Genomic DNA, 72,089 nt, shown 5'->3' with positions numbered 1-72,089 from the left:
CAGAGAGTTATATGCCCTCTCCTTTACATTCTTACTACAACCCTAAACACCCTCATAACCATGTGCAGAGATCTGTACCCTTTATTTACAATCCCATTTATGTGATTACCCCAATGAAGATTTTTCCTTACATTAACACCTAGATACTTACAATGATCCCCAAAAGGAACTTTTACCCCATCAACGCAGTAATTAAAACTGAGAGGACTTTTCCTATTTGTGAAACTCACAACCTGACTTTCAACCCCGTTTATCAACATACCATTGCCTAATGTCCATCTCACAACATTATCGAGGTCACGTTCTTTAAGTCCAGTAGTTTTTTCTCGGCGATGATGAACCAGTCAGTCTGTCAGTCAGGACATGCTATTTTATAGGCCTATGTTGGGTCAGTTACGTGTTACACATAACAGACACATCTACATTACACATTTCACAATTTTACACGCTCATCCAAAAGGGTTAGAATTAAATATTTTAGAAAATCTAGGAATTCATAGACATCAATTAATAGATCCTCAACACATTCTCAATGATAAAATTGAAAATGAATATTTAAAAACACTATTAAACTTTAGCAGCTACTGTATATTTCATATACGACATATACACATAACTGACCCAACACTGATGTTATAAATTCATAATGGACATAGCCCATACTTTTAAATAAAATAGGAAACAGTTGTGTATCGGGTAGAGCAACAATTGAATGTCATCATTTCGCCACCTGACGATGAAGCCTAGACTCTGAAACGCGTTGTGAAGTACAAGACTCAATAAAAATCGTGACTGGTAACGGATTTAATTATTTATAAAGAATGTATCCCATTACTTTTGTTTCCAACTTACTTATTTTCGTCATGTTCATGGGTACCACTAGGAGATAAACAAATATACAGTTACATACACTACTATCGATTGTACAATGACACAGGTAATTAACTAGTTCTTATGCAAGTAAATTCAGGGTGCAGATATCCACACCGCTCAGCAATTTCTCCGGATCTTCTGCAGACTGAGACAAAATAATATCATCAATAAATTTCGAAATTTGTATTACCTCTCTTTGAACTGCTTCATACATTACTTTTCACTCTTTTCGAGTGGGGTACTTCTTAGTTAGATAACGACCTGATTTCAGTTTCTGCAGGAAAGTATCGTCCTTGTGAGAAGTTGGACGTGGCGCTGAAGACAATGCTATGTAACGTCTCGTAAGAGGTGGGCAGTGCTTTATGTTTCCGCTCTGCTGAATGATTGTCTCATGTTCGGATCCCCAACACCTACACCGGAAGATTTAACGCCTTTCTTAGCAAGTAACTTCCTGCTGCCTACATAGTGCACTACTGCAGTACATGCGGAAGAGGTAGCCTGATCAACTGAACATGCCAGGAGTTCTTTGCTGAAGACTGGTGTCAGCGGAAGTGGAACAGAATGACTAAGCGAAATAGCGCTTTACAGTACGGAAGCATGTCTTGCGCGGTATGAGTATCCTTTCAATGGCAGACATACAGACTTTGTCCTGACCGAGCGAGGTGGCTGCATGGTACGAACCTTGTTACTGTTAGTTTGTATTCGGGAGATGGCGAGTTCGGACTCCTTGCCTTGAAGATTGTTTGCGATTGTTATTTCAGATAAATGCTGGCGCTGTAACAAAATTAAGGCCACGATCATTTCTTTCCTTTCCTATCTCATAGTCGCTGAATACCTGAGTTACAGCGACGTTAAAATGACTAGCAAGCCTATGCCGAGTGAGTTTGCCTCGCCATTTGGGTCGTGTAGCTTTAAGTTTGTGTTCAGGGGATGGTGGGTTTGAATCCTACCCTCGGCAGCACTGAACAAGGTTGCAGTATGGTTGTAAAGGAGATGGCGTATAAGTCACTGGAAAAAAACAATTAGAGTATAGCTCCAGTGTATGGGACCGTCACTAGGATTCCTTATTCGAGAACTTAAAATGATCCAAAGGAATGTAGCATGATTTGCTCTGGATGATTTCCGACAATTGTGTTGTGAAAATGTTGCAAACTTTGGGCTGGGAAGACCTGGGAATAAGGAGACGAGCTGTTTGAATAAGCGGTGTGTTCCGAGCTGTCAGGAGAGATATGGCGTAGAATGACATTAGTAGACGAATAAGCTTGAATGACATTTTTAAAAGTAGCGAAGATCACAATATGAAGATAAAGTTGGATTTCAAGAAGACAAATCCGAGAAAATATGCATAGGAAGATGTAACTACGTTCCAAATATGAATAAGCTGTGAGAAATTCATTTACCTTCACAGCAGATGTTGGAAATGACCTAAATCTTCTTGTAGATACTCCATGCTTCTGGCAATGACCTAGATGTTAGGCCCTTTTAAACAACAAGCATCATCATCATCATCATCATCATCATCATCATCATCAAGAATCCAGTCGGTATGGAACTGCCACGAAGTGTATGGAGCACACTCAACAGGATACGAACAGGACATGGGATGTGCGCAGGTGGTCTACGTAAATGGAGCATAACTCACTCCTCCCAATGTGAACGCGAATATGAAAGGCGGACGATTCAACACATTGTGAAGGATTAGAGTTTACGAGCCTATCCTGCGAACCTGGAAGATTTCCATAATGTGACACAGGCTCTTCACGACTGGATTAGAAACTTAGATATAGTTTTGTAGACCTTGCAACTTTGAAATAGTGTGTAAATACACTGACTGGCAGAGCAAATGCAACACCAAGAAGGAGTGGTCAGAACTTTATGCCAATTGCAGGGTAGACTGACGTCACTGAGGTATGCTCATGATGTGAAATGCGCCGCTGTGTTGCACACGTAGCGAACGATAAATGGGACACGGCGTTGGCGAATGGCCCACTTCGTACCGTGATTTCTCAGCCGACAGTCATTGTAGAACGTATTGTCGTGTGCCCAGGACACGTGTATAGCTAAGAATGCCAGGCCGCCGTCAACGGAGGCATTTCCAGCAGACAGACGACTTTACGAGGGGTATGGTGATCGGGCTGAGAAGGGCAGGTTGATCGCTTCGTCAAATCGCAGCCGATACCCATAGGGATGTGTCCACGGTGCAGCGCCTGTGGCGAAGATGGTTGGCGCAGGGACATGTGGCACGTGCAAGGGGTCCAGGCGCAGCCCGAGTGACGTCAGCACGCGAGGATCGGCGCATCCGCCGCCAAGCGGTGGCAGCCCCGCACGCCACGTCAACCGCCATTCTTCAGCATGTGCAAGACACCCTGGCTGTTCCAATATCGACCAGAACAATTTCCCGTCGATTGGTTGAAGGAGGCCTGCACTTCCGGCGTCCGCTCAGAAGACTACCATTGACTCCACAGCATAGACGTGCACGCCTGGCATGGTGCCGGGCTAGAGCGACTTGGATGAGGGAATGGCGGAACGTCGTGTTCTCCGATGAGTCACGCTTCTGTTCTGTCAGTGATAGTCACCGCAGACGAGTGTAGCGTCGGCGTGGAGAAAGGTCAAATCCGGCAGTAACTGTGGAGCGCCCTACCGCTAGACAACGCGGCATCATGGTTTGGGGCGCTATTGCGTATGATTCCACGTCACCTCTAGTGCGTATTCAAGGCACGTTAAATGCCCACCGCTACGTGCAGCATGTGCTGCGGCCGGTGGCACTCCCGTACCTTCAGGGGCTGCCCAATGCTCTGTTTCAGCAGGATAATGCCCGCCTACACACTGCTCGCATCTCCCAACAGGCTCTACGAGGTGTACAGATGCTTCCGTGGCCAGCGTACTCTCCGGATCTCTCACCAATCGAACACGTGTGGGATCTCATTGGACGCCGTTTGCAAACTCTGCACCAGCCTCGTACGGACGATCAACTGTGGCAAATGGTTGACAGAGAATGGAGAACCATCCCTCAGGACACCATCCGCACTTTTATTGACTCTGTACCTCGACGTGTTTCTGCGTGCATCGCCGCTCGCGGTGGTCCTACATCCTACTGAGTCGATGCCGTGCGCATTGTGTAACCTGCATATCGGTTTGAAATAAACATCAATTATTCATCCGTGCTGTCTCTGTTTTTCCCCAACTTTCATCCCTTTCGAACCACTCCTCCTTGGTGTTGCATTGTCACTGTCAGTCAGTGTATATCAAAACATTTTAATTACTTTAAAGTTCTTAAGCAATTTTGCTTTAATTCGGATTTTGTAAGTCCTTTTTCCTAAAAACGAAGAAAACAACACAAATCTTACTAAAAATAAACATTACACTGAATTTTTGTTGAGTGAGTTTACAAAAGGTGATATGAACAGGTCCAGGTATGTCGAAATTTTATCTTCAGGGATTTCAGAGGAACGGTGATTTAACATTGGTAAAGTATGGTATTGTAACTACCTGTAAACAACCATGTGAGTATCAATTATTTGTAATAGATCTGTTAGTTTATATCAAATATCTGCCATATTCCAGTGCTTGGCGAGTTATATTTGTAAAGATTCAGGTCTGTACGGTTTCAGCAAGCGAACGCGCCCATCTCGGTGTCACATTTTACTTAGAGGCTCATGACAAATGTGTTTATGATTGCACCGTATGGGTGAGTTCTCGCTTCTGAAGGCAATGTGTGGGTTGACAGTAACAGATCAATTAGCACGGATCATCACAAGGGCGTGTCGCAGTAGAGTCGATAATTACACGTCGATCATTTCAATTAAATCGACCTTTTTGGCATGCAAGCCTCTGGTTTCTCCTGCTGAGTTACAATTCAGAGGACAGATGTAATCAGTTTTAGTCCAGCTTTTCAAAATATTATGCTTCCAATTGACATTTACTAAACGAGTGTTAGTTTCTGCCAAGCGCCCGTCTCTTGTCAGTCATCTGTGACTTACAGCCGTGGACTGGCGCGGAATAGCAATTTACTTTGGAAGTCTCGTTCATACTTGGAAGAATTTCTCTCGATTTTAGTTTCGAAGAATGTTTTATTGAACGTAAGTACTCTTGCCGGAGGGAGATTTCAACCCGTTCGATAATCCCCTAAGAAATCCATCTTTACTAAATGTTATAGTTTCATCTTCCTCTTACCTCACTTACTTCAAACGAACGTTTAAATGTTTGTTGTTGCTTCTTATTATTATTCTTTATCTGTTTACACTCCAGGGTCGGTTTTTCATTCAAACTCAGTGAGGGCTCACACCTCTACCGCCTCAAGGGCAGTGTTCTTCAGACTCTGGGCCGGGAGATACAACTGGGAGGATGACCAGTACCTCGCTCAGGTGGCCTCACCTGCTGTGCTGAACAGGGGCCTTGCGGGGGATGGGAAGGTTGGAGGGGATAGACAAGGAAGAGGGAAGGAAGCGGCCGTGGCCTTCAGTTAGGCACCATCCCGGCATTTGCCTGGAGGAGAATTGGGAATCCACGGAAAGCCACTTCCAGGATGGCTGAGGTGGGAATCAAACACCCCTCTACTCAGTTGACCTCCCGAGGCTGAGTGGACCCCGTTCCAGCCCTCGTACCACTTTTCAAATTTCGCGGCAGAGCCGGGAATCGAACCCGGGCCTCCGGGGATGGCAGCTAATCACACTAACCACTACACCACAGAGGCGTACTTTTTCTTACTTCATAATAGGAATTTTTCAACGGCGTAGCTATGCTAAAACAACGGATCCCGTGAGATCTCTGAAGTTAAGTAACGCTGGGCATGGTAAACATCTGGATCGGCTGTCAGGTAGGCCTACTGTTGGTTAGCATTAGAGGAGGAACTGAGGGGAACTACCTAGCCACTCTACTCCAAGTAAACTCCGGTTCAGCAGGAGGCAATGACTACAGTCTGTCTCACCGTGTTTGAGAGTCGAAGAAAGCAATCGCAAGCACGTGTATTCTGAAGTACTACCTATTCCAAAACATTTCTCTTTCGTTCGTTACACTGCTTTGCCTGAGCAAACCGTTTTTATTTTCTATGTAGAAAACAATATGCCGTGTATTATTGCTGGAGGGAGATTTCAACCAGCTCGATAATCCCCTAAGAAATCCATCTTTACTAAATTTTATAGTTTCTTCCTTCCCAATGTCCGCCTCCGTAGCGTAAAGGTTAGTGTTATTAGCTGCCGTCCTTGGGGTGCTGGGTTCGATTCCTGGTACTGTCAGAAATTTAAGAATGGCAGGAGGGTAGGTATGTGGTTGAAGTGGTACATGCAGCTTACCTCCATTGGGGATGTGCCTGAAAAGAGTTGCACCAACTCGAGATGTGGACACGAGTTTGCATTTTGCATCTTTCCAAATTTTCGTAGTACTGTGCCTTGCATTTACCCACGTTTCATCAGGGAAGTAAATAGATCTACCATCTTCACTAAATGTCTTAAACTATCGTCGCCATAAGACCTATCTGTGTCGGTGCGACGTAAAGCCCCTAGCAAAAAAAAAAAAAGTCTTAAACTGATGTAAATACTTTCTTCTCCAGAACACTATTTCATTCTTTTCAATAGTGGCGATTTCGAGACCCTTAGGTGAAGTTCATAATAATTATGAAAATTATTTTCAAAAGACCCAGCTCGATAGCTGCAGTCGCTTAAGTGCGGCCAGTATCCAGTATTCGGGAGATATTGGGTTTGAACCTCATTGTCGGCAGCCCTGAAGATGGTTTTCCGTGGTTTCTCATTTTCACATCAGGCAAATGCTGGGGCTGTACGTTAATTAAGGCCACGGCTGCTTCCTTCCCACTCCTAGCCCTTTCCTGTCCCATCGTTGCCATAAGACCTAAAGCAACATGTAAAAAAAAAATCAAATTCTGTGAAAAAAATATAGGCAATGTATCGTCACTATTAACTGAAGCTAATATTTTATTAAGAGTTGGTATTTCATTTCTTGAAAAGAATTCGTATATAATCTTTTTTCTTACGGATAACGTCTTTAGTAAAATTGTCGTATTTTTCTCTTAGCTTTGTCGCTTTAGTTGTTTTCTTACGAGTAACCAGTTTCCTGTCAATCTTAAATCTTCCCTAGCAAGGTAAATGCTCGCCTTAGAAATACCTGTTACATCGGCCACTGCACATACTACTACATCCAGATTACTTCCACTATTTTCGTCACGAAATTTGGAAAAAACATTTAACACACATGTCTTTTCACCACTCGTTAGTGGTTTTTCTTTTTTATGTTTAATCAGAGACTGGTATAGCTAAATATATATATAGCCAAATATTCGTCTAATGAACTCCATGCCGTAAGTAAACCAGCAGATAACAACAAAAGCTACATAAACGATGGATGTCTACAGATGGAATAAACATGTTCAAAACTATAGATTCATATTATCTCAAAAATAGTTCAAAACACAGGGGACGAGTTTGGAGAATTCCTGAGACTAGCCTTACCAAACGGTTATATGAAGTACGCCCTAATTAGCAGTCCCTCTGCTGTAAGGACATTGGAAAACCTTGAAAGACTGCTGATAATTTTCAGTGATCGCAAGTGGGACACAACCGTTGCAAATAGATGATTGTAGAGGAGCTTAGGTATTTCACAGATGCTTGCAAACTGATAGCTGAAAGGCAATGTTAAACTTGTAGTAAATCATTACACTGTTCAATCTACCGTAAATCATCTTGTTCATGGCCGGGATGATCTACAAAATTATCTAAAATCCTCAACAAATGAGTTACAAAGAGCAAGAAAATGACTCCCCCCCCCCATCCCGAAAAAAACTAAGGAAAATATAAATTTACCCAAAGTAGTAAGTAAGAAGTAGGTTTTAACAGTTTCACATGGAAGACCTCATACAAACAACACCTGAGTCCCTGAAAATGAGTAAATATTGGTCAGCAACCATATTAACTGTTTCCTATCGCACTCCTCTACTTGTAGGTAAGATTATTTATTTATTTATTTATTTATTTATTTATTTATTTATTTATTTATTTATTTATTTATTTATTAATATTCTGTGGTCTTCTTAGACCCTTCCATTGTGATCCGTAATTTCTAAAGACAATCTTCGCGTTAAACAACCAACGCAGCATCTACTTTTCCAAGCACCGTGCTCGACAGGAAGTCATCTCTAGAATCCAAATCTATCACACTGGGACCTCTTTTTATTTTATGTTACCGGTATGTTATAATTGTTATTTTTATATATTTGTCTTTTGGTTGTACAGTTTGTATTTATATGTATATGTCAGTGCTTCTGATATGATAAATAAATAAATGTTTTTTTTCCTGTTTTGCTTCACGTCGCACCGACACAGATAGGTCTTATGGCGACGATGGGATAGGAAATGCCTAGGAATGGGAAGGAAGTGGCCGTGGCCTTAATTAAAGTACAACCCCAGCATTTGCCTGGTGTGAAAATGGGAAACCACGGAAAGCCATCTTCAGGGCTGCCGACAGTGGGATTCGAACCCACTATATCCCGGATGCAAGCTCACGGCAATACATGTTTCATACCATAGTGAAACTCGATGTACTCGCTGATATTAACTGATGTAAATGCATGGTATTTTTTAAATCTATTTTTTATGTGGAAATGGAAAAACTATTATGTGCGACTTGAACTTCATTGCTAGCAAAAGCGTCCTCGACTGGTAACTACTCGTTACACCACTGTGGTATAAATAACTATTTAATTTTTATATAGCCTATTTTCTTCGTTCTTTCATATATTTATTTGTTATTTATTTTACTCCTTTACATGTAACTTTTTGTTTAGACATAATTTCTTGTAATATGCTGTTGCTTGAAAATCTTTCCCTATATTTTGTCATGATATTAATATACTCGTATATTGTCCGGCTCTACGACTAAATGGTTAGCGTGCTGGCCTTTGGCCACAGGGGTCCCAGGTTCGATTCCCGGCAGGGTTGGGAATTTTAACCTTAATTGGTTAATTTCGGTGGCACGGGGTCTGGGTGTATGTGCCGTCTTCATCATCATTTCATCCTCATCATGATGCGCAGGTCACCTACGGGTGTCAAATCGAAAGACCTGCATCAGGCGAGCCGAACTTGTCCTCGGACACTCCCGGCACTAAAAGCCATACGCCATTTCATTTCATTTTCACTCCTATATTAATAAATAAATAAATAAATAAATAAATAAATATTCTTAGGTACAAGAAGTTCATAAGGAGAGAACGTTGAGAAGTGCGACAGGAAATTAGGATACAATGTTCATTTAGTCTTGACGCGGAGAAAAAAAAGTTCTACAAGCAGGTCCCTTTGACGATTCTTCCCCTCAACAGTGAACGTCCTTACCCCTACCACTAGACCTACAGAGTGGGAAGGTCACATTCCCCTTTGTATTTGGAATTTCCCCATTATTTTAAGATCTCGAAGTACAGACGGTGGATAAAATGTTGCTACAAATACAAGACTGCACTAATAAGGAAACTGTTTTAGAGTTGGACCAGACTTATTGCAATAGAACTTTATAGGACGGCCAACTAAAATATAATAACTTAATGGTAATCGTCATCCTCCGTAAAATAATATTTACATAATTAGAAAGTAGTGTCTGCCTCTGTGGTGTAGTGATTAGTGTGATTATCTTCCACCCCCGGAGGCCCGGGTTCGATTCCCGGCTCTGCCACGAAATTTGAAAAGTGGTACGAGGGCTGGAACGGGGTACACTCAGCCTCGGGAGGTCAAGTGAGTAGAGGTGGATTTGATTCCCACCTCAGCCATCCTGGAAGTGGTTTTCTGTGGTTCCCCACTTCTCCTTCAGGCAAATGCCGGGATGGTACCTAACTTAAGGCCACGGCCGCTTCCTTTCCTCTTCCTTGTCTATCCCTTCCAATCTTCCCATTCCCCCCCCCCCCCACTAGGCCCCTGTTCAGCCTAGCATGTGCGGCCGCCTGGGTGGGGGTACTGGTCATCCTCCCCAGTTGTATCCCCCGACCCAGAGTCTGAAGCTCCAGGACACTGTCCTTGAGGTGGTAGAGGTGGGATCTCTCGCTGAGTCCGAGGGAAAAACCGACCCTGGAAGGTAAACAGATTAAGAAGAAGAAGAAGAAAGTAATTTGTTACTGAAGTTTTAAATGGAACGATTTTAAAATTACATCAGGTAGTTTATACCAGGAATAAAATTTCACGAGCTTAATTTCACTTTCTGGAAATCTATTTTAATGACACGTTCAGTATTTGAACAGATTAGGATTTTAATTCTTCTGCACTGTTTACTACGGAAAATAAAATTTTATTTCGTACGAAACACTCGTCATCTACGCGTCTAATAATACAGTTTGTATTTTTATTAACACAAACATAAGAACTTCACAGAATTATCAAGAATGATGTATTGGCACCGAGGTATGAGCAATGGTAGTAGGTGAAACTATTGGGGATCCAAGCAGCTCTCGGGCTGAGCACTGAAATATACATGCATACATACATAGATACATTCATTTCGTTTACATGCACATTTTGAAGACTGCCTAACCGAAGCAGTAAAACCGGGCGAGTTGGCCGTGCGGTTAGGGCCACCCAGCTGTAAGCTTGCATCCGGGAGATAGTGGGTTCGAACGTCAGAAACCCTGAAGATGGCTTTCCTTGGTTTTCCATTTTCACACCAGGCAAATGCTGGGGCTGAACCTTAATTAAGGCCACGGTCGCCTAGCCCTTTCCTATCCCATCGTCGCCATAAGTCCTATCTGTGTCGGTGCGAAGTAAAACAAATTGAAAATTAAAAGAAGCAGTGAAAGTATGCTTGGTTCACCAGGAAGGACATCAGTTCGATTTATCGTGGGGAAGTTTCAAAGTTGAGAAAATTCTGTTGGGGCACGTGATCCTACAGTTCAGAATATGTGGCAAGGTCAACTTTGTACCCATAAAAGTCACTATTTTCCTTTTCATAGTCGAAACTTCGGCCGAGACTTTGCTTAAAAGTCGCCAGTCACCCGTACTTTGACTGTAGAGGATAATGCAATGGCGGACATTCTAAACATGAAACATAAAACAGTTTGTGGAAGATCTTGAAGATGTACAAGAGATTATCCAAGCCACACATACAGTACAACATGCGAGTTATACAACATGCGTAAAACCCGAATTCGTTCTACAGGGATAGGAAATTCAAAATTAGGTGTTATACATCTTCGCGATGTTCGAGCAAGTACTAATGAGAGAAAATATATTCCTTCAGTGATACAATTGCTAATTTGCTGTAAGATATTATGCCACGGGTTAAGTGTGAACTTCTTGTTCTTCTTCTACCACCGCTTTTCCCATATAGTTAAGGTCGCGGGTGCGAACTGTGTCATACAAATAGATTTAGCTCTGTTTTATGGACGGACATTACTCATACCTCGGTAACGTTCATATTGTCAAAACCAAGGACGACACTGATCAATGAAAGTACAGTAACAACGCTTTTGTTCTAAACCATACACAGTACACTCTAAACACTATGTCATATCATAAATGGATCTGGGCCATAAACACTAAAAATTCCTTGGATATCTCTGTGACTGACCCTCGCACGGTGGTAGGCCAAGACACCATACGTACATTTTATCGCACACAAAACGGCAAGAATACTTTTTTTTGCTATTGGCTTTACGTCGCACCGACACAGATAGGTCTTACGGCGACGACGGGACAGGAAAGGGCTAGGACTGGGAAGGAAGCGGCCGTGGCACTAATTAAGGTACTGCCCCAGCATTTGCCTGGTGTGGAAATGGGAAACCACGGAAAACCGTCTTCAGGGCTGCCGACAGTGGGGTTCGAGCCAACTATCTCCCGAATACTGGATACTGGCCGCACTTAAGCCACTGCAGCTATCGAGCTCGGTGCAAGAATAATTAAGCTATTGGCTTTACGTCGCACCGACACAGATATGTCTTATGGCGACGATGGGACAGGAAAGGGTTAGGACTGGGAAGGGAACGGCCGTGGCCTTAATTAAGGTACAGCCCCAGCATTTGCCTGGTGTGAAAATGGGAAACCACGGAAAACCATCTTCAGGGCTGCCGACAGTGGAGTTCGAGCCAACTATCTCCCGAATACTGGATACTGGCCGCACTTAAGCGACTGCAGCTATCGAGCTCGGTGCAAGAAAATTAAGCTATTGGCTTTACGTCGCACCGACACAGATATGTCTTATGGCGACGATGGGACAGGAAAGGGCTAGGACTGGGAAGGAAACGGCCGTGGCCTTAATTAAGGTACAGCCCCAGCATTTGCCTGGTGTGAAAATGGAAAACCATCTTCAGGGCTGCCGACAGTGGAGTTCGAACCGAATAATTAAGCAAGCTCCAACCACAAGTCCGGCTCCATGGCTAAATGGTTAGCGTGCTGGCCTTTGGTCACAGGGGTCCCGGGTTCGATTCCCGGCAGGGTCGAGAATTTTAAGCATAACTGGTTAATTCCGCTGGCACGAGGGCTGGGTGTGTGTGTCGTCTTCATCACCATTTCTTCCTCATCAGTCATGACGCGCAGGTCGCCTACGGGAGTCAATTCAAAAGGCCTGCACCTGGCAAGCCGAACTTGTACTCGGACACTCCTGGCGCTAAAAGCCACAAGTCATGAACGTCGAGAATCAGTCGGCTAACTCTCCAATGTCCTCATACATCAAAGAATAATATCAAGCAAAATCCATCATTAGTGAGTTCGAGAGAAACTTTACCTACATTGATGGTGGATATCTGGAGGAAACTTCAGTTAAACAACTGCTCAGGTGGCGATAAGTGAGTCAGTCGTCCTGAGAAATCGTCTTGAAGGGTACAGTTGCATGGCTGAGTGACCAGCGTCTTAATTCTGGTCTTCGGGCTCGATTCACGGCTGGATCGAGCAATTTTAAGCTAAATTCCTTTGGCTGGGAGACTGCGCGTCTGTACTGTCCCCAGAATTCCTGCAACTTATACACCACACACACCACCATCCTCCAGACGCCACTCACCCCACAAGGACTGCCTCAAGCTATATAGTATAATAGCCATACGAAATTATTATTATCTTCAAGCGAGGTGACACGTCTCCCACCTGACCTGCACAATCATTATTTTGCAACATTCCGGCACGCTAACGAGTCGCTTTTGCCACACTGATGATGACAAGATAGGAGTAAGGAGAGGAGCTGCTCGACCAAGCGGGATGTTTCGAGCTGTCAGTGGGAATATGACGTGGGGTGAATTATTGGAGCTTTTAAAAGTACGTAGGAATGATCATAATATGAAGATAAAGATGGAATTGAAGAGGACAAATTGGGAGAAATGTTCATTTATAGGAAGAGGAATTAGGGAAAGAATACAGTAGTTTATCAAGGGAAATTTCAATAAATTTCCAAGGTTATTGAAATCATGTAAGAAAAGACTAGATAAAAAATGGATATGGTACCTGCCACCAGGACGACAGTCCTAAATGCAGATAAGTGATGATTGATTGATTGATTGATCGATTGATTGATTGATTGATTGATTGATTGATTGATTGATTGATTGATTGATTGATTGATTGATTGATTGATTGATTGATTGATTGAACACATAAGCAATGTGCTGTCAGAGTTAAAGCAAACGGACATGTGTGACAGTCACATTGCTTGAGCCAAGCCATTAAAGATTTCACAAGGAAGAATTTATAACTTCATACTGGGAGATCTTACTTGCCGCTCAAGATGTGCGTACCCGCAAATGGGCAGGCTTTACAGGACCCCACCGCCTGTCAACCCTCTCGCCTTAAAGAGGGTGCTATTGTTAAGACCTGTTGAAAAGATTTTTTTTTTTTTTTTTTTGTGTACCATCTACCAACCAACCCTAGTTCATGTTTAACTTTCTATCCAAAGAAAAGCCGTAAAGCAAACTACACTATATTGCAAGAAAAATATAATTATAATTGCTGTAGATGAAACCTCAACTCTATTGATAAATCTGTCTTCACGTGAAAAGACGAGCAAGTAACGCTGGTAAAGTTCACTCTTTTCCTAATTCACCCTAGATCAATATAACGTGTAGACTCCTTACCCTGTTGAACTGTGCTCAACAAATTCATACGAAAATTGCAGTGGTATCGTTATTATTCACTCCTTTTTGTCTGTTTTTTGCTGGAATGAAAAATAGAGGAAAATATTTCATAACGTTCAAGAAATATTTATGTCATCCTATTATTTAATAAAGCTATTAAAATCCTTATTAATGTGATTAAAGTAACACTGCAGTAAAGTCCTTTAATGGAAAATCAGTCTTGTTTTGAAACATACAACTACCGAGCTCGATAGATGCAGTCGCTTAATTGCGGCCAGTATCCAGTATTCGGGAGATAGTAGGTTCGAACCCCACTGTCGGCAGCCGTGAAGATGGTTTTCCGTGGTTTCCTATCTGTGTCGGTGCGACGTAAAGTAACTAGCAAAAAAAAAAAAAAAAAAAAACATACAACTTGTATTCTTCTACATATCGCCCTCTTCACGTTGCTAAAACAGATAAATAATGTTATATTGAAGGGGAAGAATATTTCATCGTCATTAAACAACAGAAAGCTGCAATAGACAACGTCATTTATAAACAATAAGTGGGTATTTTAACATCGAAATAATTCCTTGAACTACAATACAATCTGTCAATATAATTTTCAGTTTCAGTTTTATGTAATCTATGAACTACACGATGTAATTTATTCTATTGGAGTAGACTGCCCAGCAGACGTGGAAAAAGACGTTTACTCGGAACGACGTGGGTTCGATTCCCCGACAGAAAGTTGGACAATTTAGACACAGGACGACCACTTCTGTAGAGGAATATGGTCCTAATATTCACTCAGAATACATCAGAAATTATTACCAGAGCGATTCAACAAGGGATTTGGCAAATTTCTATAATCAACTGACAGAGGTAGGTACTTGTTAAATTTAGATGTAGCCCATATTTTACCCATGTTCTTGAATTTATTCATTTAATATAGAACCTTAAATGTAAGTTAACAACACTCTGCAATCTCTATCTCTTGAATGAAATGTGACGTACTGTTTAATAATGTTATTGGCTTTACGTCCCACTAACTACTCTTTTACGGTATTCGGAGACGCTGAGGTGCTGAAATTTAGTCCCGCAGGAGTTCTTTTACGTGTCAGTAAATCTACCGACGCGAGACTGACGTATTTGAGCACTTTCAACCAGCGGGCTGAGCCAGGATCGAACGTACCAAGTTGGGTTCAGAAGGCCAGCGCCTCAACCGTCTGAGCCACTCAGCATGGCGACGTACTGTTTATGAAGTTGAGCAGTAATACTGTAGTGTATTTGTATTTGAAGATGCACTATTTATTCATATTATCTGCGTAATACACTGAAAAATTGTTCGACTGTTTACCGAGTATTTGGAAAGGGCTTGTCACCAAGAGGGTTAAGAATGCCCCTCTGGCCTTGATTTATGTAATACCGCAGTTCGGTTATGAATCGAGAATTTCCTAGTTATAGTCTTTCAAAATGGTAGGCTATACTAAATATTTAGAGTTGGCTGTGGTAGACAGCATCTGGCTTCACCTTGCCACCAACCCTCGCGAATCGCTTGGCCTTGACAATTGGCTTGCTTGGGGGGACAGCCTGCTTGCGTGTACTAATAATACGACAGTAGAGAAGGGACTTTCCAACGGGGTTCTGCTGCTGGTAAAAGCGTTTGGCCATAATAGGCCTGTTTCTATGTTTGAGAACGCCATTGGGAATCACTTAACACGAAGTGAGAGAAGGAGAGGGGGTAAGGTTCAGTTCAAGAATAGAATAATAAGTGCGTGAACGAAAAGCAAGTTATTTTTAGGTTTTGTTTGGATTGGCAGGTAGGGGAGGGGGAGATGTGAGACGCACCAGGAAACTGCATTGCCTCGATGTGCTGCCAACATTGCCGCTGCTGCTAAATTCCTTTTAAACTGCTCTGTCTTGAGAGAAATTCTTACTGATGTTAACGAACTAAATGACTTCAGACGTACTGCATTTCAGAAAAAAATATTTCAGGATGAGTCTTAAGAATTTTCGCCCCAGAGCTCCGACACAGTAGTTTGTCCAGTAGATTTTATTAGCTATGAGCATCTGCATGATTTATTTAATTAATTATATTATGGTTCATGATTAGTACAGCTGCTTGGCGGGTTCGATCCTGCCTCAGTCCAGTGGTTCATAATACAGCTGATTTTGCTGACCTTTAACTATTTAATTAATTATTGCTTAGCTGCTACTTTTTCACCCGGACGGTGGAGGTTCGGATCCCGGTGAATCCCAGGTTGGACATTTTACTTCGAAAATCACAGAGTGACAAGAAGTGACCTAAACTTGGATGAGTCAGTGGTGGTACCACCGACCCGAGAAAACAAACAAAAGAGTACCTTCTTTTTCCTAGGTTTAACGTCGCTCTAACACGTCGAGGGTTTTCGGTGGCGCAAGGAAAGGAAATGGCTAGAAATGGGAAGGCAGAAGCCGTGGACATAAATTAAGGTGTAGTCCCAATATTTGCCTGGCTTGAAGGTGGGAAACCACGGTAAAAACAAAAGTATACCGCAGCCGATTAGGATGTTGACCTGCGGGGTAGAATATATCAAGAGTATCCCCTGCCTGTCGTAAAAATTCACTAAAACGGGGACTAGGGGCTCTCAACATGGCAACCACTGGTTCCTCTAGCTGAGTCTGGCATTGCTTCCGCTTACTGGTGTCGAGATCCTTCCTTGGTCAACTCTTGTTCTCTTCGGATCCTGAAAGTGCTAGGTTTGCCAGACCTTGGGAGCCTTTAATTTTCACGCCCTTCATGGCCCTTCTGTTTCTTTAGCTGATACCTTCTTTCTTCGCAGGATCGAACCTCATCTTTCCTCCTTCTTGATAAGTGTTTTACTTCCTCGTACACCAGTAATCACCACCAGCTACCAAGACGACTGCTGCCCAGCCACATGGTCTGCAGATACTGAAGCGCCACGTGATCAGCATAACGACATCCACAGCGTATTGACTTGTTCCTCTGCCTCTCATATCAGGCAGCTGCTCAGTTGGCCTCACGAGGGTGAGTGAAACCCCATCCCTGCGCTCAGTACTGAACTGGCCGGGATTGGAATCCGGGAGAGACAGTGGAACATTACACCCCACCACGGAGTTGGCTCATCAACTAGATTACCTAAAGAATGTTTTCTTATTTATTATTAACTAATTAATACATTCATTCATTAATTCAACTTACGTTGTCTAATTCATTCCAATTCATGTCTAACCCTTGTCCCGTCCCTCTACGGGGTCGGGTATGGAGATGAATCCTCGTAGCAAGTTTTACGGCCAGATACCCTTCCTGACGTCAATATCGTCAGAGTAGTTAATGAGATTATATAAAAGACGTGATATATGATAGTAGGAAGGGAGTGCATTGCTAGCCTATTTCAAAATATCCATCTGATGGTCCTTAAGAATTTCGCAGACCGATTCAGATCATTCTTACTGTTATAGTTGATACATTTATTTGTCCTTCATATCGCCTATCCTATGTGAAAGGACGCATTCACTATTGCATATCTCTGTGGTGGAGATAGTGTGATGTGTTATGTGTATATGGATAAGTGTGTATTAAGACGATCACAAAAGCTAATTTTCCGAGTCAGAGGGATTTACTAGACGCGGTTATAATCCTTAGGCCTACTTCTGTCGAGAACCGAACTTGGAACCCTCTGAACTGAACATCAATGTGGTATAGTATTCAGTAAAGGAGCTAGAGTGTTTATTTATTTATTTATTTATTACGAAGTCCAGTTTCAGCAAGACTATCTAAGTAAACTGTGAAAGACAATCAGTTGAAAACGAGTAGTTACATTTTTTTTTTTTTTTTTTGGAGTTTGTTTTACGTCGCATAGACACAGAGAGGTCTTATGGCGACGATGGGATAGGAAAGACCTAGGAATGGGAAGGAAGCTGTCGTGGCCTTAATTAAGGTACCGTACAGCCCCAACATTTGCCTGGTGTATACATGGGAAACCACGGAAAACCATCTTCAGGGCTGCCGACAGTGGGTTCGAACATACTATCTCCCGGATGCAAGCTGACGGCTGCGAGCCCCTAACCGCACGACCAACTCGCCCTAATTTGGGTACAGCCCCAGCATTTGCTTACTGTGAACAAGAGAAACCAATAAAAAAAATCTTCAGCGCTGTTGATAGTGGTGTTCCCCTGACACGGCATGATGAACGTCAACGTGTATGGAGACGCCATGGTGAGCATTACATGCCAAATGTTGTCCTACCGAGCTCGTTAGCTGCAGTCGCTTAAGTGCGGCCAGTATCCAGTATTCGGGAGATAGTAGGTTCGAACCCCACTGTCGGCAGCACTGAAAATGGTTTTCCGTGGTTTCCCATTTTCACACCAGGCAAATGCTGGGGCTGTACCTTAATTAAGGCCACGGCCGCTTCCTTCCCACTCCTAGCCCTTCCCTGTCCCATCGTCGCCATAAGACCTATCTGTGTCGGTGCAACGTAAAGTAACTAGCAAAAAAAAAAAAAAAATGTCTAGGAAAGCGACCGATTCGGACAAGGTTCTGTGATGGTATGGGGTGACATTCGTATTGATGGTCTTACGGATCTTGTCGTCATCCGTGGTAATCTTACCGCTGAGGGGTACATCGAGCAGATACTGCTACAGCATGTGTTGGTTGCTGCATACGGTGTTGGCCCTGAATTCGTACTCATGCACGACAATGCCAGGCCTCATGTAGCGCACATCACCAGAGCTGTCTTGCGAGAACTGGACATTCAAGAGATGGAATGGCCAGCAGTGAGTCCCGACCTTAATCCCATCGATCATGTGAGGGATAGGCTTGACAGAAGTGTTCGTGGGGGTCCTGTTCCACCACAGGCTCCCCAAGACCTCGAATAGGTTCTCATTGAAAAATGGGACCTGATACAGCAACGTGACCTCCGTCGACTTATGCGGAGCATGCCACGTAGGTGCTAAGCTGTGATAAATGTTAGTGGAGGACATACACCATACTGAAGCTCTCCAACTGTGATAAAAATCCACCTTGAAGGACTGATATCACTTTGTTTTCGCCCCTATTTGTACATCATCGTTTGTGTTCTGAAAATGAACTCGAATACATCGATGTTCTTTTGTATATTTCAACGGTAAAGAATAAAGGTTTAGTTGGTAATATACCTGGGTGAGGTATTGTTTTGCGGAGCATAGCATGTGTTCAAAAACATGTTCGCCTAATATTTTGAACTGTGTAGTAATAAAACAACGTAGTTGTAATTTGATTACTCCGTAGCACAAGGCAAAGAATATAGCTGTAGTCCGTAGGAACATGGTATTGAGCGACCCGCTGTGAAGTTGGTAGCAAGCCTATGTGTCGTTTTACTTTCGCACTCCCAATACAGTACAGAATTTGCAATGTGATTTTACCTGCTGCGACGCCGCTTTCAAAGTGTTTTGCTACCACCTGCTGGGCTCGGAGGGAAATGTTGTTTCTCTCCTGCAAAAGAGGCATTTCCGCTGTCACATTACGGTATTTGTGAGTTCGCCGGGCGGCTATGGGCTTTGCGGCAATGTTCGGACGCTCCTGAAAGCTTGTACCATAGCGATGCTCTTTTCTTCAAGTCTCGTAAACACTGCATTCTTGGAACACTATACTGGTAATGGGTAATCGCTGGTAACTCTTTAATGGTAATGTGGCTTACTGGTATCAAACATTTAGGTTTTAAAATTGTTGAATAATAGACCTATATTAAACATTTATAATTCTGATTATTTTCATCCTTTAGATATGTTGGCGTCCGCCTCTGTGGTGTTGTGGTTAGTGTGATTAGCTGCCACCCACGGAGGCCCGGGTTCGATTCCCGGCTCTAGCACGACATTTGAAAAGTGGTACGAGGGCTGGAACGGGGTCCACTCAGCCTCGGGAGGTCAACTGAGTAGAGGTGGGTTCGATTCCCACTTCAGCCATCCTGGAAGGGGTTTTCCGTGATCTCCCAATCTCCTCCAGGCAAATGCCGGGATGGTAACTAACGTAAAGCCACGGCCACTTCCTTCCCTCTTCCTTGTCTGTCCCTTCCAATCTTCCCATCCCCCCGCAAGGCCCCTGTTGAGCATAGCCGGTGAGGCCGCCTGGGCGATGTACTGGCCATCCTCCCCAGTTGTATCCCCGACCCAGATTCTGAAGCTCCAGGAAACTGCCCTTGATGCGGTAGAGGTGGGATCCCTCGCCGAGTCCGAGGGAAGAACCGACCCTGGAGGGTAAAGAGATAAAGAAGGAGGAGAAGAAGAAGATATTTTGGCACTGCGATCAAAATTTATATTTGATAAATAATGACTAAACACTTCTATCCTGTCTTAGTGATCTATTAATTTTGCATAGTAGGTCTATTATTTGTCTTCGGTTTTCGCGGTTTTCTTCTTAATTTGTTTCCTCCCCAGCAATGTTTTAACCTCATCCACAATGATCCTGAATCATTTTTGAACCAGTCTCATTATTATTATTGTTATTATTATTGTTATTATTATTAGTGGTAGTAGTACCTAGTAGTAGTAGTAGTAGTAGTAGTAGTAGTAGTAGTAGTATTGTCCGATTCCTTGGCTGAATGGTCAACGTTGAGGCTTTTGGTTCAGAGGGTCCTGGGTGCGATTCCCGGCCGGATTGGGGATTTTAATCACGTCTGATTACTTCTTCTGGCTCAGGGACTGGGTGCTTGTGTTTGTCCCAACACTTTCCCCTTCATATTCATACAATATATTACACTGCCAGCCACCACAGAAAACACGCAATAGTGATTACATCCCTCCATATAGGGTTGGCGTCTGGAAGGGCATTCGCCCGTTAAACAGGGCCAGATACACATGCGCGACACAGTTCGCACCCTTGACCCCACAAGTGCGGGGGAAAAGCGGTAAAAAGGAAGATTATTATTATTATTATTATTATTATTATTATTATTATTATTATTATTATTATTCGCTAGTTGTTTTACGTCGCACTGGCACATATAGGTCTTATGGCGACGATGGGATAGGAAAAGGCTAGGAGTGGGAAGGAAGCGGCCGTGGCCTTAATTAAGGTACACACCGGGCGAGTTGGCTGTGCGCGTAGAGGCGCGTGGCTGTGAGCTTGCATCCGGGAGATAGTAGGTTCGAATCCCACTATCGGCAGCCCTGAAGATGGTTTTCCGTGGTTTCCCATTTTCACACCAGGCAAATGCTGGGGCTGTACCTTAATTAAGGCCACGGCCGCTTCCTTCCAACTCCTAGGCCTTTCCTATCCCATCGTCGCCATAAGACCTATCTGTGTCAGTGCGACGTAAAGCCCCTAGCAAAAAATTAAGGTACTGCCCCAGCATTTGCCTGATGTGAAAATGGGAAACCACGGAAACCATCTTCAGGGCTGCCGACAGTGGGGTTCGAACCTACCATCTCCCGAATACAGGATACTGGTCGCACTTCAGCGACTGCAGCTATCGAGCTCGGTATTATTATTATTATTATTATGTTGCTTTTGCTCGTCTCGTGATATCATCTTTCTTTTTTCTTTCTTTCTTTCTTTCTTTCTTTCTTTCTTTCTTTCTTTCTTTCTTAATCTGCTTACCCTCCAGGGTTGGTTTGTCCCTCGGACTCAGCGAGGGATCCCACCTCTACCGCCGCAAGGGGAGTGTCCTGGAACGTGAGACATGGGGTCGGGGGATGAAATTGAGGAAGATGACCAGTACCTCGCCCAGGTACACTACATGCTATGCTGTACAGGGGCCTTGCTGGGGGATGGGAAGATTGGGAGAGACAAGGAAGAGGGAAGGAAGGGGCCGTGGCCTTAAGCTAGGTACCATCCTGGCATTTGCCTGGAGGAGAAGTGGGAAACCACGAAAAAATACTTCTAGCATGGCTCAGGTGGGAATTGAACCCACCTCTACTCAATTGACCTCCCGAGGCTGAGTGGAGCCCGTCCCAGCCCTCGTAGCAATTTTCAAATTTCGTGGTAGAGCCGGCAATCGAACCCGGGCTTTCGGGGGTGGCAGCTAATCACACTAACAACTACACCACAGAGGCGGACCATCATCCTTCTTCCTGGGTGTTATTTCTTGTCACGGTACAGGGTGCCATCCACTTGACTCGCCGTTTGGCGATGATAAAGCGGTCGCCTACATACTGTATCTCATATCCTCGCGCATGGTTCCGTAGGTCCTCCACTGGAGATGAACACGAATGCATGCTGTAGGATGGATCCGCATCAGCTCTAGCCACGTGACCACACCAGCCTCTCACATCATGTCTGGCATGGGGAAACTATAATGGTGTTCAATTTTGATATGGCGCAGCCTTGAGACTCCCAGAGACCAACGTAATATCCCCATTTCCACTGTAGGGAGCATCAACTCTCGCCGTTTTGTTGTAGGCCAATATTCTTCTCCGTACAGTGGTACTGGGCGGACGACCGTACGGTAGGTATACAGCGTGATTCAGCCGCCCCATCCAATGTAGTTGTATGTAAACCCACAATATTCATTTCGTCCTGAAAACATCTGCCCTGCCGGTGTGCTCAGACAACACAACCGGATATCTTGGTGTTTACCGCCTCACCATGATAGGACGCCGTAAATTATACTCGTATTAAACATTGGAGGACCTGCGTATGCCTTCTAGATCATATGAACCTTACACGCCGGCGAAATCTACATTAATATTGTGACCGCACTAAACCTATAAGCTGCCCAGCGTGCCGTACGGAACCGTAATGTAGCTGGTAAAGGCGTGGTGGAGCAGGCTTGCATGTCAGGTGGGAGGTACGAGTCCGGGGCGAAGATTACAAATGTTTTGAAATATTTGTGCAATACTTACCACACGCGATGTAAATTAAATACCTGCTTTCATGCAAATTGTGTGTGAATGAACGTGTTTGTGGCCCTAAGAAAAGCCGATTAGTTAGCAGGCTGGACACATACAAACCGGAAATAATAGAAACACAACTGCCATGACAATGTTTTATCGCAGCAAATGCTCGATATGATAACCTTTTTGGTTCATGCATATTCGGGCCCGGTGTCCAATAGATCCTCTTGCACGCTGAAGCACTCCAGTTGTAATTGCTCGGCAGGCGTCCGTGATGATTTGCCGGACATGGTTGGGGGTATTCCGGCGTTTGTGTATAAACGACGTTCTTCAAATGCCCCCACAATTAGAAGTCTAACGGCGTTAAATCCGATGATCTGGTGGGCCAAGAATCAGGGCCTCCTCACCCTAACCATTTCCCTGGCAATTCCTCGTTCAGATGGCTGTGAACGGGCAAAGTCGAATGTGTTGGAGCTCCATCGTGTTGCAACCACATCGTCAACGATCGTGCATGGACACATCCTCCAGAAGGAGTGGGAGTTCCTGACTCCGAAAGTGCAGGTAGCGTGGGCCCGTCCAATGGCACTCGAAGAAATAAGGTCCAATCAGGCGATCCCCCAAGGTTCCACACCAAACATTCACTCTTCATCGCAACTGATGGGTTGTCTGTCGCACCCAGTGAGGATTATCCGGACTCCAATAGCGCATGTTGTGGCGATTGACGTTTCCATTATTGTGGAAGCGCAATTCGTCCGAGAACACGATATGCGATACGAATGCTGCATCATTGTCCAAACTGCCTAATAGCCACCGACAGAACTCCATTCGAGCTTCGATATCCCGTCCATGGAGCTCTTGGTGTCGTTCAAGATGGCATGGGTGAAATTTATGTTCATGCAATATTCGCCAGATGGACGGCTGGCTAGTATTCACCTGTCGTGCAATCGCCCTTGTAGTGATGTGTGGATTATTACGAGTTGCCTCCAGAACGGCCTCTCCTGTTTCACCCTATGTAAAGGGCCTATCGCGGACTGGTGGCTGGTTGGAAATCACGCCTGTTGTCCTTAGGCGTCTTTCAACACGGCGGAATGTTGTAGCATCCGGGTGTCGCATGTGGGGATACCGTTCATGGAACAGACGTAATGCCTCGCACGCGCTTTGTCTTGCTTCCCCATAAATGAGGAGTATGTCAACGTATTCCTCTGTGGAAAACGTGCCGAATGACAGCAGAGATTACAGTTCATTCACGCCGTAACCAGCGGAGTATGCGCAGGGAACAAGATGAATAACAGCGTCATTCTACTTTTCGAATGTGACAAACGTGGGCCTGCGTTTACGTATTCAAATATCATACCAATGCAATAATATTTAAACGATGCAGGATTCGAACCGCCACTGGCACATTCCGCCGATTGCTAGGCGAACGCCTGACCACATCCGCTACGCTACATTGCTGGAAACATGCTGGTAGTACTGCGAGAGCAGAGTACATACACCATCCGGTTCGGTGCTTAAGACATTCATTCCTCAACTGCTACCTAGTTTTATGCACTGATTCTTCTCTTTGTTTCACCCGGTCATGGGTCACTACACATTAATTTAGTTACATGGTAAAAGGACGTTGCTACATGATTTCAATGCGTCATGTTTTGCGAACGGATGATATAGATAGATAGATAGATAGATAGATAGATAGATAGATAGATAGATAGATAGATAGATAGATAGATAGATAGATAGATAAGGAATGGGTGAGCCCTGCCTTCGCAGGGTTTCACACGTAGATCTATGAAGACCCTTTGTGTCCCTTAAACGGGTTTGCCTAGTCCAGCCCTAGTGCTCCTATGAAGGATACCAGTGTCCGGATGTTGGGATTCCTGATGTCTTCCAGGTTCACAAAGTGAAGTGTGAGCCAAGATATCGATGTCTAGTGCGTGCAAGAGCCTCGCACTGACACAGTACATGCGCGGAGGTCTCTTCTTCCCTACCCTACCGTATCTTTTACACATTGGATCTTGACTGATTTTCATGATGTGTAGGTATCTCTGTACAGTAAGGTGTTGTGTCCTGTCATCAGTCCAACTGCCATTCGTATTCTGGTCCTATCAGTTTATTAGGACCTTTTTATATTTTTGGCCTGGCCTTTCGATAAGTTCGCGTGCCTGCCTTTCCGTAGTTAACCTCTTCCTAATGTCCAAGTGAGACTGGTTTGCCCACAGGGATATTACCAGTTTCACACTTTGGAGTAATACTTCCAGGAAAGGCTCTGGTCCTATAAAAGGATCTTTTGAGCCTTGTTTCGCTGGCTTGCCAGTTTCTTCATTTCCACTTATTCCTATGTGCCCGGGAACCCATAACAGGGTAACTGAGCTAAGTTCACACAGCTTATCTAACATCCTTTGGCACTCCCATACCATTTTGGATGTTGTTCTAGTTGCACATAGAGCTTTTAACGCTGCCTGGCTGTCGCTGCAAATGGTGATGCATCTTCTACGCCCAGGCATGTTCCATACATGAACAGCGCAGGACAGTATTGCATATACTTCGGCCTGGAAAACAGTAGCATGTTTACCCATGGGAAGGGAGAACCTGGTCTTAGGCCCCCAGATCCCGGCGCCCGTGCCCGTCTCCGTCCGCGAGATATTTGTGTACCATGTACAACCCACAGACTTAAGGTGGGCCCCAGCATCCGTGACCCACTCCTCCCTCGTGGGTAGCACCGTTGTGTACTTATAGTTCAGATTAAAACTAGACTTCATCAGGTCCCCGGTCATCATTGTCGTGGACCAGATGATGAAACCTTGTAAGAATAGATGCATGACCTCTATTCGGATTCTTGAAAGAGCTTCCTCCGAGTGACCAGAGGCGGTAGGCACTCATTCCCGCCATCTCCTTAATATATAAATGTAAGGGGGAAGCCATAGGATGGCCTCCATTGCACATAATGGTGTGGTGTCCAGTGGCCCTGTTATTCCTAGATACGCAAGTCTCTGGACACTGTTTAACTTGGTGGTCACAGTTTTACTCTTTGAACTTGGGCACCAGACTAAAGATGCGCAGGTGATCGTGGGCCGTACAATTGAAATATAAAGCCATTGGACCACCTTAGGTCCTAGGCCCCAAGTCTCACCGACGACCCTGCGACAGTCCCACATAATCTTGCGAGCCTTATCCACCTTGTAGTCTATATGATTTTTCCAACTCAGTCTTGCCTCGAGGATTACCCCTAGATACTTAACTGAAGTTGTCTTAACTAATTTTTTCCCAATTAGGAGTGGCTCTGACAGTCCGCCTAGCCTCCTCCTCCTGGTGAACACCAAGAGTTCCGTCTTGTTGGGATTGACCGACAAGTCCGTATCGTGGCACCATCTTTCCACCCTACGTAGGGAGCTCTGTACGAGCTCCGAAACCGTACTGCGGAAATTTCCTACCGCACGGATGATATAGCATTTCGCTAGGGTTCAGAATCGTGTGCAAAATGTGTTCAATGAACATTAGTGCCGTACAGGACGCAGGCATAGTTGCACAAGGCAGGTACAGTATTTATAGTAAGGAGTGTGGACATACATTGGAATATCCAAGGACAAGGTCGTACACGACACCACGAGGCTAACAGTTATCGTAGTGTGGTAACGCTAGGAAGAAGCGAGAAGATTTCAAACAAGGAGTCACCACGTGTGAGGCAGAACAGAAACACTATTAGTTGGCTGACTGATGTAGGCCTATGTAGAGAGGGGGAGACTCGGGATTGGAGAAGCTGCGTTACTGTGGAAGGTGATAAAAGGGCTTGCATCCCTTGGAGAGGTACCTCTTGCTTGTGCTCGTTTGAAGCCTCTTCTTGATCTGTTCTGATCTCATTTGAATCCTACATCATGAGCTGATGTGATACTTACTTTCCTACCGGTCGTACATAGCTTTGTCGTTCTGGAAATGCATATACCAAGTCCTTCATTGACAAAACTAAGGTTAGTTTGTGGGGTAGCATTAATTCGGCAACATGAAATTAGATCGACAAAACTAGTTCGACGACATTCACTTACATAAGCGGAAAAACTGTGCGTGTGATCCACCCGAGGTAACTGACGTCCACAACCACAGGGAAGTTCGAGCAGCGCCCCGAAGCTACTATAAGGTAACACGACCCACATTACATGAAGACGTGAAATATTCTGGTGGAGTTTAATTTCAAGTAAATGCCAGTAGCTTCTTTTTTCACCTCTATTTCATGTTCATTTAAATTTTAATTATGTTACAACGGCAAATCTCACAACTTCCGATTTAAATTCATTATAATATAATTTTGTTATAAAATGCAGTAAATTAATTATTTCATGTCGAAAAGCCTTAAGTAATCCTAAATTTGAGATAACACGCGAGTCATGCTCTGTCTAATTGTCACTTTTGTTAGTGGCTGGTACCCATTAATGTATTAATACATTTAGTAACTGTAATAATAAGAACGTACTCTATGGTAAATAATAATTATAACCAATTCAACTGTAATAAGGGTAGGACCATAGATTACAGAGTTACGCACAACAGCGCGGTTAATGAGTTAATGTATTGTCATGTTAACCACAACATACACAAGACGATTACTCATATGTGGATTGAGCCAAAATCACACATCATTTTTAAAAATGTCCTCTTTAGCACGCACACAGTCCTCAAGTCTTAGTAGCCACGCATTAGATGCAGTACGCAGCACGTCAAGAGGGAATTCCTTGATGCCTTCACAAGAGAGCGCTTTAATCTGGTAATATTTGGGTGTCTTTTCTTGCAAGCCATGTCCAGAAGTATGGGTGACAATTTGTAGTGAAGAGGGCTCTGGACTTCCAGTAAGCCAATCAAAGGTGGAAATGAAACCCGAAACACCGGTCACAAACCACTGCTGCGTTGCGCGTTTTATGTGCTGGAGCCGAGTCCTGTTAAAGCTGCACTTCTGAACGTAAAGAGGATGATGTTGAGGATCTCAACCAGTCTCCCCTGCACTGTCTCCTGGTACACTTTGCCTGATGTTTTCGCTCCATGTTCACAGAAATGGTACTCAGTTCTACCCTCGCCGTTTACCTCCACTGCATCACGACTGTCACAAAATGATGGCCCTTCTGGACCTCTGGAGCCTTATTGGCAGCTTCTCTCAAACACGCGGCATATACTCTGTCAATTTGACTCCTCAGCATTGAAAAACTTTTCGTCAATTAACAAGATGTATCTGTGCCCATTTGCTGTGTACCACGTAAGTAAGCTTTTTGCTTTTATGAGTCGCTTCAGTTCATTTTTGAGGAGGTGTACTTTGCGTCGTTTATAAGCACGTACCCGTAAGTCTCCACCCAACACTCGAAATATAGACAATGTTTAATTTTTAATTTATGGACTGTCTTCGTACCAGATGTCTACGTATGCGATTCGCCACAGTTCTCACTAATTCCCTAGTGCGTACTGTATGTAGCCTTTCCTTCCTGGCGTGGTTTTCACAGTTCCAGTCTCTAAGAAACGCTGAGTAGTGTGATACACGAACCTTTTGGAGATTTTGTGCTTTTGGAACATTTTGAATATCTCGCTTGGTGACTTGCCTACCTTTTGCAGCGCAATAACTACCACACGATTTTCGTAATCGTCTCGGTCTATGGTGAGAGATACTACAAACAACTTCCCGCGTCTGAACTGCAGCTAAAAGTGTCTCGTGTCTCACGTCATGCCTCCGGAATGTGCTTCCCTCTATTAGCGGAAGTACAGTGAGACCCAAAAGTTGTGACAGTATTTATAGTAAGACTGGGTGTTTCAGTATGTAGCCGAATTTTGCAGTAAGGTATCCAGCTTGGGTAATTTTTTTTGTGTCATCTGTCAGTTATGTGTATTTTTGAAATGGGAAAATTTCCCAGGTAAGGATGAAGAAATAAGTCAGTAAGCTGCTTGTTGTTGACAAGAACTCCAGTCGTGGTGCGTTTTTATGGGATCACTGCTAGAGTAGAACGCAGCCCGGAAGGCGGTTTCGTTGCGCAGAGAGAGACAGAAGTATGAGGTGCGGTGATGCCAATGTGGCTACTCATAACAGCATGTATGTGTAAACACTTTTTCATCCAGTTATATCTTTAATTCCAAAGCGATGACCTATAATTTTTTGGGCTTAAAAGTTTCCTGAAAATCCAAATTAATTTTTAACATCAAACCTCGAGAAAGTGTTGAGGGTAATTTACGAGATATTAAAGAAGTTAAATGGAAGTTGAGAGAAATGAAGGCGAAGTGCAGAGACCATAACAGCATGAATGTGTAAACATTTTTTCTTCCAGTTATAGCTTGAATTCCAAAGCGATGACCTATATTTCTTGTGGGCTTAAACGTTTTCTAAAAGTCCAAATTAATTTTTAATATCAAACCCCGCGAAGGTGTTGAGGAAAATTTTCGAGATATTAAGGAAAGTAAAAATAAGGTGAGAGAAATTAAAGGCGAAGGGCAGACAGCATAAGAACATAAATGTGTAAACATTTTTTCATCCAGTTATATCTTGAATTCCAAAGCGATGACCTATATGTTTTGTGGTCTTAAAAGTTTCGTGAAAGTCCAAATTAATTTTTAACATCAAACCCCGCGAAAGTGTTGAGGAAACTTTTCGAGATATTAAGGAAGGTAAATGGATGGTCCAGTTTCAATGCCGTAGGATATTCGCCATTTTTATACATATCAAATATTGTTGTACGCAGAACATTTTTATTGAAATAATCGAGGACCGTCACTGGCTTCTTCCTCTACGGGTTCTTCTTTGGCGACCTGAACACCGCATTATTTTTATTTCCGAAGCTTGTTTTATCCTCTGTACTGTTTGCAGGCCGATACCACACGCCAGTGCTGTCTTCTTTTGAAGCGTGGCAACATGGTGTTCCTCACCTTCTCCGCCTATGAAAGCCTGCTGCTGCATGCTTACCAAATACAAATACTCTTTAAATACTATTTCCCTCGCCTGTCTACGGAATACTTGTCTTTTTGCTCTTCCTGGATCTATCGTACACATGCAAATAGTTCCCTAAATTCGTTGATTATGATATTTAGAAATAAAACTCTAAATATTCACTCGTGACCCGCACAAACAGGCACCTCTTACTGAAATGATTCTATTGGCTCAGCGGAAAACACGTCATACTACAAAGCGCGCGAATGTTACTGCGCAACCTTCTTCAAACCGCCTTCCGGGCTGCGTTCTACTCTAGTAGCCTTCAAGCGGACGCTGTGATTGGTTGCTGGAAGTAGGATGAAGGCGAGGGCATACAAGGGTGTTGCAAATTGACTATGACTGACAAGGTCTTACTTCGAGTTACTTACTGACTTGCTTGAATTTCAACTATATATTGGGCGAGGGCACCTCGTCATGTAAAGGGAGTGAAGGACCTCTTCACCTTCCCCTTAAATCTAAAAATGAAATTATTAATAATTTAATCTAGTGTATACGTATTTCAATTTTCTGTTTGCAAGTTCGTTTGAAGTTAGCGTGGTCTTTGATTCTGACAAAGTGAATTTTATCCTTGGTGTATTTTTATTATTATTATTATTATTATTATTATTATTATTATTATTATTATTATTATTATTATTATTTATTATTATTATTATTAATACAAGTTGCTTTAGGTCACACCGACACAGAAAGGTATTATGGCATTAATAAAGGTACAGCACCAGCATTTGCCTGGTATGAAAGTGTGTCGCACAAGTTTTACGGCCGTTCCTGACGTCAACCTTATATGGAGGAATTTAATCAATCACTATTGTGCGTTTCTGTCGTGGTTGTCTGATTATGAAGACCAAGAATCGAACCCGGGAGCTCTCTGAACTGATTCACTCGACGCTGACCATTCAGCTAAGGAGTCGAATAATAATAATAATAATAATAATAATAATAATAATAATAATAATAATAATAATAATAATAATAAGGGCTAAAATTATTTAACATTTTCGGGAAATGATTTCATTTTCCTTGGTTATGATCACATCTTTCACTTTCACTTTGTCAGGGCAGGAACCCACTCTGCTACTGGGGCTGGTAGTCAACTCAACTGGGACTAGAATACTCATGGACCGTGGAGATACAGTATTTACATAAGAGGCACATGCAGACCTCAGGATGGAACTTGATACCAGAGTGCGATACACAGAGAGCAAGAAGACGGCACCTCTGGCACCCATTTGCCTGGTTTTTTGGTGACTATTTTCGTTATTAGTGGTCTGACGGTGTGTAATTAATGAGCAGTTAACAACAAAAGTGACAAACTTAATTAATCAACTAGAAGGTGGCCGTCCACACAGACCGGTATTCACTTTTCTTCTGTCGAACGAATTTCCACCTAACAATATTAGCTACATCACACTTGTAATGAGTGTAGGTGGCCGAGTTCCCAGAATCATACAATTCACTGAAGCTAATCTCGTGATACGAGCACGAAGGTGATGCGTTTAGTACGGGCAAAGTGCACCTTATCGGGTGCAAACCACACCTTCATGTCCATAAACAGTACTGTTACGATTAAAGCACTGACTGCTTTATTGATCTACTTTAATCTAGGATGAGCAAATCAGCACACACACATATACAATTTTACCCGACAATGAATGACAACACTTCAGTAATTAATTATTATTTTTCAAATTCTCTTGTCCTCACAGCGGGTCTCCGGCTGGCTGGAACGGATGCTCCTTCTGTAATTTGAACGTCAGGTCACTTTCACTACGCATCGCACACACCAGACAATTCACTCAGCAGCACCATGCAGATTCGAACACATGAGCGTTGGCTATCACGACGTACGACGACTATTTGGCTCCTCTCCAGACAAGTCCAAGCACAATCAACTCATGTGACTGCTTCACATACACCGAACAACACAACACAACACAACACAACACGAACTGCTAAACAACGGCAACAACACTACTACTGATCAACACTTCAACACTACTAAATTATCTTTACGTTGCAGCAACGTCTTATCGTCTTATGGCGACGATGGGATAGGAAAGGCTAGGAGTGGGAAGGAAGCGGTCGTGGCCTTAATGAAGGTACATTTGCCGGATATGAAAATAGCAAATGAAATGGCGTATGACTTTTAGTGCCGGGAGTGCCCAATGACAAGTTCGGCTCGCCAAACGCAGGTCTTTTGATTTGACTCCCGTAGGCGACCTGCGCGTCGTGATGAGGATGAAATGATGATGAAGACAACACATACACCCAGCCGCAGTGCCAACGGAATTAACCAATTATGGTTAACATTCCCGACCCTGCCGGGAATCGAACCCGGGACCCATGCGGCCAAAGGCCAGCACGCTAACCATTTATTGAGTACTTTTACAATTTTCGGAGAAGCCGAGGTGTCGGAATTTTGTCTCGCACAAGTTCTTTTACGTGCCGGCAAATCAACTGACTCGAGGCTGTCGTACTTGAGCAAGTTAAAATACAATTAGAGCTGTTACTACTCCTACCACTACTCTTACACGAAATTTGAAAAGTGGTACGAGGGCTGGAACGGGGTCCACTCAGCCTCGGGAGGTCAACTAAGTAGAGGGGGGTTCGATTCCCTCCTCGGCCATCCTGGAAGTGGTTTTCCGTGGTTTCCCCACTTCTACTCCAGGCAAATGCCGGGATGGTACCTAACATAAGGCCGCTTCCTTCCCTTTCCTTGTATATCCCTTCCAAACTTCCCATCACCCCCCCCCACAAGGCCCCTGTTCAACATAGCAGGTGAGGCCACCTGGCCGAGGTACTGGTCATCCTCCCCAGTTGTATACCCCGACCCAGAGTCTGAAGCTCCAGGACACTGCCCTTGAGGCGGTAGAGGTGGGATCTCTCGCTGAGTCCGTGGGAAAAACCGACCCTGGAGGGTAAACAGGTTACGAACGAACGAAGGACTGGAACGAGGTTCACTCAGCCTCTTGAGGTTAACTGAGGAGCTGTTTGGTATGATAGTGACGAAACTTGCACTACTACTGAAGTGACATACGTATCATAGGACTGTGACTGCTAGGGCATTACAGGATGAATAATGAGAGTTTATCATAATCACAGTAGTGACTCTTGGCCTCCTGACGTAACTTACAGTAGTATCATAGAACTGTGTCCGGCACCGCGGTGTAGGGGGCAACGCTTTCGCCTGCCACCCGGCGGCCCTGGGTTCGATTCCCGGCCGGGTCAGGGGCTTTTAATTGTAATGATTAATATTCCTGGTCTGGGGACTGGGTATTTGTGACGTCCTTAATCTTCCTTTCCTCACACACAATATTCCACACTACTGCAATTCCAATTTACACGCAAGTTCATACAATATGGTGCCAGTAGGGGCAAAAGATCCACATGTGTCAACGCCCCGAACAAATAGCATTTTTTAAAATCATAAAACTGTGGCTGCTAGAATATTACGGTACAGGATAAATGGCGAGGGTTCATCGCTGATGAAACTTGGACTATTTAAATGAATTACATAATTATAGAATTGTGTCTAGGAGGGTAAAACAGGATGAAACTTGGACTGCTGATTCACGGCAGTAACATAGAACAGTGATTACTTGGGTATTAGAAGCAAGTTACGATTTTTTCTGTTTGCTTTACTTCGCGCCGACACAGATAGGTCTTATGGCGATGCCGCGACAGGAAAGGCCAAGGAATGGGAAGGAAGTGGCCGTGGCCTTAATTAAGGTACAGCCCCAGCACTTGCCTGGTGTGAAAATGGGAAACCACGGAAAACCATCTTCAGGGCTGCCGACAGTGGGGTTCGAACCCACTATGTCCCGGATGCGAGCTCAAGGCTGCGCGCCCCTAACCGCACGGCAAACTCTTCCGGTGCAAGTTATGAGTTAGTGGAAGGATGGAGCGGATTTCCCTTTCTCGTCCAAGAATTTCTTGGCTCGTGAAAAATAAATTTCTTCCCTGCCTGGGAAAAATATTTGCCATATTTTACGAATTATCGCCATATGAACATAAATGTCTTCTCGAATGGATAGCGCAGTTCTCCATTGCAGCATGAATACAGTATATAAGCTAACGAGCATTTCTGCATGCAGTATACGACAGAGAGGCAATAATGGAATTTTCTAAGGTTCATTTTACTCCGCTGTGTCCGGAACTGTTCAACCTGAGCCCTTCTTAAGTGTCAATGATGCTAATTAAAGCATGTTTCTACGAATTTAAATATCTGTTAGTCTCAGCAGTCCTTGTCCAATTAGTTTCTCTATTGAGCATGAATACTAGACTACGGGTATATTAAGAGAGAATAATAAAAAACCAAACCCCATGGCACTACAGCCCTTAAAGGGCCTTGACCTACCAAGCGACCGCTGCTCAGCCCAAAGGCCTGCAGATTACGAGGTGTCGTGTGGTCAGCACGGCGAATCCTCTCGGCCGTTATTCTTGGCTTTCTAGACCGGGGCCGCTATCTCACCGTCAGATAGCTCCTCAATTCTAATCACGTAGGCTGAGTGGACCTCGAACCAGCCCTCAGGTCCAGGTAAAAATCCCTGACCTGGCCGGGAATCGAACCCGGGGCCTCCGGGTAAGAGGCAGGCACGCCACCCCTACACCTCGGAGAGAGAATAATAGGTGAACATAAAAATGGATAAATCTTCGGCGGAACAAGCATAAAGTAACAGAATAGGATGGTGTATCGCGCTCTTAAACGTCGATTAATAATAGATCTGCATCGCATATGATTCGTCATATCAAAGTAAACTGTTCCAGAAAATACGGAGAATGTATTCTTATTAGTTATTATAGACATTGACATTGATTCAAACTGTTTTCTTTATTCCTATTCATTAGGCTCACTGGTATTATTACCTATATATGAGGTTAAGTATTGTGTTAATAGACTGCAGTAACAACTAACTTTCCCCTCTCCCGTCAAAACATATTTGGTTCGAATCCTGGGAGGACATCAGTAGACAATAAGTTTGAGTAGTATCTTTAAAAGTAGGAAAGATTACAATATGGAGATAAAGTTGGAATTCAAGAGTGTAACGGTTCAAATCCGTTACAAGATGATATCTATATTATTATTATTATTATTATTATTATTATTATTATTATTATTATTATTATTATTATTATTTCATCTGTGATATTATTACTATTATTATTGCTCAATTCAATCCTGCAATGCTTGTCGCTTGCGTGATTGTAGTCAAATTGTTACGTATATATGTGTGTGTAGATTAACACTGAAAACATGTACAGTAAGAGTTGCTGTGTATCAGATGTGGATGTAGTGTGTGCAATAACTTGTGACATTGTAACATTGCGAAATACTGTTGGAGTATCTGCTGAGTCATTACTACGTCATCGTGAGCATTTAGCGGTGAACTCACTTTCTTGAAGATACCCAGGTTGCCGCCGGCGCTTTCACCATGGTGTGTAACGTTTGTCGCGAGGTGGGAGTAGATCATAGTTATTCCTGGAGATTGCGTAGGTGTGTCAACCAATGTCTATATAAGGTGGCTGTATATTGTATCGTCAGTCATTAGTTAAACGGAAGGTGAACAGTGAAGAAGTCAAATGGATAAGTGAACAGTCATTGAATGAACGAGATGGAGGGGCCTCAGTCAGTCATTGAGTCAACAGGAAGGAGAGGCCTCAGTCGACCATTAGTCATTAGTTAAATGGAAGGTGAACAGTGAAGAAGTCAAATGGATAAGTGAACAGTCATTGAGTGAACGAGATGGAGAGGCCTCAGTCAGTCATTGAGTCAACAGGAAGGAGAGGCCTCGGTCGGTCATTAGTTATTAGTCAAGTGGTACGCTTGCCAAGAAGTCATAGAAGGATAGACTTTCCATGAAGTCATATAGGACAGACCAAGAAGTCATCGCATGGATACTTATTCGTCAGTGAAACAAAAAGAATACATCACCAAATGAGGCTTGTTACATCTACAGCAAATATCGATTCTAAGGAATACGTCGTAATTACACTCAAAGTGTTGAAGGTACAGTCAAGTGAACCAGTGAAGGATAAATTTCGTGTATAATTGTTAAATGTCCGGTCAAGGAGAATTCAAACTCATGCCTAGTTTCTTTCAGTTGAAATGTCATAATTTTATATTCTCATCTGTTTTATCGCAGCAAGAATCACTATTTTTTCTATACAATTTAAATAATATATTTTGTTCTATCAAATGAATTTATCGTATTATTTCAATGACAGAATTAGATAACCTCAAATTTAATGGGGAAACCGAATGCCAATCTCCTATTCCCAGAACTTATATGGTATGTTGACAAAAGTAAGCTTATTACCCCACACCCTAGAGATATTCAAGAATCTCATTCTCTTGTTGCTGCACTGAGTTGTAGCTGGCGACCTTCTAATAACGTATGTGTAAGTAATCAGGTAAGAACCAAGTGTGAGTACAAGGTCCAACGATTGAGTATTTTATTTAATGAATGTTAATTTTCATATTTTTCATTTTAAATGCAGTTATATAATTTATTTTAAAGTAAGTAAAGGATTTAGGACCCCTTTACAAGAGGACAAATTGGGGCAAATATTCATTTATAGGAAGGGGAGTTAGGGATTGGAATAACTTACCAAGGGAGATGTTCAATAAATTTCCAATTTCTTTGCAATCATTTAAGAAAAGGCTAGGAAAACAGATAGGGAATCTGCCACCTGGGTGACTGCGCTAAAGGCAGATCAGTAGTGACTGATTGATTGATCCTGAATAAAGGATGAATGGCGAGGGTTCATCGCAGTCGTAGGAAAGCAACTTCGACTCCAGAGGTGACTTAGATCTGTATAATAGTGCTATGGTTATTGCCTATTAGGGCATTACAGGATGAATACCGAGGGTTCGTTTCAGTCAGAGTAGTGAAACTTAAACTCCTGGGGTACAGCGATAGCATAGAACTGCGGCAGAGCTATTATAGAGAAGTATGCAGTGCGCTGTGGGTGAGAGAGGTTGAATCAGCAACAGCGCCTGAGCACTTCCCCTTCATCACCCCGTCAACCCCGTCCCCATCATCAACACGCGTCGTGAATGTTAAACGAGGGGTGGCGTCGCGTCGCTCCGTATCCGCCGTGTAAGAAGGTAGAGAAATACAGTTAGCCGCACCACCCAAACCGGAAACATGATTTCTGGCCGCAGTAACATATTTTCCCCGTATTATTTTCCACCCGGCCCAATGCAATTACAGAAGGAAATCTGGCACTGAAGAAAGACTTACAGGGGCGAAATTATCTCTGAGATGAATACCGGCACTCCACGTTGTTTGTTGTTGTTTGAGACTAGTGGCATCAGCCATCAGTCTGGATACTCACTCTATATATCTGGTCTAATTTTATTGTGATCCAGTCACTCGTTTCCTAACTTGAGTGTCCCGAGTTCGAATCTGCTTCAGCACACCAATACGAAAATGAAATGAGTTTCAAAATATTGAAGGACTCCCGGAATGCGAAAACAACCTTAGTATGTTGACCAGTTTTTCTTGACATCTAGGTTGCTGAGGAATGATGAACATCAGAAGAACTCTTCAGGGAAGTAGGAAGAACCACCATAAAGCATTCGACTTTTTTGATATTCTGGGTTTCGTCTATATATATATCGTGTTACATATCAGGAAACTTTGAGGGCTAGTCTATTCAGACGAGGCGTTTGTTTTAAAGTAAACAGCACAGAATTCAGCGCATACTCACAGTGTAATGTGCTAGGAAATATGACGGGTGTGCTAGGGGCTAATTCCATTTCAGTTTCACTGACTAATGGCTAATGAGTTCAAGAATTGATCATGCCAGTAGATTTTTTTTTGCTAGGGGCTTTCCTTGATTTCCCATTTTCACACCAGGCAAATGCTGGGGCTGTACCTTAATTAAGGATACGGCCGCTTCCTTCCCATTCCTAGGCCTTTCCCATCCTTAAGACATATCTGTGTCGGTGCGACGTAAAGCAAATAGCAAAAAAGAAAAAAAAAGTCTTTACAGTATTACAGTATAAGTATCTATCCATTACTTGAATATTATTTTGTTCTATTTTGTTTTAAGTAACTTCGTTATTTTTTCAATTATCTGATAGGTACCGTTATGAGTTCTTCACGAAAAAGTTGCTTGAATGACCCTAATGCATTCAGCTCAATTTTTGGGGAATATAGCCAGGAGAAACATAGAAAAAATATTACAGACTTTGTGAAACAAGCATATCTGCCATATTGTGGAATAAAACTCAGAGTCTAAGATAAGTCTTGGGCTCCCCATGTGGTTTATAAAACATGTGTAGAAAGTCTCCGTCATTAGACAAATGAAGGAAGAAAAAGTTTAAAATTCAGTGTGCCTATGGGTGCGCAGAGAGCCAAAAATGCCCACATTTTTGTGTTGTGAATGTGAAAGGTCTCAATCGTTGCAAGAAACATAAATGGGAATATCCTGTTTTGGAATCAGCAAGGTGACCTGTGCCACAGAACAAAGGTGTTCACATACCAATGTTCAGTGCACTTTCTGACCTCCCAGTATCTGATGTTGAAGATACCCAGGATTTGGGATGTAGTGGAGGTGTAAGCAGTGACAGAGAATATGAAGGTAGTACTTCTACACAGCTACAGTTCTTCCATTAAGACCGCAATGATTTAGTACGAGATTTCAAACCACGGAAGATTTAAAAGTATGTGTTCAAATTATCTCTATGAAACGAGCTCGTAGTGCGACAGTCTTCTTCTTCTTCTTCTTCTGGTAATTCTTCTTCTTATTCTTCTTATTCTTCTTCTCCCCATGGTCCTTCTTCTTCTTCTTTTTTCTTTTTATTATTATTCATCAATAGTGTTAGAAAGTACTCAGCTGTGGTTTCCTGCATAGTTATCCTTATCCCTATCCCCATTTTACAATGTTTTTCACCCACAGTATACACATGAAAACTGTAACATTCGTCAATGTGATATATTTCTGGAATTGGACAAATTAATTGTAAATATTAGGAGGTTTATCTATATTATTATTATTATTATTATTAATATTATTATTATTGAAATTGTAATTCGTTCTTTGTTGTATGTTAATTTCTTCGTAGGAAGCAAAATGTTAATTTATATTGTGTATTATAATAGTTATTTTTATGTACAGCAGGATACCATAGTACCGTAGTAATTTGTTTCAGTCTATTTTTTCATTTATTCAGTATGTTATATATTTTTATGTTAATTATGTATTTCACTGGTTAAGTGTAAGACAGGGACACGTGTCCCTAACTTTGCCAGTTAAAATAAATCATATCTATCTATCTATCTATCTATCTATCTATCTATCTAAGCCTGTCAAAGCAAGACTCTGAACTTTTAGCATCCAGACTAAAAGAAAAGAACTGTTTAAAGCCTGTACCTAAAACAACTTTTTTTTCGGACAGGAGAGGCGGCACTTCTTCCTTATTTTAGTCAAGATGATCAAGTATACTCGTTCTCCAAATGGGGATACTGTACCTGAATTTCAACCACAAGATTGGTGACTTTTTATAGACAGTTTCAGCAGAAGCATAACATGTGTTTTGTTACACATTGGAAATTACTGTGCATTTATTCCAATAGGTCACTAAAACAAACTTAAAGAGGAATATGAAAATATAAAAATGTTCTTGCAAAAAGCTTCATACCGTGGGCACCAATCGTCAAAATTTGGTGAACTTCTTACTAGGACAGCAAAATGGATACACTAAATACCCTTGTTTCATCTGCTTGTGAGATAGCAGAGCAAAAGAAGACCACTGGCAAAAAGTAGTATGGGCTTCAAAGAAAAATATGACTGCAGGTACATCAAACATAATTAAGCAACTACTGGCTGACAGGGAAAAACCATTCTCCCCCTCTCCATATAAAGATGGGGCTAATGAAGCAATCTCTTAGGTCCCTAGACAAAGGTTTCAAATACATTTTTGCAGATTTTTCCCTGGATTGAGTATGGAAAAACTAAAAGTTGGAATCTTTAATGGCCCTCAAATTTGCCAGCTCATTAAGAATCAAAAGTTCATACATTCCATGACTAATACTGAAGCATCTGACTGAAACAGCTTTGTTTTAGTTGTTAAGAACCTCTCGGTAACCTTTAAGCTGAAAATTATGAAGAACTGGTACAAAACATGCTTTCAAACCTCAAAAATTTGGGTGCTGCTGTGAGCATTAAAGTTCACTTTATTCATAGTCACATAAACTGGTTTCCATATAATCCTGGTTATTTTGATGAGGAACAAGGGGAGAGGTTCCACCAAGACATAATGGTGATGGAAGAAAGATACCAAGGAAGGTGGGAACGCATATGATGACTGACTATTGTTGGAGTCTTCAACATGATTGCCCTGGTGATCTACACAGAATAAAATCAAATAGATGGTGGTTTGTTAAGTGTTAACTGGGATTATTTTTCATTGCACTGAATTGACTGATATTTGGCATTTCATGCATGTAGTCTAAAAAATTTTAATTTATTTTCAATGTGATTTCGAATAGTTTTCGCCTTACAGTTAGCATATATAACTTATGTTCATGAATTTCTGTGACAGACTGTATATCTCAAAAACTAGAAGCAATATGGCAAAACTGATATCATATAGTGTAATGAATAAGTTACAAGCTTGTGAACAACTGTAAAATGACCTCGATAATGTTGTGAGATGGAAAAGTCCTCTTAGTTTTAATTACTGCGTTGATGGGAGTGAAAGTTCCTTTTGAGGATCATTGTATCTAGGTGTTAATATAAGGAAAGATCTTCATTGGGGTAATCTCATAAATGGGATTGTAATGAAGGGTACAGATCTCTGCACATGCCGGCACAATTCCTATCCTCGCCGCTAGATGGAGGCTTCATTCATTCCATTCCTGACCCGCTGGAATGACTGGAAACAGGCTGTGGATTTTATTGTCATTTTCATCTCTGCACATGGTTATGAGGGTGTTTAGGGGTTGTAGTAAGGATGTAAGGGAGAGGGCATATAAGTCTCTGGAAAGACCCTAACTAGAGTATGTTTTCAGTGTATGGGACGCTTACCAGGATTACTTGATTCACGAACTGGAAGAAATCCTAAGAAAAGCAGCTCGATTTGTTCTGGGTGATTTCCGACAAAAGAGTAGCGTTACAAAAATGTTGCAAAGTTTGGGCTGGGAAGACTTGGGAGAAAGGAGACGAGCTGCTCGACTAAGTGGTATTTTCCGAGCTGTCAGCGGAGAAATGGCGTGGAATTACATTAGTAGACGAATAAGTTTGAGTGGTGTCTTTAAACGTAGGAAAGACCACAATATGAAGATAAACTTGGAATTCAAGAGGACAAATTGGGGCAAATATTCGTTTATAGGAAGGGGAGTTAGGGATTGGAATAACTTACCAAGGGAGATGTTCAATAATTTTCTAATTTCTTTGAAATCATTTAAGAAAAGGCTAGGAAAACAACAGATAGAGAATCTGCCACCTGGTCGACTGCCCTAAGTACAGATCATGATTGATTGATTGATTGATTGATTGATTGATTGATTGATTGATTGATTGATTGATTGAGCTATAATCCGGATAAATTTACACACAACGGGAAATAAAACAACCCATGTCAAATCGCTTATAACGGCTACGGTTATCCCTTGGACTATTCCGGCACCTCCTTCGATATGATTTCCGGCCGATGGGACTCAAGTGTTATAATGCACTTCACCCAACTCTAGAGTGGATGGACTACTGCACCCCATGCGCTTCACAAGCATGACCTCATATCATATAAACCTAAATTTGTACCTTGGAAACCAACAACAACACAACACAATCATCCATCACGAACTCTACAGATTGACAGCTATCGTGACGCTTAAATAAATTAATCGCAAAACTTTGGACAATCCTCAACAACACGAAACAACATCATTACAGATTCTCAAATTTTGACATCCCTGAAAATGGTTATTTCCAAAATAACATACCATCGTGACATTTCCGTCACCTCGATAATGAATCTCAGGTCTCTACTAAACGACTCTCTTCTAAAATAATGAAATCTAATTCCAAACATTTACTACAAATGACAAAATCTCAATTACAGTTTCTTTCAAACAATAAACTGGCTCGACCGCCCAACAACTGGCTTATTACCTGGAACACGACCTCTTCTCGCTATCTCTTAAAAACACACACGCTATCTTGACCTGCATCAAATGAAAACCTCGCCTCGCTGATAATTCGCATGAAAAATAAATTCTTGATCAACATAGTCTATGCGAAGAGATTTAATTTAAAACGTCACTCGAAATATTCATATGCGTCACGGTTCTACGGTTTCACGTGGAATCCTAGCTATGGAATGGCCCTATTCGAATATCATTAAATTACATAAAATAAATATTCGGGTACCCGACAATGAAAATCCCGGCATGAAGTCTCTTCAACATTACAGGATTTGAACAACCTGATCCACATTCCTTCCCATCTTTGCAGGACTTGCACCACTTGCTACCTCAAATTCTCTACACGACAGTGATATGGAGTATCTTTCTTATGTGATCCACTATGCTGTTACATAAAACACTCTGTCACAAACTAACCATCAATCCTCGCATATCTGAATTTGACAACACAATATTTCCGAAACCGAAACTCACTATTTGATTTTTAAAAATTGAATCGTTGTGTTCGTCTCATCAATTCTAGACAGATTTTAACAGTCTTTTGGAATAATATTTCCCTTCCACAAATCACACATCGGTCTTTCCTCGTAACTTCACTTGACAAATTTACAGCGCCGAACACATGACGATGTGCCTTCTGAAACAGCTGACATTCCATCATCATCATCGCGCAATCGCTCTAAATGATAAACCACGGATTGCACTTACAGGAATTTCATCTTTACACTGAACAGAATTTTGGGATAAATTAGTGACTTAACTTTGGCAAACGAGAAAGTATACAAAATAAACGTACGGAAATGATACTTTGCTCTAGGCGTTATATTCATTTTACAGTCATCAAATCTGCTACTGTACAAAATTTCACACGCTGGTTTCGCGTCCTTCCCGATAATCCAAGAAACATAAAAAAATGACCTTTTTTCGTATTCCTCTGACATTTTCACGAAAACAAAGGATGATTAAAATGCGTCACAGGTACACAAATAAAATAGTGACATCATGAAATAAATAAAATGCACTTTATGAAAGGTAGTCTACGTATCTGGAAGTCGTACGTGGTCTCACATCTTAACAGGCCCACCAGCCTCTCTCATTCTTTACCCAGCCATCTCGACAGATAGTGGCTTTACAAAATATATTCTTCCCATCTTTATATTTGATATCATTCACCTGAATATAATGACAAACAAAAAATGCCCTCACACGTTCTCTTCTTCGCGATCCGAACTCGTTTGTCAAATTACGGATCCGCACACGTAATAAAGTCAAACAACGATATTTTATAATTTAACTGCAGGTCTTCGGCATTATAATGCCCGTCTGTTGCCTTGATGTGAATATACATGACGGCTCCACATGGGAATACCGTTAATTTGACTGATAATCTCTCTCCACTTGGAGATGACGTTAGATAGCCACCTTTGGCCAAAACTGCCTTTTCATCTGGGGTCTTAGTCTCCACAACCGGTTTATAATGTTAGTCTGAGTGACGTGCGTTTGCTTCAAATTCACTGGAAACAATGCGAGGATTGCAAATGGCGTGGAGTTCTTTTATAAAATTTTCTCCCACTCTCATGCCACCTGCGTTTACCGCCAAAAACTTACAGACACTTTGTCCACCCCACAGAAATATAATTATGGCTGATTACGACATAACACATGTTTGCTTAGTTTAGTAGCGGTTTTGATGATAAACACTAAGGGTTTCTCTTAACCAATTTGAGTCGTTAAATTAACTCATGAGCTAGGCAGCATATTTTGGTTGATGTAACAGAGTTTAAACAAACAGGCGCGTTTTTCGACAATTTTCTTTCTGGAGCTATTTAACGGTCTAAAGTGTTTACCACTAACAACCAAATTGTTTCACTTACGTTTTACTGACGTTTAGTACGGCAGTTTCGTCGCCGATTCTTCTTAAATGTACTTTTAACGAAAAAAATACTGTAGTTCTGCCAAATTACTTCGTATCCCTGCACTTCTACACGTGTAGGTGACGTAATTTCTGTAGCGTGAGAATGAGAATCATCCCACCTGTCACCCACGTGCCGTCTCTGGTCAGAGATAAAAAATGCAGCCAGGGCTCTTCATGACTTAAAAGGTCATGGGTTCAATATTCAGTACAGTGTAAAATGGGAACACATTTTATGCTGTTTGTGCAAGTGGCCGACAGATATTTAACGGGACAAGCGGCTGAGGGTCTAGCACTTACCCTGTCTTATTATTCCTTCTGCGGTCAAAAATCACTCACTTCGAGGACAGCATGGGCTTCTAACTCAGCTGAGTAGACGCATACAGTTTCATCCGGACACAAGTAAGTAATTATTAATCCAACTCTCGTGTTCTTCGGGCATATACCATTTATGGACATTCTTTAAGTATAATTTTATCTCCGTGACGCAGCCAATTTCAATATTGATTTATCTCATTATTATTATTATTATTATTATTATTATTATTATTATTAATGATGGTGCTTGTTGTTTAAAGGGTTCTAACATCTAAGGTCATCGGCCTCTATTATTATTATCAAATCTATCGCCTTGCACATTTTCACATATATGGTTTTACCCTCCATTTTTACACACGTGTACCTAGTATTCACGTTATGCACGCATTGAGATGATTTTAACGACAGGGTTTTAATATAAAACATATATAAGGCCATTGATTCGCACATCGAGTCAGCTTTCCTTTCTCCACCCGTCAGCATCCTTAAACTAAAGTGTGATTAACTATATTCACGCACTGAAGTTGTGAAGCTTCTGAAAAATCTATTTTTTTAAATGAGAAGATCCATATCAGCTGATTGAAATTGGAAATGCTTATGAAGTCCGCTGAATTATCTAAATTCACCCTTACGAATGCTTCACTCAAACACATAACAAACTTCGGGACCTTATACACTATTTCATGCAAATTCGCGGAATAACTTTGTGATTAACCAATAATCATAGAAGACAAGAAAATGAAACTAAAAAAGGAAACTTTACCCCATTGAAACTCGCATATTGTGTCACCTACACGTTATGAAAGAAGTCAAAAATACACGCTGCTAGATTTTATTTACAAAATTAAATTTTACAACTTAATGCTTTTTATGCTAAGATATCTGGAGGCACCCATATGGATTTAGTTATCCATAACTGCCGTCTCGCTAGCAGAGAGTCCTAGGTACATCTCGTTCCGTGTTGATTCCATGATGTCTTGGTCTGCTACTTCCAGCTGCTGTCTTCAAGCAGGAATTTCGCAGGCACACAGGCGCGATCTCAGCGTGGTAAATCCTGGGTTCGAAGAGCACTCACATTCATACGAACAAAGTTAGGAATCGTTTATTTGAAGCACTGTTTATTTGACTTCCAAATAATATGATACTGATAGATCCACTCATAGATTCGAGATGGACTACCGCAAGTAGCGATTACTGTCTCTGAAGAACGCTACTCGATTCTCGTTCGTTATAGAGAGAAGTATTCACTGATTCGTTTGTTCCTACGTGGGGACAATATTCATTTATGGTACATCTTGCTGGCTAATCTGACGACGTTTATTTGTTACGTTTGTTGCCTCTGGTAAATGCACATGCGTTAGTTATAGTACAATACCACTGGTTCTCTACCTTCACTAACTCACTACGTCATGACGATTTTAAGCAGCGTTACCCGTCCTTTATAAACATATTCATTTAGCCGGCAATAATACTACTTGTCTGTATTCCCTTATTGAATGCTGAGATTGGTATTTCACACATCCACACACCGCAACTGTAACTTCACTCAGAGAACTGTAGCTACACTATGACTGCTTATCAGATTAACATGGAATAAGGCTCTGGCAGGCAAAATACTAAATATACTAAGTATCGTGGGCTCTCGGGGTTGGCCTTTTATGGAGGAGTCGGTTCGACGGCTATGGAGAGGGAAACTCCTCCCACATTGGAAAAATCGCTCCGCTATTAATTGTCTCGCAGTGTCGAATATATATTCATTTAATAGATCTTGACATCCTTTATTTACAGATATATTATCCTTTAAATCGCATCACAGGTTTCATTTTGCATTTTAGCGTGCGAAGGAGCGGGGTATGGGGACTCTCCTATCTGCGTTGAGATGAGTACTAAAACCATCTGATTTTCATCACCTCATGTGTATGTAAAGTGCGTCATTAAGAATGCACTCGATAAGTAATTCATCTTCTTACATTATGAAATACTACAAATTATGCTGAGTCCATTGATTTCCTACTTGTAAAATTCTTAGGCTTGTGACAAAATTTTCTTCTTATTATTATTACTTTACACGTGAAATTTGTGGGTTGGTATCCAAGAATACGCAGGGAAATCGGTGACAATATCCAGTTCTCAAGTTAGAACCCTGTAAACTTAACTCCGCCTCCTGACATAGGCATCAGTTGAACGTAACGTCCTATCTCGTGCTTGCTTATACAATAAAGAGCGCAATTCCGAAGCCACGCTTTACTTAGAGCTCTCTCTCTCATTACGCTTACTTAGAGACTCTGCATCCCAGCTCGCGCGGCGTCGTTCGAATCCCGGACCGGGCATAAAATGCTGTTACAACCAGATATTCCATAGAACGATGCGGAAAACGGCGGACATATCTTGCTGGGCTTCATGACATATCTATTAGCATGGTGTTGAACGGTTTCAGTATCGTGGAGCAACAATATGGAAATGACGCAGTAATCAAAAATATCTACTACAATAAACTTCCAGTGATATTCAAGTTCGACCAGAGTCCCTTACGCGAAAGAATACCTCGCAATGAATAAGAAAGTTATGGTAGAAAACCTGTAAGCCAAAGAAAGAATAATTCTGAAGAAAGCCTTGGACTCGATTAAATAAAATTGTGAATTCAGAAGGAGGCACTTGTGGAGAAGATAACGTACACTATTCGCTTTCTGTGGTCACCTGGCAAGAATAGGTTCATACAGACTTCCAGTCGGATCTTTGGTTATTTTCTGGATAAGAAGACCAAAGGAGCCTGGTTATGGGGATCACACGTGATGGCATCCTGAAATGTGATCCTCTTCGAAATGAAATGGCGTATGGCTTTTAGTGCCGGGATGTGTCCGAGGACTTCGGCTTGCCAGGTGCAGGTCTTTTGACTTGACTCCCGTAGGCAACCTGCGGGTCGTGATGAGAATGAAGTAATGATGAAGACGACGCGCAAACACCATCCCCGTGCCAGGGGAATTAACCAATTGTGGTTAAAATTCCTGACCCTGTAGGGAAGCGAACCCGAGACCCCTGTGACCAAAGGCGAGCATGCTAACCATTTAGCCGTGGAGACGGACCTCTTCGAAATGAACTTTGAGGACACCGTGGTTTCCAGAGTAACCAAACTGAAAACAGGCAAGAAGTGGTCCATAGCTGCTACTACGGCTACGATTTTGAAGATATTTAATCTTTTTTGTCGTAACACCGAAACAGAGCTGCTTTAGAATTTACATGTTTTATGATAAGTGGAGTATTTTAAGACATATTTCTTGGGGCATTTTTGTATTTTCGTCTCCTAAGAGAATTTTTCATTATTTTCATTTTGGGGGCATTTTCAAAATCAATCAATCGGTGAATACTGATCTGCATTTAGGGCAGTCGCCCAGGTGGTAGATCCCCTATCTGTTGTTTCCTAGCCTTTTCTTAAACGATTTCAAAGAAATTGGGAATTTATTGAACATCTCCCTTGGTATGTTATTCCAATCCCTAACCCCCCTTCATATAAACGAATATTTATCCCAATTTGTGCTCTTGTTCCAGCTTTATCTTCATAATGTGATACTTCCTACTTTTAAAGAAGCCACTCAAACTTATTCGTCTACTGATGTCATTCCAGGCCATCTCTGCGCTGACAGCTTTGAACATACCACTTAGTCGAGCAGCTCGTCTTCTTTCTCCCAATTCTTCCAAGCCCAAACTTTGCAACATTTTTGTAACGCAACTCTTTTGTCGGAAATCCCCCAGAACAAATCGAGCTGCTTTTCTTTGGATTTTTTCCAGTTCATGAATTAAGTAATCCTGGTGAGGGTTCCATACACTGGAACCATACTCTAGTTGTGGTCTTACCGGAGATTTATATGCCCTCTCTTTTACATCCTTACTACAACCCCTAAACACCATCATAACCCTGTGCAGAGATCTGTACTTTATTAACAATCCCATTTATGTGATCACCCCAATGGATATCTTTCCTTATATTAATACCCAAATCCTTACAATGATCCCCAAAAGGAACTTTCGCCCTATCAACGCAGTAATTAAAACAGAGGGGACTTTTCCTGTTTGTGAAACAACCTGACTTTTAACCCTGTTTATCATCATACCATTGCCTGCTGTCCATCTCACAACATTATCGAGGTCATTTTGCAGCTGCTCACAATCTTGTAACTTATTTATTACTCTATACAGAATAACATCATCCGCATCTCTGATTCCACTTCGTTACTAATATCATTGATATATATGAGAAAACATAAAGGTCCAATAATACTGGCTTGAGGGATTCCCCTCTTAATTATTGTAGGGTCAGATAAAGCCTCGCCTACTCTAAATCTCTGAGATCTATTTTCTAGAAATATAGCAACCCACACAGCCACTCATTTCTGCCAGTAGTCTCCCATGATTATAGTTGAGTTGGGAGTCTGACATTTGAACAGCGAAAGCGGTAACTACGAACTACGCTAAATCTAAACCTAAAGCTAATCTAAATCTTAACCGGAAATCCCCATTTTGTCATGATTTTCCTTTTATTTCAATTGCATTTATGTTTCATATTTGCTCTTCACATTTCAATAATACGGTATTTCAATCGACTTTTCTCCATTCAGTTTTTCCACTTGAACTTCCACCTGAGTGTAGTGAACCAGTCCAATCATCCCTTGAATAAAGATTCGCAGTGATATGCTCCATATCCAAGCTTCTATTCTATCTGGAGAACCGTTCTCACTTGAGGCATATGGCAGTGATTTATTGACCAGTTAAGATGATTCGTGGTGTGGGTTATGTAGTCACGTCCTAGTTCGTGAACCATGGGTAACGGCTGAGTGGCCTATTAAGTAGTTCCGAGAGTTGGCATACCAGTTGTTAATAAAAGGGAGTAGGGATCTCAGACATATTCTCTTTCATGGCCCTCTTTTTGCTCAGGAGGCTTGGATTATACAATCTACCAGTGGTCCCTAACCCGTTAAAGAAGAGGTCAACACTGGGATGATGTGTAAGTAAGGGTAGTAGCACCCATCTTCATAGAATTTGACAGGCGAGGGACTCCTTGGAAACAACTTGGTGAACGAAATGGAATTCGATGTGGAGCTATCAATAGTAATGGGGCTTATAGAGAAAATAAACTAGAACTCAGCAAACTAGAGTCAGCAAAGTGTACGCATCTGGATGTGTTAGGTGTTAATAACATTCAGGTAACAGGAGATAATGAGGAAGAGATAGGAGATTATGCAGTGCACTTGACGGGTGTTAAAAAGAGAAGAGCAGACTGCGGGGTAGGACTGTTCATCAGGAATTCTATTGCACGCAACATGGTTTCGGTTAGGCACGTACATGAGGGAATGATGTGGATATATTTAGCATTTGGAGGAATTAGGTCGAGAATTGTGAGGGTTGCAGATGAGGAGATGATTTACAAGTTTTATGAAGCATTGAGTGACGTCGTAGTCAGGGTCAAGAGCAAGGATAGGCTAGTGTTAATGGGCGATTTCAATGCGAGAGTTGGACATAGAATTGAAGGATGCGAAAGGGCGATTTGTAAATGTGGGGAAAATATGAAAGCTGATAGGAATGGGAAGCTTTAGCTGGACTTCTGTGCTGGTAAGAGTTTAGTAGTTACAAATACATTCTTCAAGCAGCAACTGTAAGTAAGGGAACGGGAAGGTTTGCAAGAACTATCGAAGTATATCACTGATAAGTATACAAGGCAAGGGCTCATTGGGATTTTGGAAGGGAGGGCGTGATAAATAAACCAGTCTGTGTTCAGACCACAGAGGGGCTGTTGGGATCAGATTTCCAGTATGCGCCACGTACAGTAATTGAAAAAATCTACGAGAGAAATAGACAGCTATGTTTATGTTCCGTAGATGTAGTGAACCTATATGGCAGAGCATCGAGGGAAACGTGTTCGCCTCACATGGGGACTACGGGATTAAGAGTAGATTATTAAAATCAATCAAAGACATTTAAGTTGACAATTGGTCTGCACTGAGAATTGATGGTAGAACGAGTTCTTGGTTCAAGTTTAAGACAAGGCTGTAATCCTACACCTTTGTTGTTCGTAGTTTACATGGATCATCTGCTAGGCAGGGAGGGATTCAGATAGATGGAATTGTTATACAGTAGAATTCCATTAGTCCGGCATCCGACAGTCCGGAACGCCCTATGGTCCGACACCATTCCAGGATTTTTTAATGTTATTATCTCTTAATAATGATTTCTCGTGAACAATTTGATGCATTATTTGTCGAAACCAATCGAAGTGTATTTTTTATTATTTCAAAGTTAATAGTGCAAATGTATCTGATACAATCCATTTGTTATGCACTGACTTACTTAAATACACTGACTGACAGAGCAAATGCAACACCAAGAAAGAGTGGTCAGAACTTTATGCCAATTGCAGGGTAGACTGACGTCACTGAGGTATGCTCATGATGTGAAATGCGCCGCTGTGCTGCGCACGTATCGAACGATAAATGGGACACGGCGTTGGCGAATGGCCCACTTCGTACCGTGATTTCTCAGCCGACAGTCATTGTAGAACGTGTTGTCGTGTGCCACAGGACACGTGTATAGCTAAGAATGCCAGGCCGCCGTCAACGGAGGCATTTCCAGCAGACAGACGACTTTACGAGGGGTATGGTGATCGGGCTGAGAAGGGCAGGTTGGTCGCTTCGTCAAATCGCAGCCGATACCCATAGGGATGTGTCCACGGTGCAGCGCCTGTGGCGAAGATGGTTGGCGCAGGGACATGTGGCACGTGCGAGGGGTCCAGGCGCAGCCCGAGTGACGTCAGCACGCGAGGATCGGCGCATCCGCCGCCAAGCGGTGGCAGCCCCGCACGCCACGTCAACCGCCATTCTTCAGCATGTGCAAGACACCCTGGCTGTTCCAATATCGACCAGAACAATTTCCCGTCGATTGGTTGAAGGAGGCCTGCACTCCCGGCGTCCGCTCAGAAGACTACCATTGACTCCACAGCATAGACGTGCACGCCTGGCATGGTGCCGGGCTAGAGCGACTTGGATGAGGGAATGGCGGAACGTCGTGTTCTCCGATGAGTCACGCTTCTGTTCTGTCAGTGATAGTCACCGCAGACGAGTGTGGCGTCGGCGTGGAGAAAGGTCAAATCCGGCAGTAACTGTGGAGCACCCTACCGCTAGACAACGCGGCATCATGGTTTGGGGCGCTATTGCGTATGATTCCACGTCACCTCTAGTGCGTATTCAAGGCACGTTAAATGCCCACCGCTACGTGCAGCATGTGCAGCATGTGCTGCGGCCGGTGGCACTCCCGTACCTTCAGGGGCTGCCCAATGCTCTGTTTCAGCAGGACAATGCCCGCCCACACACTGCTCGCATCTCCCAACAGGCTCTACGAGGTGTACAGATGCTTCCGTGGCCAGCGTACTCTCCGGATCTCTCACCAATCGAACACGTGTGGGATCTCATTGGACGCCGTTTGCAAACTCTGCCCCAGCCTCGTACGGACGACCAACTGTGGCAAATGGTTGACAGAGAATGGAGAACCATCCCTCAGGACACCATCCGCACTCTTATTGACTCTCTACCTCGACGTGTTTCTGCGTGCATCGCCGCTCGCGGTGATCCTACATCCTACTGAGTCGATGCCGTGCGCATTGTGTAACCTGCATATCGGTTTGAAATAAACATCAATTATTCGTCCGTGCCGTCTCTGTTTTTTCCCCAACTTTCATCCCTTTCGAACCACTCCTTCTTGGTGTTGCATTTGCTCTGTCAGTCAGTGTATCTCTATCTCTTCAGGCTGTGTGCTATACTGAGTACTGGAAAGCCAACCATATGATAAAAACAGATTTCAAGAATGTATTGTATGGGCCACGTTTAAAAACGGATGGGAACATGCCTTCAAAAACTGAAGCGGACAGAAAGAAAAGAGAAGTTGTAGATGGAAAGACTCTAAATGGTAAAGGAAGACTTACAGATAAAAACATCGATGAACTCCGGCATTATTATGGAATGGCAATAAGAAACAACACGTTTGTAAATAGGAGTGTGTTATTAAATTATGATTCTGCCGATCAACATTTTACTGCAAAACGCCGTGTTACAGCTGTTTTCGCTGTACGCCTTAACCTATATCGTAGTAAGAGGTACCGCCCGATAGTCCGGCATTTTCGATAATCCGGCACCGGGCCGGTCCCGAACGTACCGGACTATCGGACTTCTACTGTAAATAGTTCACCCTATGCTGACGACTTTGTCTTAATGGCAGATTTTGCCAAAAGCCTGCTTGGAACTTGAAAATAGGTGCAGTGAATATGGTATGAAAATCTGCCTTTCTGAGACTAACTTGATGTTAGTAGGTAAACGTCGCAAGAGAAGTGAATGTCAGACTGGGGGTACAAAGCTGGAAAAGATAGATAATTTCGAGCATTTAGGATGTATGTTCTCCAAGGTTGGTGGTACAATAAGTGAGACTGAATCAGCGTGCAGCAAAGCTAATGCAGTTAGCTCGCAGTTGCGATCACCAGTACTCTGTAAGGAGGAAGTCAGCTCCCGTTTTCAGACCAACGTTGCTTTACGGGAGTGAAAGCTGGATGGACTCAGGATATCTTATTTATAAATTAGAAGCAACTGGCACTAAAGGTGTGAGAATGATTGCTGGTAAAAGCAGGTGGGAAGAATGGCAGGAGGGTACTCGGAATGAGGAGATAAAGGTTAAGAATGAACTCGATGGATGCAAATGTACGCATAAACCGTCTTTGGTGGTGACGTCTTGTGAGGCGAATGGAGGAGGATAGTTTCACTAGGAGAAGAATGAACTCTGTTAAGAAGGGTAAGAGAAGTAGAGGGACACCAAGACGACGATGGATAGACTCCGTTTCAAACGATTTAAAGATAAGAGGTGTGGAACTAAACGACGCCACTATATGTCGGCAGCCCTGAAAATGGTTTTCCGTGGTTTCCCATTTTCACACCAGGCAAATGCTGGGGCTGTACCTTAATTAAGGCCACGGCCGCTTCCTTCCCACTCCTAGCCCTTTTCCTGTCCCGTCGTCGCCGTAAGACCTATCTGTGTCGGTGCGACGTAAAACAACTAGCAGAAACGACGCCACAGAAGTAGTTACAAATAGAGAGTTGTGGCGACTGTTAGTAAATTCACGGAGGCTTGCAGACTGAACGCTGAAAGGTATAACAGTCTATAATGAAGATGTATATATGTATGTTAGTTATAGCTCATAACGCTATCAAAGCATTTTACTTAAGAATGGTTCACTAAACCTGCCTAGGTCATGCGTTCCACTAGTAGCTGAAGAAGTCAGATAACATCTTCCTGAAATTGAGAAGCTTATGTCGCAAACCGGGAAAGTATTTCATGGGCTTCATCACGTAGGGAATGTTTTAAAAACCAAGCACCCGACGTTCCGCAGCCTTATATCACACGGTTGGGAACATGGATCGACGTCTGTGTTTACTAATATGACAACTTTCAGCCTGTGAAACATGTACTAGATTCTCTCTACGAGCGAAACGCCAAGGCCATTCAGATTGCCCAAGAATTGTTTACAGACACGCAAATGGAAGGAAAACTAGCATACATCCAGTAGAATTTCGGCTCCTTTTTTCAGTTATTACACGTTTTCAGGAAAGAGACGTGGTTCTTGAAATAATTATCAATTTAGTCAGAACAGCCGCAGACCAATCAAAATGAGTTCATGTCAGTGTCAGACAAACTGAAACGTGTTCTTGACAAGAATTCGGTTTCTAATGTTTTGTGATACATCTCTCGGGGGTTGACGGGTGAAGATTTTAGCGCCACTAGAATTGAAGAGGAACTTCTATCCAGTGACTTACTGAACTTCGAATATGTTCCCATCGCGTCTGTGCACGTTGAAAGAAGCTTCTCAAAATAGCCTACAAGAACGTGCTGGCCGACAACCGTCATTCGTTTTCCTGGCTGAATGAGGTAAGACTGTATATCACATTTTATGTGTAGATTTTTCATGTATGCTCTAATAATGCATTCTATTATATACTGTAATGCAAAAATGCTGTTTTTTGTTTGTTTTGTTCTTCAGATGTTTCCGACTTAACGGACCGCATAACAGAAAAGAAATTCTTGAAAAAACCCCTGAATTTGCAGTATTCAACAACGGGCTGAAATAATAATAATAATAATAATAATAATAATAATAATAATAATAATAATAATAATAATAATAATAATAATAATAATAATAATAATAATAATATTTGATTTGCTTTACGTCCCACTTACTACTTTTACGATTTTCCGAGACGCTGAGGTGTCAGAATTTAGTCCCGCAAGAATTTTCTACGTGCCAGCAAATCTACCGACACGAGGCTGACGTATTTGAGCACCTTCAAATACCACCGGACTGAGCCAGAAGCGAACCTGCCGAGTTGGGTTCAGAAAGCCAGCGCCTCAACTGTCTGAACCACTCAACTCGGCGGTTAAAATGTTAACCAGTATTTATATGCATCTTCATCAAAGTATGAAATTAGATTAGTATCCATTAAATTTATGTTAGTATAGAATGGCGCAGTCTGTTTGCATTTGTTTGTATGAATTATTATTTTTCTACTACTTTTCTCGCATATTGTGGGATCGTGGGTGCGAACTATGTCACATATCTTGATTTAACCCTGTTTTACGGCCGGATGCCCTTCCTGATGGCAACACTATGTGGAGAGTTGTAATCACTATTGTGTCTTTCTGTGGTGGTTGGTAGTGTAATGTGTTATCTGATTATGAAAATGAGAGTTTTGAGACAAACACTGAGTCATAAGAATTGATTAGACGCGATTAAAATCCCCGACCCGGCTGGGAACCGAAGCCGGGACCCTCTGAACCGAAGGCCTCAACGCTGACCAATAGGCCAAGGAGTCGGACTTCATATATGATTATCTCTGGCCAGTATACATTTATTATCCGTCTGAGACATCTGTTTGTATAAACCTGTGGTCCATTTGTGATTTGTGATTTTCCATGATTCTGATCTATACCTATAATAAAACTGACTTGACACTGCTTATGAAAACTTTCGGCTTAGTTTTTGTATTTATTATTTTTCTCTTCCAGATATGATACAGCTAAACAAAGGCTACATTTGCATTCTGGATACGTTTTATTACATCCTTTTATGTCTCTTCGGCTCTTGCAACGACGGTTCCTAGATAGGCAAAACGCTCCATATCTTTTGGGGGGTTCATTTTGCAGCTGGATAGGATCCTTTTCTGGCATTTAATCTCAGTTCTTTTAGTTTTTGGTTTATTGAGCATTAGACCAAAATTTTCTGCTTCTTTCATCAAATCATCTCATTTAGTTTTGGCACCTTTGTACGATTCTGCCAGTAAGAACACATCATCAGCAAAGTCCAGATCTAATTTGTTGTGCAGCCCCCCATTGCATCTCCCTTCTATTTTTCTGGAGTGCTTTTCTTCATTACAGCAAATGATATTAAACTAACATTCTATATGGGCCAAGAACCACTGTCTGTTTTAAGGATCGTGCTCAAAAAAATGTTGTATCTAACGAGGAGAACGGTGAAGATACGGACGTGATGCTTAGCGGCAGGCAGGCAGATGATCCTTGTTTGAGGCCGCAAGCACATAGAGATAAAGCTGATAATACTTGCTGATGCCTCTCACGTGCTAGTGTACTTCAAGGCCGAGAGCGACCGACATCTTGCAGATAACACAGGAAAAACAGCTACCAATTACACACGCATCAACACCATGTTTTCACAGGCACTTGCGCTTAAGTCCGCTTTCGAAGTCTCACTTTCGGAGGTGTATTAAAGTTCTGCATCGTATTATCGTTTCATTGCCTTTCGGCAGAGCAATGAGGGAGAATAGAGCGAATATTGGGGAGCAATACAAGTTATTCTGTTTCCTGTTTAATTTCTTTGGTAGCCAACAGCCGTATGGAGACTAGAGGGAGAATAGAGCGAATATTGGGGAGCAATACAAGTTATTCTGTTTTCTGTTTAATTTCTTTGGTAGCCAACAGCCGTATGGAGACTAGAGGGAGAATAGAGCGAATACTGGGGAGCAATACAAGTTATTCTGTTTCCTGTTTAATTTCTTTGGTAGCCAACAGCCGTATGGAGACTAGAGGGAGAATAGAGCGAATATTGGGGAGCAATACAAGTTATTCTGTTTTCTGTTTAATTTCTTTGGTAGCCAACAGCCGTATGGAGACTAGAGGAAGAATAGAGCGAATATTGGGGAGCAATACAAGTTATTCTGTTTGCTGTTTAATTTCTTTGGTAGCCAACAGCCGTATGGAGACTAGAGGGAGAATAGAGCGAATATTGGGGAGCAATACAAGTTATTCTGTTTGCTGTTTAATTTCTTTGGTAGCCAACAGCCGTATGGAGGCTAGAGGGAGAATAGAGCGAATATTGGGGAGCAATACAAGTTATTCTGTTTGCTGTCTGTTTAATTTTTGGTAGCTAACAGCCGTATGGAGACTAGAGGGAGAATAGAGCGAATATTGGGGAGCAATACAAGTTATTCTCTTTGCTGTTTAATTTCTTTGGTAGCCAACAACCGTATGGAGACTAGAGGGAGAATAGAGCGAATATTGGGGAACATTAAAAGTTATTCTGTTTGCTGTTTAATTTCCTTTGTAGTCAACGGCCGTATGGAGACGTTTACACTATTTTGTACTGCTCTGATACCTTCCCAGCATTCCACAACTGAATAGAGAAACTTCAGGAAAACATTTCAGGTAACGACGACGGTGGGGTTTGTGTCCAGTGTTGTATTGGGCCTATGTGTATTTGTGTCACCGGCCAGGATTTCACCATTCTTCACTAACCTGATCTTTAGAATCGGGTTTAAATATTATAAGACGATCCTGGGATAAAAAAATATTCACAATAGTCATAGTTTTATTTAAAATTTTACATTGGAAGAGGTGAGTAACTTGGTAAAGACAAGGTGACAACAAACACTCATTCTTTACTTTTGGTCAGTACTGGTTGTCACACGACCAAGGTAATATTACCCCACCGTTAATGTTCACATTGATGTTTCCATACCAGGCAAATGCTGAGATTGTATTTTTGCAGTAAAATGATAAAATAGTTGGTTACTTCATACTATTGTAGTTAGTACTGTGGTAACCGCTATTATATTATCAAGAGTCATGTAAATCGCCAAGCTGGCCTGAGTGGCTCAGACGGTGGAAAACTGGCTGTCTGAGCTTAAGTTGCCGAGTTCGATCCTTGTTCAGTGCGGTAGTATTTGAAGGTGCTCAAATACGCCAGCCTCGTACCGGTGAATCTACTGGCACGTAAGAGAACTCCCGTGGGAAACATTCCAGGACATCGGCGCCTTCGTAAATTATAAAAAGCCTTAGAGCGCAACAGCCTATTGGAACTTTGGTCTGGCAAGACGACTGCTAATACCAATATAAATGGTCCGTTATTGGACATTATAAATTTTCCAGCTAGCTCATTCTTGGTTGCCAGCGTTTCGCCCTCGTGTGCTAGGGTGGGCTCATCAGTTGGTACCTAGCACACCTACCAATACGCTGGCTAGTGCATACCATGGAGGCCACTGCGTAGGCTAACTGGAGCCACCGGCAGTGCCAATGCACTAAGACACTTTGTCTCATCACTAAAAATTGATGCCTGCTTGGCCATCAGATGATATAGATGTTGATTCCCATAGGGAATCTGAAATATTTGTCCTGAATGAGCAAATTTATAATACCAATATAAATGGTCCGTTATTGGACATTATAAATTTTCCAGCTAGCTCATTCTTGGTTGCCAGCGTTTCGCCCTCGTGTGCTAGGGTGGGCTCATCAGTTGGTACCTAGCACACCTACCAATACGCTGGCTAGTGCATACCATGGAGGCCACTGCGTAGGCTAACTGGAGCCACCGGCAGTGCCAATGCACTAAGACACTTTGTCTCATCACTAAAAATTGATGCCTGCTTGGCCATCAGATGATATAGATGTTGATTCCCATAGGGAATCTGAAATATGATGAGACAAAGTGTCTTAGTGCATTGGCACTGCCGGTGGCTCCAGTTAGCCTACGCAGTGGCCTCCATGGTATGCACTAGCCAGCGTATTGGTAGGTGTGCTAGGTACCAACTGATGAGCCCACCCTAGCACACGAGGGCGAAACGCTGGCAACCAAGAATGAGCTAGCTGGAAAATTTATAATGTCCAATAACGGACCATTTATATTGGTATTATAAATTTGCTCATTCAGGACAAATATTTCAGATTCCCTATGGGAATCAACATCTATAAGACGACTGCTGTCAAGTCAAATGGCCTGCAGGTACTAGAGTGCTACGGGGTCATTGTGTGATATCCTCAGCCGTATTGCTTGGCTTTCTTGCACGGATCCGCTGTCTCTCATATCAGCAGCTCCTCAGTTGGTGTCATGAGGCAGATTGAACCCCACTACAGCCCTAAATCCAGAAGTAAAATCCGTGGACTGTCTGTGAATCGAACCCGAGGCCTTCGGGTAAGAGACAGGAATGCCAACCTTGCACCATGGGGCTGCCTTTATAATAATAATAATAATAATAATAATAATAATAATAATAATAATAATAATAATAATAATATGCAGTTAATCTTTGAAGATATTTGGAGAACAGAGAGGATTCGAGCAGAATGGAAAGTGGCTCTAATACACCAATGCATAAAAAAGGGGACAAACAAAAGATTGATAACTATAGAGGCATCTCTCTTCTGCAAATTGCATACAACATATTCTCAAAAATATTGCTGAATCGAGTAGAAATATCACTTGACAAGCAGCTGGGTGAGTATCAAGCTGGATTTCGAAAATTGAGATCTTGTCCAGAACAAATATTTAACTTGAAATCCGTAATTCGCCATATGATATTGAATTCAAAAGACACTGTTGTGACTTTTGTAGATTTTAAAAAGGCCTTTGACTCGGTTGATGGAGAAACCATAGTTAAAACAATTCGTGAATTTGGAGTGAAAACTGAATTGGTACACCTTATACGGGAAACCCTGACACAATTTCAAAGGTGAAATTTATGGGGGAGATAACAAAACGTATTAAGATAAATACAGGGGTACTGCAAGGTGACGGTTTGTTACCCTTTCTATTCAACTGTGTTTCTAGAGAAAATAGTAAGAATTTGGAATGTGAAGCTTAAAAAACATAACATTTTGTCGGTAATTTTGGGGAGAAAAAACAAAGGTATTGAAATAAATTGCCTAGCATTTGCAGACGATTTTCTATATTGTCAGAAAACCTAACAAGTGCAACAACACAAATAAATCTCTTGGAAGAAATAGCCAACAAGACAGGTTTGAGAATATCCGTAGAAAAAACAAAATTTGTTACCAACATCAAAGAATACTCCAAAATTTTTGGCAACAGATATTGGTCCAGTGGAAAGAGTAACGAAATTCAAATATCTGGGAGAAATAATTCAAGAAAATGGTTTAGACAAATCTGCAGTAGAAGAAAGGGTACACAAGATGAAAAGAGCATATGGTATCACAAATACTTTTCATAACAAAAAGTGTCTATCTAAAAATCTTAAAATAAGGCCCTACACTATTGTGGTGAAACCGGAATACTTATATGCAAGTGAATGCCTGGTACCAAACTATAGATTAGATAAACTTGAGGTACTAGAAAGGAGAATCATGAGAACAATCTTAGGCTCTGCGAAAAGAACAGAAGTATGGAAATTAGGATTTCATGATGAAATATACAGGGCCATAGAAAACATAACAGAAAGCATAAGACAAAGGAGATTGCAATTTTTCGGACGTATTTACAGAATGGATGATTCCAGATTAACAAAAAGGATTTCCAAGTACCTTTGAGACAAAAAGGTAACAACTAGCTGGATTAAAGAAGTAAAGAAAGACTGAGAAAGAAATAATGTGAGAAGAAGAAACTATGGACAGAGAAAGTTTTAGAAAGAGGGGAGTATGTATGGAAGGATTCCAAGGAAGATTGAACAAGAAGCCTGGTGAGAAGTAGTCCGAGGACAGAAAGAATAGTGAAAGGATGAAAGAATATTGGAAGGAGCGGAAGAGAAAACAACAAAGTATGAAGAACTGAATTGAAATTGGCGCGTGGTCCTTAGCAGGCCTCATCGGAAAGAATATTAATAATAATACTTTTTACTTCTATCTTTCCAGTATCTCCGTCCTTTATCATATGTCCCTTGTAATTTTAGACTTTGCGATCAAGAGCTACTCTTACTACATTTCTGCATGCGTTCAGACTAATCTTAATCTGCTTACCCTCCAGGGTCGGTTTTTCCCTCGGACTCAGCAAGGGATCCCACCTCTACCGCCTTAAGGGCAGTGTCCTGGAGCTTCACCGAGAAGATTCTAAAAGTTGAAATACCCAATCCAGAAAACAACTTTGTTTTCATATAACATATTTCCACAATTTTTCTTCTTTCTGACTCGTGAATTCCTGGAATCTACCAGTACTCATTGGTTTCTTCAGAAATGTACTGTCGTAATCTCCTCGTCATCATGGAGCAATAGACGTTCCGCCGGGACCAGAATGCGTTGAGCTAAGACTATTACGTTTTGTTCACAAATGTTTATCTTGCATGAAATTGTACACACCTTTAAACAACTTACGTCAGCAAGTGGGTGAACGGAAGATCAAATCTCAAGTCCATACACGATAAGAGCAAGCAATGTGTACACTGGAGTCATGAGTGCAGGAAACTGATTGTGTTCCTTTAAAGTTCGACAGACTGAAAAGCTTTAAAGTTCATTGAGTCGACACTGAAATGTACGGCTGCCTACTTAAAAAAGCTCAAGGTTGAGTGATCGAAAACCGGTTGGTATCTCTGCTTAAACCTTGTTTTCTTTCTTGCTTAACCCCTTTATCCTCCAGGGTTGTTTCTTCCGTCGGACTCAGCGAGGAAACCCACCTCTACTGCCTCATGGACAGTGTCCTGGAACGTGAGACTTTGGATTGGCTGGGAAGAAGGACCAGTACCTCGCCCAGACGGCCTCACCTGCTATTCAGAACAGCGGCCTTGTGGGGGGGGGGGGGGAAATCGGAAAGGGTAGACAAGAAAGAGAGAAGGAAGTGGCCTTGGTCTTAAGTTAGGTAGGCCCCTACCTTCTCGACATTTGCCTGGAGGAGAAGTGGGAAACCACAGAAAACCACTTCGAAGAAGACTGAGGTGGGAATCGAGCTCCGGCCTCCGGGGGGTGCCTGCTAATCACACTTATCACTACACCAGAGAGGGGGACACTCTGCTTAAGTGTAAGAGACATATTTCAGTATTTTTACTGAAATGTTAAATATCCCATTTCTTTCTTTCTTTCTTTCTTTCTTAATCTGTTACCCTTCAGGGTTGATTTTTCCCTCGGACTCAGCGAAGGATCCCACCTCTACCGCCTCAAGGGCAGTGTCCTGGAGCGTGAGACATTGGGTCGGTGATACAACTGGGGAGAATGACCAGTACCTCGCCCAGACGGCCTCATCTGCTATGCTGAACAGGGGCCTTGGTGGGGGATGGGAAGATTGGAAAGGATAGGCAAGGAAGAGGGAAGGAAGCGGCCGTAGCCTTACGTTAGGTACCATCCCGGCATTTGCCTGGAGAAGAAGTGGGAAACCACGAAAAACCACTTCCAGGATGGCTGAGGTGGGAATCGAACCCACCTCTACTCAGTTGACCTCCCGAGGCTGAGTGGACCCCGTCCCAGCCCTCGTACCACTTTTCAAATTTCGTGGCAGAGTCGGGAATGGAACCTGGGCCTCCGGGGATGGCAGCTAATTACATTAATCACTACACCACAGAGGCGGACAAAAATTTGCTACGAAGGTTAAATAATAATGTTTATTTCCATGATTTTTTGCTTGATCTTTCATTCGTAATTTTATCTAGGAAGAATAATTATAGGATAGTTTACGAGGATCTCACAACCGGATGTAATTTTATGAAGTAGGTCTCATTCCTATTTATATTGATCTGACTCTTTTGATGTTAATGTTAAGCGATATTTCAAACTTGTGTAAATCATTATAGTGACCATGATATGGGATAATTGGACCTGGTCACACACACCGTCCGTCCACAGTGAGACATTACCAAAGCGACGCGTGAAATCATCAGAACATTCGGTAATATTCAGTCATTTGAATTACAGGTGCGATCAGCATCTCAGAAGTAAATAACAGTCAGATTGTTACTTGATTGTATTGCTCTGTGTAAATAATATAGGTTAGATATGATAGGGTGTCTTCTCTTTCAGTAGTGTACTTAGTTGGTAGAATTAGGATAAAAGAGGCTTAGCTGATTCTTTTTTGTGTCATTTAGTTTGTTTTATGATCAACGTGGGAGGATTCACCCACACTGTAATGTAAACATGAGGTCAGTAAACTTAGGGATGGAACGCAGCTTGGTTACGTCTTTTAAAATAGCATTTGGCTTACAGTATCTAAGGAAATTTCAACAGAATAATTAAATCACTGAACGGACCTCTGTAAAGTGTAAATAGATACAATTGTATTTGTAAAACCTTACAATTTAATACATTTCTTTAATAACTGGGTTAAAATATCCGCGAATCATACGTACCCAATCGGGTTAAGTGTTTGAGTATGTAAAATGGCAATATACAAATTTTAGGCAGGTATGTTTAGCTGATCTAAAGAAAAAATTTGACTCACAGAATCCATGTAGTCCGCCTCTGTGGTGTAGTGGTTAGCGTGATTAGCTGCCACCCCCGGAGGCCCGGGTTCGATTCCCGGCTCTGCCACGAAATTTGAAAAGTGGTACGAGGGCTGGAACGGGGTCCACTCACCCTCGGGAGGTCAACTGAGTAGAGGTGGGTTCGATTCCTACCTCAGCCATCCTGGAAGTGGTTTTCCGTGGTTTCCCACTTCACCTCCAGGCGAATGCCGGGATGGTACCTAACTTAAGGCCACGGCCGCTTCCTTCCCTCTTCCTTGCCTATCCCTTCCAATCTTCCCATCCCTCCACAAGGCCCCTGTTCAGCATAGCAGGTGAGGCCGCCTGGGCGAGGTACTGGTCATACTCCCCAGTTGTATCCCCCGACCAAGAGCCTGAAGCTCCAGGTCACTGCCCTTGAGGCGGTAGAGGTGGGATCCCTCGCTGAGTTCGAGGGAAAAACCGAACCTGGAGGGTAAACAGATGATGATGATGATGATGAATCCATGTATAGAACATAGTGTTCATAAGAGCTCATAGGTGTTTACAACTTCCTTATATACAAATCGTACGTTCTATGTTAGCTCGTATTCAGTTCTTAGCCAACTCAGGTCAATTATGTAATATCATAAGTTGATAAATTTTGTTTGAATATCCATCCGATACCAGATCATGAAAGGCTAGTTGAGGCCATATGTATTTTATGCTAATTTGATAACGGTAATATAACAGGGAGCAATAAACTCCCAAACTGAGATATGTTCTCAGAAAACTCCCATAATATATTGAAGAAGTTTCAATTCATAAATTTGAGGGTAACTTTTATTTTATTATTTTATTTTGGTAACTTTAAAATAACTAAAGATAATTTTAACACTACTCAGAGTTACCTATGTAACGATTACTGTATTTGACATTTAAAAAATGAAAGATAACTAAGGTTACGTCAATCATTTAATCAACATTGCACACCTGTGGTGTCAGCAATCAAATTCAAATTAATTAATCATTTATGGAGAACTGTTGCTTATGGCATAACCTAACAATAGATTGTTGTTTTACATTGTGAGAATTTTTTATTGTCCCCTTAAACTTTTGTAATTTAATTAATTTCACGATTAAAATAAATTAATTATTTAAAATTTAGTCAGCCCCATTCTCATTTAGTAGCGATAGAACCCGTAGTATTGAATTCCCATATGTACCGACTTACGAAGAAGAAACCCGAACTGTTGGCGCCCCAAGTAGATGAGAATCTCCGAGCGGCCGACGTTTCCAAGGGTACAATATGTCACATGTCTCCTTGTGTACATCATGTGGTTGATTCGATGATGCCTTGGTTCTAATTTTGGGGGCTATTATGTACCCATTACTTAAGCCCTGTGGAATGGCTCTCATGTCAATCTGGCGGCTTTTTCGAGCCTCAGACAATCCATGTATCTCATCGTAGCCTGTGTATTGCTTTCCCCTTACGGCGTCAGCAATAATAGATCTTATACCGTGATGTCGTGAATTCCACAGTGTATCATTAAATAGACAGGAACCCAAGACATGCTCAGTATGTACAGTATGGCCTAGTCCAGTCCAACCGCCAGGTTCTACCCAAGAAGGCCTACTTACCAGCTGATAGATGATTATTGTGTCGGACGAGTTGGCCGTGCAGTTAGGGGCACGCAACTGTGAGCTTGCATCCGGGAGAAAGTGGGTTCGAACCCTATTGTCGACAGCCCTGAAGATGGTTTTCCGCGGTTTCTCATTTTCAAACCAGGCAAATGCTGGGACTGTACCTTAATTAAGGCCGCGGCCACTTCATTTCCACTCCTAGCCCTTTCCTGTCCCATTTTCGCCATAAGACCTATGTGTGCCGGTGCGATGTAAAACAAATTGTAAAAAAAGATAATTATTTCATTAAAGAATTGTTCAGTGTTTTAAGATGTTACTTGTTTTGCTTATACTCTGTATATATACCCTGTGTATATATTGTAACAGGAAATCCCCGTACTTTATAGCTTGAAGATCATGAGATGGTACGCAGGGCGTGTACGGCACATTAAATTGGAGTGGGTACAGAGAGTGAGGGGATTTGCTTTTAATGAATTTCTAAAATGTTTTAAAACTGTTTGTTTTATTATGAAAAATAAAATTAATATCGCCTCAGTACTGTAGAAGATGGGTTGGCCGTAACCTTTCTCCGTCCTGCGGCTGGCGATGTCCCGCGATACTCGGCTACTCCTCTCGTCCTCATCATGGATCAGCTCTCGACACCATGGGACCACGTATACTCCAATGAGGAAAGCTCTAGAACTTCTTGAAGTTCTAGAAATTCTTGAAGTTCTTGAAGATCTAGGAGTTTGGTTCGCCGAGATCACTCACTCGGAAGGGTAGTGCGAACACACGTATTCATGCCCTTGGACACAGTTGACGTATTCGTCTGAGGTGTAATATATGAAAGGATAAAAAGTAAATGCAAAGATGCCGTGTCGAATGTCAATGAAATAGAAAATAAATGTTTCTTTAAGGCAAATAAACTGGTCACTTGAGAAAATAAAAAAGTTAATTTCCATGCGGCCGACTGTCAATAGAATCGAACACGCATTCTTCTCAACACAAAATACACTTGGCACAGATTATGATAGTTCACACGAGATAAATATGTTGTGCTTTTAATGTTTGAAGAACACAACTATTTGTGGAGTTCTACTGCTTTACGATTACTTCGCAAGTATTTGAAAAGTTTATTCAGTACTGCTATGGCATTACGAATGGTAATTACTTCACTTTGGTAGAGAAAGTTAAATGCTTTTTAGTTCCGTTCACACGCACTGTTATACGACAAGAAAGTAGCACTATAAGACTATTAATACAGGAACGAAATGAGTCCCGTTCACTCTCACTGTCATTTTATGTTAAAACACACGAATAATACTGGTAAGATTTTATAATCTTTTGAACGTGAAAATTAGTCGCGTTCACTGATAGTCATGTGTTCATTTAAAGATTCCGTGAAAGTACAAGCCAATTCACACATGAATATTTAGGGTTTTCCGAACATTCATATTCCACTTGAGAAAATACAAGTCCTAATGCACCATTCAAGATCCTAAGTTCGCTATCTGCAGAAATATTTCGATCACTTTGGGATGTTTAAAGTATCGCACTCCTCGATTCTAGACTAAGTTCGCAAGACTATTGAAATGTTTCAATGTTCTTCTCATCGTAACTTAGCAGAGTTGAGATCGTAAACTTCGATCACATAGTAGCACCAATTTCCATCAGCCAACTGTCCTGGTTCGACTGTGGGACAAGACTGTGTCGTGTAGAATTTTCGCTTCTCTTTTGTACCAAAGTTGCGGATATTGAATCTGTTTCATTTTTCTGAATAACTGCCTTAATCCGAGGTGGATTTTAATGAAACTTTGTGGTATTTGAGATATAAAATATTGTGTACCGTGATATTATTCTTTTCGTATCATAATCCATGGTATGTATGGCAGAAAGTTTGGATGGTTCTATGGAATACGCAACTTAGCCTTGGCAAGTTGGAGCTGGCACCTACGTCACTCGCAACATGTTTGCTGCAGCTGGCTGCTCTGTTGGCACGCAGCGCGCATTTTAAGTTTGAAATACTTCAGTAGTGATGCTGGACCGGAATTTTTGGTACATCTCCCCCTTCCTTAGGGAAAATCAAATTCGATAGGGATTTTCTTTTTCTTCAGTTTTCCCTCTTGAGTTATTTCTTCATGTTCGTCGAATTGTAGGTTCCCTGGACGCTACCATCTAGCTTAACAACTTTGTAAGCTCCGTTGTCGAGTTCTTCAGTTACCTCCGAGGGTCCTATGTAGAGAGGACAAAAGTTGGTATTGATGAGGAGTTCAAGACGTGACACAGCGGGTTTTCTGATTGAAACCAAGACACCAACTTGTAGTAGTTGCCTAAAAGTACGATTCCTATGTCGCCTTTCCCTTATTCGCGCAGCGTATCGAAGCCTTTTCTTTAGCTATCGCCACACGACTCAGGTGGGTAACGGCTGCAACTTGAGGTGATGCCAAAATCTGATCCCAAGGTCTATCAGGTGTAAGATCCTTACGCACCCTTAGACGGATGTCTTGGATAGACTCGTGAGTCGTCGAATTGACTATTTTCTGCACGATGGGGAGAACCTCTACCCATTTCCAATGCTGTGATCCGCAGTATAGTCTGCAAAACCTCGTAATTTCGCGCATAACTCGTTCTGCGGAATTTGCTTCCGGGTGCCTAATGGAGTTCATGTTCTGCTCGATTTCAAGCTCTTGCAAGGCCGCTTGGAATTACACAGAAGTAAATTGTGTCCCATGATCGGTTAATAAAAATTCCGTTTTGCCCATTCCCGGGATGACGTTTCTTCTGATCCTTCTGAGGATAGTTCCAGCATTCGCCTTTTGAATGGGTAACAACATGATTTGGAAAAGACGTCAATAGTGATGACGATGTGCCGATTGCCACGGGTTGTTTTAGGTAGGGGCCCATATAGGTCCAGAGCCAGAATCTCACCTGGTCTCTCAGGGATCAAAGGTCTTGAGAACTCTGTTCACAGTCTGTTGTTGGCAAACATCGCAGGTCCGAATGATGTTGAGCACATCAAGTCTCATGTATTCCCAAACAAACTTTCCTTAATAAGCATCACCACAATATCTGTTCCGGCGTGTCCAGGTATGGAATGGCAGTGCCACACAATGTCTGACCTTATCTTCGGAGGGGCATAAATTCTATGTTTGGTCCTTTTGGGATCCAAATATTTATGAAACCATCCATCATGGTAAAAATATTATCGCGCTATCCGCGATATGCGGTGATAGTCGTCATCGTCGACAGGGATCCAACCTTTGAAGAATTGAATTTCATCGGTCATCCTATCTCTTCCTTGCGCTTGAGACAGATATATAATTTCCCTCAATTGTTTTTCATCTACTCCTTTCATCACTTCTATTGGATGAGCTGCGATGACATCTACTGGGTTGCGGGTTAACGCATCAACTAAGATGTTTTTCTTCCCGGGCCTGTGAACTGCAGTAATATTAAATTGTGTAGAAACAGTGCCAGCGGGTTACTCTCTCGCTGGTTATGTCCGATCACATAATGAATGTAAGGGCCTTGTGATCATTGTGAATTATTACAGGATATACAAAGACGATCTCCTTCCAATAAAGCAAGGAATGAACAATTGCAAGTGCTTCAAGTTCGACGATCTTAGCTTTCGGCTCATGGGACATATAAATATTCGGACATAGGTTTCTTCAGGATTCATCTGGTAAAAAGCTGCACTCAAAGTTGGGATTGGCTAATTGAACATTTTCCTTAAGGACCCCCTTAGTCTCATTAAATGCCTTTTCACAATCATCCGACCATTTCCAACGACTGTTCTTTTTCATCAACTGTTGCAAAGGTGCCAGCGTTCTAGTAAGGTTGGGGTAGTGCTGAGAGAATTGACAGAGTACTAGAAATTGTCGAATATGTTTTATTTTAGTGGGTTTCGGGAAATCTAGGCCGTTTTTAATATTATCCGTTACCTTACTGAAGGCCACGGCCACTTCCTTCCCATTCCTAGGCCTTTCCTAAGACTTGCTCTTTCTGGTGTTTATCTGGACATTTTTCGCCCTCAATTCATGTAATACTTTATGAATATCCTTGACGTGCTGTTACCTGGACTGGGATGCTATGAGAATGTCATCTACATAAATCGTAGCTATTGATTTGATTTCATCAGACAGTTGATCTTCTAGAGGCCTAATAAGTACCACTCATGAATTCTTGATTCCAAATGGAGGCTGTTAAAGGAGTAGGTGATATTTTCAAACCCAAATTTGGTGAACTTCCGGCTGTCTTCATCTAGCAAGATATGGAAGGAAGATGAAGTCATGTCAATGGTTGAAAAGAGTTTCATCCCACGAGACTTCCTACGACATCCCGATGTAAGGGAGGGTGGCCATATTCCAAGACTCATCTTTCGTTGAAGGCCCAAGCATCAAGGCATATGCGTAGGCTCCCCTTCGGTTTCCTGACAATTGCAAAGGGATTAAGGAATGGAGTGAAGTATTTGGAGATTTTGCCGTTGCTTTCCATTTGTTTAGTTAATATCCTAGCTTCTCCAAGATATTTTTCAGGAACTGGACACGGTCGCTTTTTGTATGGAGAATTGTCCTTACCATTCAAATGATACTCGAAGTACTTTATAACACCTGGGTTGTCATTAAATACGTCTGGGAAACTCCTGAAGTTTTCTCGTGTTGCCTCTGCCATTTGGGAGTCGAACTCTTGCCTTTCAGCCGCATTGGTGAGAAAAGTGAAGTAATCACTACCTACGTCCAAATCATCATCGATGATGGGCAATTCTTGACCCTCGGCGTTTCCCACTTCATCGGGCTTACCCTTCATATTCAATATCTTCGATAGGCGGAGCATCGGCCATCTTGCCTTCGGTTTCTTTGATTGGGGTATCAAATCCCTGGCACCTCACATTTTCATAATTAACCAATTGTAACTCTACAGAGCTGACGTCAAGAAACCTTATCATATGGCAGGGTAATCTATTATTCCTCCATATTTTACAAGAAAATCATATCCTATTATAAGTTGAACTTCATCTGACTTAAGACTAGAAATATGTGTTGAAATCAGACACCTTCAATTTCAAACTTCACAAATGCCTGTAATTTGCAATTGATACTTTTATCTTGTAAAATTCCCTTTATCTTCACCTGAGCGACAGGTATTATACGTACATCATATTTCCCCTTCACATTCTCTATCAATTTGTTAGAAATCAGGGAAGCCTGATTTCCAGAATCTATCAAAGAATTATCATTTATATGGCTTATTTTAATGTTGAAGACCGGAAGACTACGCTTGATTTTTGGTTGTTCTGGTATGGGGTCTTCATACAATAATTCTGTATCATCTAGATACCAGTAGTTAATATATGTTGTACAAAGTACCTCTCCATCACTTCCGGTTTCTTTATTGTGTGATTGGTTTTTATTGCACCCTTTGATTCAGGATTTGTTTCAGACGTATAATTTCGCCTCCCAGGGTTTTCTTGGTATTCCAAAGAAGTAGCGGCTGGTAACGCTTCATCCTTATTTCGGTTCTGAATGTATTCACGTGTCTCTCTCCATCTTTTTCAAGTTACACCCTCTGGGAATCTTTATCATGGTTTGATGTGTTTGTAGGTTTCCTCCAAGTTTTCTCTCGTACGTATGGCGACATTCCTTCATACAGACGTCTCTTGAATCTCCTATAATGATATGATGGGTCTCTTTGAACTTCTCTCACTTCTTGAGGCTCGAGGTTTGGTCTAACTTGTGTCTTAACTTCTACATGATTAGCTGTAACATCTTTCGTCTTGCTTGGTTTCTGTAAATTCTGCGTATGGGCAGTATCAAACCTCCTCAGAACATCGGCTAGTTATTCCAGTTCTTGCACGTTGGCTGCTACCAAGATTTTCTGTACATTCGCTGGATATTGTAATGTCACTACCTATATTAATCCTTGCTGCGGTAGGGGAGGATCAAAGAATTGCATCTTATTTAATTGTTAAATCAGAAAATCGGAATACCGAGAAGAATTTTTAGCTGTATTATATTTCCGAGATATAATTGAAGTTGCGTCTCTGCGTTCCAAAACCTTTGGTTATTGCCTCTTTGAACTCATCGCAAGTCTTTATATTAAATTTAAACGCAGTGTACCACGTTAACCCCCGTCCTTCTAATAACCTGGACGCTATACGTAACTGATGATCGGGACGTGTGCGATATTCCTGGAAATATTCTTATACATTAAGAAGAAATTCCTTTGCCGTATATTCTTCCTTCCCGGAAAATTTCGCTGGTTTATCTTCCGATATCCTCATTACTGAAGAAATATTAGTGTTTCTCCACTAACTCCTTGGAAATTAGATGATAATATGTTCCTTTCTATCTGAGATACTTTGTTGTTAAGTGTTTCAATTTTCCCTTGTAGTTCAACTTTAATTGCCTTGACTTGTCCACGTAATGAATTTTCAACTTCCTTAACTTCTTTTTCAAGGTCATGTTTCACTTCTGTTACATCGCGACCTATACGAATAATTTGAGTATGGGCGCTATCTTACTGAGACTTTAATTGTTTATCAGCTTCTTCTTGCTGTGATTTCAACAAGTTAACTTCGTTACTTAATTTGTTGAAATTGTTTTTGAAGGAATCATGGATATTGTCTTGAATGGACGTTATATTAGCTTCTGCAAGTGACAACCTTCCGTGAGACTCCTGCCTTCAGGCTTTCTACTTCTTTACTGATTTCTTGAGAAGTAAGAAAAGCAGCTTTTAAGTCCTCTACTAGTTCAGGTTTTAATATTTGTAAATTGTAAATTGTGTATCGCATGAGTATAGTGGAGTGTGTGTGTGTTATTCGAAACTGTGACAAGAGTGATTAAGTAGTTAAATTCGTAGGCGGTAAAGTGTGTATATTAAGTCACGTGTAAGTCGTTCACTGACTTCGTGAACTTAAAATTAATTTTCACGTTGGACTCGATAAGTCGTTTTTCGATTTCGGCACCAGCTTGAGTAAGCCTACGTTCTAGATCAGGGCATCTCAGGGTGCATGCACTAACTGTGCAAGTTGCAAAAGACGGCTTCGCTTGGTTGACCAGAGTGCAGACCCTCACTCCACGATTTGGAGCAATAGCGCTGTCTCTTTCCCCACGCCTGTCTCGCTCGCTCCGCCGGTCTCCTTCTTCCTCACTTGCTCCGCAGCGCTCCAAATCCGAGCCGAGTTGAGCCGAGTTGAGCCGAGTTGAGCGGAGCTTAGCGGAGTAGCCCAGAGACGAAGCGTTGGTCCGAGCTGAGCCAAGTGGGGCCGATGCACCGCGCACAGGAACGTTGCTCTTCAGTTTGCACGCGTGAGGTTTAGGGCGTTTGAGAGGCCCTATTCTAGATTGACATTAACTTCTGCTAACTTAGTGTCAATTTTCGTGGTAGAGCCGGGAATCGAACCCAGCCCTCCAGGGTGTGGCAGCTGATTGCAGTAAGCACTACACCACAGAGGCGGACTGTATGTACTGTACCAGTTGGTTCATACTCTAGAAGACAACCTACTCTTCCAAAAGGAGTGAAACATTTGCCTTTTTTGTTTTACGTTCGAGGATATTACGAGTTGTTAAAAAGAATATTTAAACGAATTTTGAAAAGTTCGCATCACACAGAATTAATTTTTCACACAATAAAAATGTACATATGGGAAAAATTTCGAGAAAATTCCTCAATTCATAGGAAGTGTATGTTCGCTAGTGCATGCAAACTCTTAGGTATGTTATTCATCATTTGCTAACAAAAACAGCCATCTAAA

This window comes from Anabrus simplex, chromosome 1 (genome assembly GCF_040414725.1).
Source record: "Anabrus simplex isolate iqAnaSimp1 chromosome 1, ASM4041472v1, whole genome shotgun sequence".
Classification (NCBI taxonomy): domain Eukaryota; kingdom Metazoa; phylum Arthropoda; class Insecta; order Orthoptera; family Tettigoniidae; genus Anabrus; species Anabrus simplex.
Note: the sequence above shows the minus strand (reverse complement) of the source record.